At 45.2% G+C, this 51,598-nt stretch overlaps 1 protein-coding gene across 1 annotated transcript; it reads left to right on the top strand.

Moving 5' to 3' along the window:
- The first annotated feature begins 2,913 nt into the window (after positions 1 to 2,913).
- GJC1 (gap junction protein gamma 1) lies at positions 2,914 to 28,268 on the top strand. Its single transcript, XM_067556235.1, has 3 exons — positions 2,914 to 3,104; positions 26,143 to 26,218; positions 26,374 to 28,268. Exon 3 carries the CDS (start codon positions 26,393 to 26,395, stop codon positions 27,572 to 27,574), a length of 1,182 nt encoding a protein of 393 aa, XP_067412336.1. The 5' UTR covers positions 2,914 to 3,104; positions 26,143 to 26,218; positions 26,374 to 26,392; the 3' UTR covers positions 27,575 to 28,268.
- Positions 28,269 to 51,598: the final 23,330 nt, after the last annotated feature.

The following is a 51,598-nucleotide window of genomic DNA, read 5'->3' as shown; positions in this document are numbered from 1 at the left end:
ACTTGAAATTAGATGAAGGTTTCTAACCATCAGAGAAGTGAAGTTCTGAAACAGCCTTCCAAGGGGACCAGCGGCAGCAAAAAACCTAGCTGGCTTCAAGACTGATGTTGATAAGTTTATGGAGAAGATGGTATGATGGGACAGCCTAATTTGGCAATTAACTGATCTTCGACTACTAGCAGTAAATATGCTCAATGGCCTGTGATGGGATGTGAGATGGGGTGGGTTCTGAGTTACTACAGAGAATTCTTTCCCAGGTGTCTAGTTTGTGAGTCTTGACCACTTGCTCAGGGTTTAGCATATTTGGGAAGGGCTTTTCCCCCCAGAGCAGATTGGCAGAGGCCCTGGGTGTTTTTTGCCTTTCTTTGCAGCATGGGACATGGGTCACTTGCTGGTGGATTCTCAGTACCTTGATGCCTTTAAAGCCATGATTTGAGGACTTCAGTAACTCAGCCAGAGGTTAGGGGTCTATTACGGGAGTGGGTGAGTCAGGTTCTGTGGCCTGCGTTGTGCAGGAGGTCAGACTGGATGATCATAATGGTCCCTTCTAACCTTAAAGTCTATGAGTCTACGAGTAGTTATCAATGGTTCTCTGTCAAACTGGGAGGATGAATGTAGTGGGCTCTCATAGGGGTCAGTTCTGGGTCCACTACTATTCAATATTTTCATTAATGACTTGGATAATGGAGTGGAGAGTATATTTATAAAATTTGCAGATGACACCAACCTGACAGGGGTTGCACGCACTTTGGAAGAAAGGAATAGAATTCAAAATGACCTTGACATATTGGAGGATTGGCCTGAAATCAAGAAGATGAAATTCAATAAAGATAAGTGCCAAGTAGAATCATAGAATTGTATGACTGGAAGGGACCTCAACAGGTCATCTAGTCCAGTCTCCAGTACTCACGGCAAGACTAAGTAATAACTAGGCCATTCCTAACAGGTTTATCTAACCTGATCTTAAAACCCTCCAATGATGGAGATTCCACAGTCTCCCTAGGCAGTTTGTTCCAGTGTTTAACTACCCTGACAGCTGGGAGGTTTTTCCTAATGTCCAACCTAAACCTCCCTTCCTGCAGTTTAAGCCCATTGCTTCTTGTCCTGTCCTCAGAGGTTAAAAAGAACAATTTTTCACTCTACTCCTTGTAACAACTTTTTATGTTCTTAAAAACTGTGAACATCTCCCCCTTCAGTCGTTCTCTTCTCCAGATTAAACAAACCCAATTTTTTCAGTCTTCCCTCATAGGTCATGTTTTCTAGATCGTTCATCATTCTTGTTGCTCTTCTCTGGACTTTCTCCAATTTGTCCACATCTTTCCTGAAATGTGGCATCCAGAACTGGACACAATAAGTCAGCTGAGGCCTGATCAAGGCAGAGTAGAGCGGAAGAATTATTTCTAGTGTCTTGCTAACAACGCTGCTGCTAATACATCCCAGAATGATGTTTGCTTTTTCTGCAACAATGTTACACTGCTGACTCATATTTAGCTTGTGATCAGTGATGACCCCCCAGATCCCTTTCCGCAGCGCTCCTTCCTAGACAGTCATTGCCCAGTTGTATGTGTGCAACTGATTGTTCCTTCCCAAGTGGAGTGCTTTGCATTTGTCCTTATTGAATTTCATCCTATTTACTTCAAACCATTTCTCCAGTTTTTCCAGATCATTTTGCATTTTAATCCTATCCTCCAAAGCACTTGTAACCCCCCCTCTCATCCCCCCCAGCTTGGTATCATCCACAAACTTTATAAATGCCATTGTCTAAATCATTGATGAAGATATTGAAGACAACTGGACCCAGAACCGATTCCTGCAGGACCCCACTCAATATGCCCTTCCAACTTAACTGTGAGCCACTGATAACTACTCTCTGGGAACAGTTTTCCAATTCGTTATGCAAGTTATGCTTGTGTCTCTCATTAACAGAAGTTGATCCAATAAAAGATATTACCTCACTCACCTTGTCTCTGTAATAAGCAAAGAGAAGCTATTACAGAATAATTACTTTTAAAAAAGGTTTTATATATTTTGGAGTAGGGGAACACATTTTAAAAAATGTTTTAAATACATTGCTCTGAGGAGAAGATCTTGGATGCCAGCATTTACCCAGAAATGACTGTTCAGAGCGGAATAACAGACCAGATTGCATTCAGTTCTGAGCACTTATGACCAGAAAGAGATTGACAAATTGGAGGGAGTTCAGAGAAGAACAACTCCGATGGTCAGGGAATTGGAGGGAATGATTCAGAACAGTGATTTTCAACCTGTGGTCCATGGATCCCTGGGTGTCCGCAGAGGATGTCGTAGATTTCCAAAGGGGTCCGCACCTCCATTCACAACTTTGTAGGGGTCTGAAAACGAGAAAAGGTTGAAAACCACTGAGGTAGAAGATTGAAAGGGCTAAATATGTATAGCCTGGGTAAGTGACAGCGAAGCGGGTGTGCTACGTTTCTCAGCGCTCAGGAAGGATGCATCTGACACCCTTCCCGGCTGGGGAACAGCTGTATCGGGGTGTGCAACTGATTTCCCTACCTGGGGTGTGCAGCCCAACGTCAGCGGGAGACACTGACGAGAGGAAACGCCGTGCAGCGCCGTGCACCGTGCGGCTGGGATGCATTCTGCTAGCGCCCCGGAGCTCCCCGCGCGCGGGTGACACCATGTGCAAAACCACACGCCCCGGCACCGTGCACGCAGCCAGCCCGCGCTAGGCGCCTGGCATCGCCCGTGCAAAGCAGTGGAGCTGCCGGGCCACTGCTACCCAGCCAGCCCCAGCAACGCACGCCCGTGCCCCTGCCCAGCCGTCCCGCGCCGAGCACCGCGCGGAGTGCGCGCCACAAGCGCCCGCGGCTTCTGGCCCCGGCCCGGCTGCACAGTGAGGGGCGGGAGGGACGGAAACATCTGCGCATGCGCCCCGCTGCCCTCCCCCGGCGGGGGGCGGCCCCAGGAGGCTCCGAGTCCGAGCCCGCCCGCTCCGGAGACCCGGGTCTGGCCGGCCGTGCGGAGCGATGTGGGGCAGGGGGCGGCTCCCGGGTCCCCCACCGGACCCGGACCCGCTGGAGACCCCGCCCGGACAGTGCCCTGGAGCCGCGGGGGGCGCCGGCCGAGTGAGTGAGCGCTGGGGGGCCCTGGGGCTGGCGGGGGTCGGTGGGGGGCACAGGGCCTGGTGGGGGCAGTGGGGAGGGAGCCGGGGGGCACTGGGGCTGATGGGGGGCAGGAGGCACTGGGGCAGACAGGGCCTGGTGGGGGCACTGGGGCTGGCGGGGGTAGTGGGGAGGTGGGGGGCACTGGGGGTTGGTCGGGGGCACTGGGGGTTGGTGGGGGTAGTGGGGAGGTGGGGGGCACTGGGGGTTGGTGGGGGGCACTGGGGCTGGCGGAGGGGAGAGGGCACCATGGTTGGTCAGGGATTCAGGACGGTTTACAAGCTGCCCCCCCGTTGTGAGCATTACACCTCCCAGCAGGTCCCTGCTTGCCCGGGGTCCGGCGGGGAGGTGCAGCTGCGGATGGACAGAGACCTCGGGGTGCCAGGCTGGGGAGAGCCTGGGCTGGCGTGTAAATCACTGCCCTGCTGACCGTAGGGCTGAGGGCGCAGGGAGTGGACTGTCCCTTGTCAGGGCGGGAGGGAGGGAGACCGACCTCTTGTCTTTTATAAATGTATAGTTTGGAAAATAACCCAAACCCAGCAATGCTCAGAGCCCTCCTGGAGCATTTTGAACCCTGTAAGAAAAGAGGGGTTGTAAATCAACTGTGGGCAGAGTCCTCAGCTAGCTAATGCCAAAGAGGCGGGAAGAACCTAAGTAGTAAATGTGGAAGGACTTTCTGAGAACAATAGAGAGTCAAGCTGGAGTTGGTGTGTCCAGAGTGAGTGTGGCAGAAGTATAGAGGGGAAGCTCTTGTGTTGATGGGGAAGCAAGCCATCTGATTAGGAAAACAATTTTGCCTTCTGGATGCTTCCCAGGATTTTCTGGGACTGGCATTCAATCCTTACTGCTAGGATCCTGTCCCCCTTTTGCTGTCAGACTCAATTAGTGCAAGTTTCTTCTGGGTTCTTTCTTGGTTTGGTTGCTTATAGGATAATAAAAGTATGTCTATAATTTAAATTCTTATTTTAATTGTTGGGGGGTTCTGCTTAAAAGAAACCTATCAAGCAACCTGCAGATGCAAAGAGATTGTGCTGTTAGGTGAGGGTTGAATTTGTTGGGATGTGGTGGTGTTGGCGGGTTGGCTGTGGTGTGGTGGTGATAGTTCAGCATTTCTTTTTCCACAGCTTTGTTTCGGTGTCTCTGTCACGGTTGCATTTTGCTTCCCAGTAGCTATGCTTGCACACACGGAGTCTGAGATATCTGCTCTAATTAGAGGGGAGGGAAAAGACTAATGAAATGCTATTGCCTAAACTACTTTGTTGAAATAATTGGCTGGGAGAGGATCGAGCTAGAAAGAGACTGGAGTTTGCTTTTCTCATCATTGCTGATTATCGTCGTAAAGGTTTTCGGGCTCCAGTGTGAGAGGAAAACCCATCACACCCCCTGGAGTTGTTCTGAGTCGCGTTGCAATTTGTCTGCACGATATAGGGGGAGGAGGAAGGGGACTGTGCTAGGAGGTTCTCAAACAATAACAGTGTTGGAAAATGACTTTCTTGTGTTTCAGCTTCTTTTCTCAATATTTTTTTTGAAGAGTACTTTAATATTCACCTTAGCTGAAATACGGGCTCACAGATTATTGTTTTTACACATTCAACAATGGAGCTTGAGTACCTTGTCTTTGTCCTTTGGTACAATACTTGACGTCTCCTCGCATTGAGTCTAATATTTTTCCCCTAGGAACCAGTGAACCATGTGAGTAAATTTTAGCGATAATTCTGTGCTGTTTCTGTCTTACCCCTCTCTTTCTATTAAAAAATCCAATCCACTTTTCTTACTTTGTGAAATTCTGCATTTAAGTATGCTGCAATTTCAACAACAGCCTGTTGTGATCACCGAGCTAAAAGGGAAGCATTAAAAATACGTGTCTAGTGAAATCAACCCTATCAAAATGATTTTTATAGATCATTCTCTTCTGTCGCAGAGTTCAAAAGACAACCTGAATTTGCTGCTTTGAATTTGTTCTTCAGAATTACTATTTGAAACTAAGTTTTTGAGCTAACCTTAGCTGATGAGTGTGGGCCCACTACAATACTGCAATAGTTTTTCTAGTTTGAAAAATAATTTTGAATTGTCAAGTTAGAGGTTATTTTACCAAATTAATTCTCTGGACTATTACAAATTAAAAGCTACTAGAAACAATGAAAAGGTACAAAAAATTGTAAGTTACAAGGGAGTTAAGTGTAATAGATTTAGGGGAAGATTTTCAAAGGCGCAGGCACCTAACTGGTTGAAAATCAAGAGGAACTAAATGCCCAACTGCCATTTGAAAATCTTTCCCTTAGATTTTAAATGGGAAAAATGCTTGCTTAGAGAGCAGAAAGAAAGGATTGCATGGAAAATCTAAGCAGCTGACACACATTAAGACTAAACGTGTATATGTTCCTGAGCCAAAAAGTGCAGGAGAAACTTTTAATCTAGAAAATTTAGTTGTGAAATGTCTTTTGTTTTCAGAGCCGTTCCTTACTGAGAACCAAGACTGTAAATCTTTCCAAGTTCTGTTGCTTCAGAACTTGCAATATTTTTAATGATGGATTTTTCTTTGCTGATTTCTGAAGCAGTGTTAAATACTGATGTAACTGTTCCATAGATGTGGGCTGTTTTTGTTGTGCAAAGCTATAGTTTTATAGATGAAACAGGATTTTAGTTATTCTCTTTGAAACTAAATAGGATATTTGGTCATCATTGGAGATGAAACTTCTTTTACAGCATTAAGTATTTGTATCAGATTATGAGGGGACAGTGGATCGACGTTCATGACACGTCCCCCGTAAGTACTCTGCTGCAACTTGTCTGCCGTCTGGAGAAACAGACAATCCAACTAGCAGTGCGTACTTACGCCAAATAAATAAATATCAGATTATGGGCATATAGACTTTAAGCCTTGAACATCTCTGAATTAGTTGTAATGCATCTACGTTTACAATTAGTTGTAATGCAATCTCTTCCTTTTCTAAATAGAACAAAATGTACTTACATATATATATATGCCTTTGGCATTGGTGGGAATATGTTATATACTGGTAGTACAAGGACTGTGTAATGTTTACGCGGCCTTCAACATTAGCACTTGCTTTTTTGCTTGATAGGGAATATTGGCCCCAAATTGAAGGGTTACTTTCTCTTGGTTTCAAGACATACCAAGGAGTCTATAATTTCCATCTGAACAGCAATAAGTAAACGGACCTTTTAATACTCTTTCACATCCCTGAGCGACAAAAGTTTTGCTGGTATAAGCGCGAGTGTAGACAAGCCGTCACACACCATGGATTCTTCATGCACAAAACTGTGCTGTGCCATTTCCATTGCACCACTGGAAGTGAAACTCTGACTCCATGTAAGTTAGGAGGAGTTTTGCTGTTGATTTCAGTGCGGCCAGGATTTCACCCTTGGATTTAAATTTGAAGCTTGCTATGCCCATGTAAGAAAGAATAAGGTTTATTTTTATTTTTGTGTGTTTGTTTGTAATGGCATTTTTTGGTGAGATATTTAATTCACCTTTATATTGAGAAGGTTTGGCCAGGGAAATTGTTTAAACACTATTTCCTAAAATAGTGCTGATGCTGATTCCATGGCCAGAGCGTAATTCTAATTGGAGACACGAGAATATGGATGGAATTAAAATACAGTATGTATAGTTTAGGGTCTTTGAGAGACAACTCATCATAATTTTGGTGAGTATGTTATTTCTCAAAGACCGGAGTCCTAGATTCTCATTTGCAGTTTATCTGGTAATTGAGAATTTGGGCAAAGTGGAGAAACATTAATTTGAAAGACAGTTGAGTAGAAGAATTCAAAGCACTGTCTTTCCAAATTTCTCTGGACAATATATTGTGGAAAGGAGGAGATCATTTTTCCACCAGAAATCCATATTTCCTTCTTTCCTTGTCAACTGAAAGCTAGTGAACCGGCTGCATGCATCAATTTATATTACGTATCTTGAAATCCAGATGTTCATTATTCAAATAACTTATATTGAAAATGAAAGGCCAGTTCCAGGGCAAGACTAAGGGTGGGAAATGGGCCGAACAAGAGTCATCAGAGCACACAGGTGCTCTAGTACACCTGTAATTGTAGCATGGGCAGGGAGCAAGGTAAGGAAATTCTGGGACACAGAGCAAAGGTTCAGGTGCTGTTCATGAACCAAGTCAGCTGTACATTGATTGATTGATCACAATTTTAGAGTCTTTTGGCTGAATTACATCAAGATTGGGAATGTGTCTTTTACAGATATATCTACAACTCCTGTGAAAGGAATTTTTTCAGTTTTCAATATCTCTCTTTTCTATTTGAGTATCTGTAATTTAACTGTAACATTTTGCTCTGAATTGAAATGTCACATGGAGGGTGTTGGCCCAACACTGAATTTCTTTTTACAGGTTTGAGAAGTTGTTTTTGGTTTGATTATAGTGAAATCTGTTTTAAGAGATCATAGAATCATAGAAGGTTAGGGTTGGAAGGGACCTTAGGACGTCATCTAGTCCAACCCCCTGCTCAAAGCAGGACCAACCCCAACTAAATCATCCCAGCCAGGGCTTTGTCAAGCCAGGTCCTGAAAACCTCTAAGGATGGAGTGTCCATCACCTTCCTAGGTAACCCATTCCAGTGCTTCACTACTCTCCTAGGGAAAAAGTTTTTCCTAATGTCCAATCTAGACCTCCCCCCCTGCAACTTGAGACCATTTCTCCTTGTTCTGTCATCTACCACCACTGAGAACAGCCTAGCGCCATCCTCCCTGGAACCCCGTTTCAGGTAGTTAAAGGCTGCTATCAAATCCCCCCTCATTCTTCTCTTTTGCAGACTAAACAAGCCTAGTTCCCTCAGTCTCTCCTCATAAGTCTTGTGCTCCAGCCCCCTAATCATTTTTGTTGCCCTCCACTGGACTCTCTCCAACTTGTTCACATCCTTTCTGTAGTGGAGGGCCCAAAACTGGATACACTACTCCAAATGCGGCCTCACCAGTGCTGAATAGAGGGGAATAATCACTTCCCTCGATCTGCTGGCAATGCTCCTACTAATGCAGCCCAATATGCTATTAGCCTTCTTGGGAATCAGGGCACACTGCTGACTCATATCCAGCTTCTTATCCACTGTAACCCCCAAGTCCTTTTCTGCAGAACTGCTGCATAGCCCGACGGTCCTCAGTCTGTAGCTGTGCATGGGATTCTTCCGCCCTAAGTGCAGGACTCTGCATTTGTCCTTGTTGAACCTCATCAGATTTCTTTTGGCTTAATCCTCCAATTTGTCTAGGTCACTCTGTATCCTATCCCTACCTTCCAGGGTATCTACCACTCCCCCAGCTTAGTGTCATCTGCAAACTTGCTGAAGGTGCAACCCACCCCATCCTCCAGATCATTAATGAAGATGTTGAACAAAACTGGCCCCAACACCAACCCCTGGGGCACTCCGCTTGTTACCAGCTGCCAACTAGACATCAAGCTAACTTTCTATCCACCTTATAGTCCATTCATCCAAACCATACTACTTTAACTTGCTGATAAGATTATTGTGGGAGACCATATCAAAAGCTTTGCAAAAGTCAAGATATATCATGTCCACCACTTTCCCCACATCCATAGAGTTAGTCATCTCATCATAGAAGGCAATCAGGTTGGTCAGGCATGACTTGCCCTTGGTGAATCCATGTTGACTGTTCCTGATCACCTTCCTCTCTTCCATGTGCCTCAAAATGTATTCCTTGAGGACCTGCTCCATGATTTTTCCAGGGACTGAGGTGAGGCTGACCAGTCTGTAATACCCTGGTTCCTCTTCCTTCCCTTTTTTGAAGATGGGCACTATATTTGCCTTTTTCCAATCACCCGGGCCCTCCCTCAATAGCCATGAGTTTTCAAAGATAATGGCCAAGTCACATCAGCCAACTCCGATCAAAGTTTTCAAGCCTATTGACTACAATTTTGATATTAGACCCACTCTGTTAAGCCGCCAGTTTTTGTCAGTCTTGTGAGTGGTCTCTTAAGATGGTTTTTGCTGTGTTTCAAACCAGTCCAACTTTTCAAAACTTATCAGGAGGAATTCTTTCTTATATAAAGACAGTGTATGTCTGATAATGATTGGATACTTGCATGGGTTTCACCAAGTTGTGGTGTGTGTGTGCTGGGTGGGGCTAGAGATCATGTAGGGGGGAGTTTGTTCTTTTGACTTTCAAAGGTCATTTGACATTCAGAAAAAAATTAAATAAATCATGAAATTGCAAATACTTTAAATTTAATCACAAAATGCAAAATAAAGGCAAAGGACTGCAAAGCCTTTGTGAACTATTTTAAATGAGCATGCTGCCAAGTTTATCTAAGTAACAGAGGACAGTGATATTCTAATGAAGTGATATTTTCAGGAGAAATTTTTTTGGGAGGATAATGTGCGTAATTTCAGCGCTTTTCAGCAGTAAGATACAATGCTTACCATTGTGCAGTAGTAAAAAAACCAACTGCATTTTATCTGCTGAAAATATATGTTGCTTAGTTTAAGGTTAGCTATGAAATATGTTGGACTATGAGCTAGTAGATTTTTTTTAAGAGTGATGATGTTTAAATGAACATCTCGGGATTTATGTGATAAGATGAATTAGAAGCTTTTTTAAAGCTATAAATAGAAAGATATATTTGAAATAATGAATGGTATATTTATGGTCATAACTATATTAAGGGAAATGCTATGGAAAATTTGAGTCAGCTGAGCTGATGTTTGAGGCATTTCCCTATGGAGTCACTGGACCGAAAAAGATTTTATATGCTTAAACTTGAACAGATGCTTCAAAACACATACAATGTATTCCAGTGCAAGTTTAATATTAGCAGTTCCATTTACACCACCAGGATTAACTTGTGAACACCTCCATTTTAAAATCCCTATTTTCAGTGTCTTTTAATTCACCTCCAAGGCCCCACCTCAGCAAGGTCTTTAAACATGTCTAACTTTAAGCATGTGAGGTGTCCAATTGATATCAGTGGGATTGCTCACACGTTTAAAATTAGGCATGTGCTTAAGTGACTTGCTGAATTGGAATCTAAATTTCCACATAAGAAATGAGGGTAAATCCTGCACTCCTTTCTTAACAGATGTTTTGCCCAAATAAGGACATGGGATCGGTCCTCAACTATCACAGAAATTAATTCCACCTTTTTTAGGTACACATTTGTCAGACAACAGAATTATAACAGCTTACGGTACTTGTCTGGGCTCCTGTTTAAAAAACTGTTAGAGTATTCAAATGGAAATGTAAGGCTTGCTGATTGCTTGTTATGAAGTTTACATACCAAACTCTCTTATGCAAACAATACATATTTGGTGCTGGTGGACAGATGATAAATTGCATGTTATCATTCACCTTTGCCCCAAGCCTCACCTATACTGTGACTACTAATCCTTGTCCTCTAGGACTATTTTTAAAACTTCTCTGCAGCTTCAAACAGCTACCATTTCTCATTGAAGAAACTCCTGAGACATTGGACTTTAATGTTGTGATATTATGTTAGGAAGATCAATTTTAGGTTACTTTTTTAGAGGATTCTTATATTTATTACATGTCTTTTTGCGCTGTCTGTGCGGTTGGACTGGTGTTACTAAAGGATCGTGACTTTACAGGTGAAGGGATGTGAAAAATAATCTTTTTTTTTTTTTAAGAAAAGAGAAACTTAACTAAAATATTTCTAAAATATGTGGCATCTACAGAATAAATGATAGTGCCATGTGGCATAAAGGCTTTATTGACACTCATTTGGGGAGATCTGAATAATTCACCCATGACTTGATCATGGGTGAATAATGTGGCCATTGCTAATTCATTGATAAAGCATTGTAGCCGGGAGGTGTGGCCTCCCTCGGAGATTGACACCGAGGGAGAGCCAAACTCCCCCTGAGGGTTGGAGCTCAGGAAGGCGACAGCTGACTGGAAGCAGGTAGGCATGGCTAGGCCTATAGAACCCAGGCCTACCTACTCAGTCAGAGCCCAGCGGCCGAGGGAGAAGGACGCCTCTCCCTTGGTGCTCAAGCATACGGCCGCATCTGACCGCTACGACCCAGAGAAGAAGCTTCCGGATCTACCGACTGCGTGGGGCCCTGAGGAACTGGAGGAGCTGTCTGAGCCGGACAAGCTGAAGGAGACCCCTGGATCCTACGACCTGGCGGAGGACCTGCCGGAGCTGCCTACTGCCTGGGGCCCTGAGGACCTGGAGGAGCTGCCCGAACTACCAACCCCTGGTGAGCCAGAAGGAGCATGCGGACCCTGGGACCTAGAGGAAGTGCCCTCCGCAGAGGACCCCGAACAGTTTCCAGACCTGCCGCTGGTTGATGGTGAGGGACTCGTGGGACTCCTGCTCGCCGTCTTCCCCAGTGACCGAGAGGGAGACGACTGGCCCCAGGTACTCTAGGGAGAGGGTGGAAGGAAGAAGCCCAGGGAAGCCGACTACGGTTCGGCTGAGCTTACACTGGCTGTGAGTCAGCGTGTTTCGGCCAGAGCCCCGCTGACCCAGTGACGGGACACCCCAGCACTGACAGGTCCCTAAGCTGGGACGCAGTGGAGATGGGTGGGCCTGCGTCCCCCTCCCCCCTTCCTACTCCAACCTGGGTGAACGCCCGTTGAGGGTCAGAGCTGTCCCTTACTGCCTGCCACGCCCTACCGAAGGGCCGGGTATAGACTGCTACCCGCCCTGCTATGGACTAGAGACTGCTGCCCCTCTGCCCTGCCCTGCCTAAGGGCCAGGGCCTTGGACCATTTCCTCGCCCGCTCAGGCTATAGACTGCTATTCGCCCTGCCAAGGGCTCAAGACTGGCTGTCTGCCTGCCCTCCAGAAGGACCAGGCCATAGACTGCTCCTTGCCCTGCCAAGGGCTCAAGACGGTATGTGACTGCCTGCCCTGCCAGAGGGCTAGGCCCAAGGCTGGTTCCTCACCCCTCTGGGGCTAGAGACTGCTTCCTCCCCTTTCTGGCCTGTCTTGCTGGAGGGCTAGCCCGGAGACTATTGCCTCATCCTGCTGGGGGCCGGGCCATAGAGTGTTTGCCCATCCTGTGAGGGCAAAAGACAATTACCCCCTACTGAGGGCTGGAGGCGGCCCCTTTAAGTAGGACTCCCTGAAGGGCGTAGCCGCCGGGAGGTGTGGCCTCCCTCGGAGATTGACCCCGAGGGAGGGCCACCGGCGCCACCCCCTACAGGGGATCCTCTACAAGCATCTATGTATCTAATCACCATTTATAAAATGCTTTATATCACACCACCCTGTATTCTCATTCCCTCTCTTACTCATGGTATGTATTTATGTAATAGTATGGTATCCAAAGGACCTGAATGATGCATTGAATTTCTTGTGTATTTTAAGGGTTAATGGTGACTCCCGAAACCCTTATTTATGCAAATAGTCAGCTCTGCTCATGTGAATAAGGGTAGTAGAATCAGGCCATTTAATTAGAAGAGGCACTTTTAGAAGGTCAGGGTGATGATGTCATCCCTCTCACCCCCCATTAAACGATTGTATTAGTTTGAGAGGATGAGTATAAAGTTAACACTGACCAGGGTATATGGGCATAGAATATATGTGGACTCTCTCTCAGGCCCTATGCCACCAGCACTCCTAGCTATCTTCATGATACCACTGACTTCCTGAGAAAACTACAATCCATCGGCGATCTCCCAGAAAACACCATCCTAGCCACTATGGATGAAGACGCTCTCTACACCAACATTCCACACAAAGATGGACTACAAGCCATCAGGAACATTTCCCCTGATGATGATATGGCACACCTGGTAACTGAACTTTGTGACTTTGTCCTGACCCACAGCTACTTCAGATTTGGAGACAATCTATGCCTTCAGGTCGGTGGCACAGCTATGAGCACCCGCATGGCCCCATAGAATGCCAACATTTTTATGGCTGACCTAGAACATAGCTTCCTCAAAACTCATCCCCAAGCACCTCTTCTTTACCTATGCTACATTGATGACATTTTCATCATCTGGACCCATGGGAAAGAGTCTCACAAGGAATTCCACCGGGATTTCAATAATTTCCACCCCACCATCAACCTCAGCCTGGACCAGTTCACACAAGAAATCCACTTCCTGGACACTACAATACAAATAAGGGATGGTCACATTAATACCTCCCTATACTGAAAACCAACTGACCGAAATACATACCTTCAGCTTCCACCCTGGACACATTACATGATCCATTGTCTACAGCCAAGCCCTAAGATACAACCGGATTTGCTCCGATCCCTCAAACAGAGACAAACACCTACAAGATCTTCATAAAACATTCTTAAAACTGGGGAGGTGAAGAAACAAATTGACAGAGCCAGACGGGTACCCAGAAGTCACCTACTACAGGACAGACCCAACAAAGAAAACAACAGAACACCACTGGCCATCACCTACAGTCCCCAGCTAAAATCTCTCCAACACATCATTAAGGATCTACAGCCTATCCTAGAAGATGATCCCTCACTCACTCAAGCCGCGGGAGGCAGGCCTATCCTTGCTTACAGACAGCCCCTCAACCTGAAGCAAATACTCACCAGCAACCGTACACCATACAACAAGAACACTAACTCAGGAACAACAAACCCCGTTGCCAACTCTGCCCCCACATTGACTCTAGTGACACCATCACAGATCCTAGCCACATCATCAGGAGCTCATTCACCTGCATATCTACTAATGTAATATACACCATCATGTGCCAGCAATGCCCCTCTGCCATGTACATTGGACAAACCGGACTGTCACTACGCAAAAGAATAAATGGACACAAGTCAGACATAAAAAATGGTAACATCCATAAGCCAGTAGGAGAGCACTTCAATCTCCCAGGACACTCTAGCCGACTTGAAAGTTGCCATACTTCAACAAAAAAACTTCAAAAACAGACTTCAGCAAGAAACTGCGGAGTTGGAACTCATATGCAAACTTGACACAATCAGATTGGGTCTGAATAGGAACTTGGAATGGTTATCTCATTACAAGAAGTAATGGTCACTGTTCACACATTCTCACCTTCTAATCAACGGTTGTGAATAGGCCTCATCTACCCTAACTGAACAGACTTTGTTAGCACTTGCCCTCCCCATTGTTATATTTCTCACCCTTGGATGTATATATTTACCTCCTATCTGTGGTTTCCATTCCATGCATCTGACGAAGTGGGTTGCAGTCCACGAAAGCTTATGCCCGCAGAAATGTGTTAGTCTTTAAGGTGCTACAGGACTCTCGGGTTTTTTTTAGAAGCAAGCAAAAGATTTCAATCATCCAGTAAAACCACCACCATGGATGGGTTTGTAGTAAGGACCAGCAAATACCAACAAGACACCATAGATGAAAAGATTGCTTGGTTCATTTATGCCACAAATTCTCCTTTTCGCATTGTTAACAATAAACATTTCATTGACATGGCTAAGTCCTTACAACCAGGCTTCACTCCACCTGGTAGAGCAGACATTGGTGGAAGGTTGTTAGATACGGTGTATGAGAAGGAACTTGAACAATGTGCAAGAAATATTGAGAGGAAGTTTGCCAGTTTAAACCTTGGCGGTGGAGCAGTGTACACAATGATCCAGTAATACGTGCCTGTGTGACAACAGAAGATGGGGTTGCATATCTTTCAGAAACAATAGATACATCGGGAAATGCCCACACAACAGAATATTTAAAAGAAGTGGCAGTGAAAGCTGTAATAAACTGAACAAAAATTCAACTGTCACGTGCGCAGTTTTGTCACAGACAATGCTGCAAACACGGCAATGATGAGAAGATACTTAGAAGAAGAAACGGAAGGATGCTCCTTAATAACATATGGCTGCAGTGCTCATTTAATGAATCTTTTAGCCAAAGACTTAAGTATGTCCTCTCCAGGAATAAAAGAAAATGTTGAAGTCACAAAATAGTTCTGTAACAACCATTTTGCTTCAGCTTCACTGAAGAGAGCAGGAGGGTCCAAACTAATTCTCCCTCAAGATGGTCGATGGAATTCTGTGGCTGGTTGTTTTGAACAATTTATTAAGAACTGGCCTGTTCTCATAAAACTTTGTGAAGAAAACCATGATAAAATAGATGGAAGTATCTCATCCAAAGTATGGATTAAAGAGGAATGTAGAGGAGATGCTCAGTATACTGAAGCCTATATCCATAGCCTTAAACAGACTTCAGAGAAATTGTTGCTGCATTGCTGATGCTGTCGAAATTTGGAAGGCTCTTCAAGAGACACTGAGAAAAGAAATACTCACCAGAAAGTTAAACTGCAGGCAATAAAGAAGCGAATGGATCAAGCACTAACTCCACCTCATTTTCTTGCGAACATTCTCGACCACCGATAAAAAAGTAGATGCCTAACTTCTGAAGAAGATGATGCTGCCATGGCATAGCCATCTCAAAATCACTCCTTAGTTATGCCATTCATAATAAATTTGAGGGCTGGAGTGGAACCATTTAAACAGTACATGTTTACTGATGATGTCACTCCCCTGAATTGGTGGAAATCATTAGCCAGGCACCTTCAAACAGAGTTCCTTCAGCTGCTAAGCCAACTTTTCATAGCAGTAGCTTCCTCTGCAGGCACAGAGAGAATATTTTCATCGTTTGATATTATTCACTCAAAGCTAAGAAATCGACTGGGAGTTGAAAAAGCAGGAAAACTCGTATTTCTGTTTCAGTCTCTGAATAAAAATGACAGTGGGAGTGGGGAAGATGAGTGCTAGTTGTAGAAGTTTTAAGTCAGCGTATGTTTAGTGTTGTGATGACTTGTCTGTTAGAGTTAATAACATTTTAAAATAAAAAAAAAAGAGTTTAAAGACAGCCGTCAGCCGGCAACTCAGGAGACTGCTGCAGTTGCAAATGTGAAACATTTATGTAACAGTTAAGATTTAGTTTAATAAAATATAAGTGCTACTGTGTTTGTGTGTGTGCGTGATTTAGTTCTTACCATTCCTAATGTACTGCTGCTGCATCTGCAGCTTGACACAGGTAATGAGTATTTATGTACTATTTCCTAAATTAATAAAAATCCAATTATCTAAAAAATTACACAAAGTATACCCTCCAAGATGTTGTAAAATGCTGTATTAAGTTGTAAATTAACATGTTTTAGTGATCAGATTTGCACCATTGTTTAAGAAATATGTGAAGAAGTATCAGTGGAAAACTTGATTTAAATCAATGATTTTCTCTTGGTGATTTAAATCAATCCACCCTGCATGGAAGTAAGAAATTAAAGCAGTGTCTTGCCTTCTGTGGCATTTTTACATTGCCTACTGTGCTATTGGTAATATACTCCATAAAGCATTCACTTCCCCTCTACTAAAAGTAATATGTACCCCAGCTTCATCCAGCTTGCACTCGACTGCACAATCTTTAGCAGTGACTTCATATGCTCTTGTATCAGCAAATCAATGCGATAGTTGGGAAGTTAATATGCATTAAGGTTTTGGAGGTTTGCTGGTAGGTTTCATGGCCTTACTTAATAATAAGGGTGGTGAAATACATGGAAATATAAAAAGCAGTTAATAGAGGCAAGGTTTGTACTCACACAGTCTACGTTCCCAGCTCAGTGTTGTTTTCTTCAGGCTACAGGATATGGTGCATGAAGGTCTCTTTCCTTCTTCCCCTTATAAATACAGCTGATTATCCTGTGGTGTATTTCTTTTCAGTTACTTTAAAAAGTGAAAAATCATTAGACGGAAAATACAGCCAATGCAAAATTGATATTGTAGTAAATAGCACATGAAGAGCAATATATGGAGTAAAACCTAGGATTTCAGATTTGTTGTACAAGGGGTCCAAAAAGATCAGATATTCAGTAAAATTTTTAGAAAGTGGTAATTCTGAAATGTTTGTTCTCCGAGTTGCCACCAATTTTTCATCAAACCTCCATAAAAATTCAAATATTACTCAACATTTGCATTCCACATGTGTTTTTTTGCCATTTTTAGAAAGTAAAGGTTTTTAAGCTTCTGTTAAACTGAAATGTGTGTCCCAACATTGATTATATAGTACTCCAGCAACCAGCTCCAACTTAATATAGTCACTTTTCTCAAAACAAAGCATGTGGTGCAACTGATTTAGTGGAGCTGAAGCTTCAATTAATTCTGGTGTTTAGTAGCATTTACAAGGAAACTGATGCAGCAGGCCAATATTTTTGCAGAAGGAATGGATGATTTGCCTGCCCATCCTGCTGTTTTGCTAATCTCCTCTTGTTACACTAAATTATTTGCACCTATACTGCATTTTGGAAAGAATACCCATGGCTAAGCACATGTGATGCTGTATGGCACCCACCTGGTATATGTGTTGGATACAGTGTGGTTTAGAAAATTTTGCTGATGGCTTGGTAGGACAGTGTAGTCATCTTTTACCCTTGAGCACAGATGTCCCCTACCTACACATGCTGCTCGAAAATCAATCTGGTATACAGACAATCTGCAGCAGATGAAGCAGTTGTAAAGAAGGCCATTCTGCTCAGCTCATCGGTGGTAGACATACGGCTCAGAGTTCAGTGCTTGCTGTAGAAGGAGTCTTGCAGTCCTGTGCTGTGGTAAAGGCTTAGAAAGTTTTCCTGTCCTGCAAAGTGTAGACCAGAAGAGATTTCAAATGCTGGCAGTCTGTTAAATGCAGGTTGTCTGCTCAGATACATTCAAAGTTCTCCATTAACATTGGCAGGTGAATTGCAGCTTTTTAGCACCTGATTAGCTATCTTTCTGGGAGCAGGAGCAGGCTAGGCTGGCACTCACGTGTCAAAGCAATGCGTGTGGCATGGTACAACCTGATAGAACCCTTGTGCTTCGTGGCTGGGAGAATTTGGGGTCTACAACTCATGGAGATTCAGTGCTTCCGTGCATAGAGGGGATATCTGCTTCCCTCAGTCGAGCACAAGGCGTCTGTGCTCAGGGAACCATTGTTTGAATTTGTCAGTTTTGTCAGTTATGGCCCTCTGTCAGATGTTCCCTTTGTTGGGAAGGTGGTTGAGAACAGTATGGTGAAGCAGCTCTGGTCTCTTGATTTTTCTCAACACACCATTCCTGTCAGTTTGGCTTCAGACCTGTGTGTGATACAGAGACTACTGGTTTCTTTGGCCATCATAATCTGGTGAGAGATGGGTCAGGTTTCACACTGATGTGATTCTTTGCTAACAGACTTCTATAGAGTTGACCATGAGATGCTGTTGACTTGCCTGCAGACTGGCAGCAGTGGACAAGTGTTGCTCTTCCGTGGCATCTTTCCTTCTAGTGAAATGTCCCTGCGGGTGATATTTGGCTCAGCTGCCTTGGGGGGTGGATTTCTGCAGGACTGTGTCATCACAGTCGCCCTACTTAACATGCAGGAGTGTCCCCTTGGGGAGATAATGAGATGTTTTGGGCTGCAGTGCAGTCAGTATGCTGTGGTCATTCAGCTCTGTCTTTCATCAGATTCAGCCAGTGCAGTCTCCTTTTCCTGGTGCATGACTGAGGCGGGACATGGATGCAGGTGAGCTGACACAAGCTTACTCCGGGGGGATGGAGGTGATGCTGCTGGGGAGGGTGAAGCCTCTGGTGGATTTGGCAGGTGCTGTCAGTTCTCTCTGATGAGAGCATGTGCCCATCAGCTGTCAGAGAGATTTAGTGTCTAGGCATCCTTTTGAACTCTTGTCCACTCCTTGATTGCCAAGTAGCAGAGCTTTTTCCTATTTTTGCTTGGCTGGGAGAATTTGACCTTTTCTCTCTTGTGCAGATCTCACCACTGTTCTCTGTGCTTCTGCCACCTCTAGACTGGACCATGGCAATCTTCTATCCTTGCATCTGCCCTCAAAGACCGCCTAGAAGGTTCGCTAAGGCACAATTCTGCAAGCTGCTTTCTGAGTGGTGCAGACTTTTTTGAGTTCATTACCGTTGTGCTTCACTGGCTTGCTGTTCGCTTGTGAATGCAATTGCAATTGGTGGTGGCTTGTATAAAGCCTGACTACTTAAATGATATCACCTTTTGTTCCCTGTGTAACCTCCGATGTTTGAGCTCTTCTCCAGTGCTGATAACAGCCCTATACCAACTGTTTCGGAGAGTGGAGGCAAGGGGCTGTACGTGTAGGTTCCTTCACCCTGGAACTTACATGCTGTGTCGGTTAGCTGAGCTGCTTGCGGGCTTCTTCCTCAGATGGGCTGAACGTGAAGGACTTGTTGCTAAGAGTTTGAGTGGGACATTGCCTTTCAGTCTGCTCTGTGTGGTGCCACGGTGCTGATTGGAAAATAGGGGATTGACTATTTAATGCAGCCAGTTGTTGGGACCGCTGTAAATTTTTGAGACTAATGTCTCATTGATCTGAGGAAGCCCAGAGACTGGGCTATGAGCTCATGATTCCACAATCAAAATACAAATGAATAAACAAACTGCTGTTAGATAACAGTTACAGGGAAACTGAGGAGCTTCGATTTTCTGCCTTGGGTCAGATAGGCCAGATAGGCAGTCGATACACCCAGAAGTTTTAGTTACTGCTCAGTAGTTACCTGGCAGGCAGCAATACTTTGTCTTGACTGCAGGTTTTCCTGTCCCAAGCTGCTGGACAATTGGATTGCTCCTAGCCTGACAACTGGATGTGAACAGGCTTCTGGAGAGCTTGTTCCTGTGCTGTTGAAATGTTCTTATAATGTGGACCTGTTTTGGGGAGACTCGGGTTCTCTTTACGTATGCATAGCACTGTAACAGGCACCCTCGAAAGCAGGGGTTTTTTCCTCTCGTGGGGAGCCCACAGCTGTTAGGTTGGGCAGGAGTCTTAGATATTCCATTTCTTTTTGTTAATGGGACTTGTAATTCTTCCTCACACATTGCCCTGGAAACCACCATTTTGGACATAATGAAATATGTAATGCTTTCACGAGAAGGGAGCATTCCTAAATTAAAGGTCACTTTTGCATCCATGTTAGTGTTACCTGGAAGGCACAGGAGGCTATTGGAGCTTCAGTCCTTAGCTGTAAATGTAGGTTTGTGTTCTCATCTGATTTACATAGTGTGGATTGTTGAAAAAGGAAGGAAAGACACGTACTTGACCTATTCATTTTTTTGACAGCACAAGTATTTCCTGGTGGTATCTTGTCTTGGCAGAATTAGTTTTTTTTTTTTTTTTTTTTTTTTTTTTTTTTTTTAAGTTTTGACAGAAAATATTGATTATTTTAAAGCATTTGATTTTAAATGTTCACAGTTGCAGCAAATTATGGAGGGTCAGACAGTGGGGGGAGTCATACAATTATTGAATGACAGTAGAGAGGAGTTGAGATTTAAAAAGTTAAGGCTTTATAACAGTTAAAACACAAATTGTCAACATTGCATGTCAAAATGTACTAAGTAAATATCCTTAAATCAAGCTCTAATGAATTCTCAATCAACATTTTTATGTCTGTCTTTACATTTCCACTATTGTCAGAAATATTTTTATCTCTTGGTGTGTGTGCCATGAAATTAATGTTTATAAACATATAGTCATAAAAGTCTATTCCTTGCAGAGCCCATTTATATCGCATTTTAAAATCTTGTTTATAGGCAGGATGGGAACTTTAAACTCTGGGGAAATGATATAGGGATCAACAGAACCTTCTTAAAATGCCCAGAATTTGAAGGCGGAATAAGACAAGTTGTCAGATGTCCAGGAATCTTCTCCAAATTGACATTGACAGTGTGGCTTTTTCTGAATCCTTTTTTGTTTTTTACATGTCACATGAGACTTGCAAGACAGACTGAATAGCCCAGTTATTTGAAAAACAGGGTTTTAAAAAAATGTAGCAGAATCCTCAGTCATAAATGTTATGTAAGCATATAGAGACAGCTGATTTTTATACAGTGCAGCTAGTTTTACAGGGATCTAGTTCAGTGTGTAAAATCATAAACTTTAATTAACAACTCTGGGGTAAGTGGCACCAGGGATTAGTGGAGAGTTGGGATCAAATCCTGTTTTATGTCACAAGTGAAGAACCCTCTATTAAGCTTCTGTTAAGATATTACACCATCTCATCCTGGTCTCTGTTGCAATGTCTAATGCAGGAGAGACTTGGAACTAAATTGCCCATCAAGATTGGTGCCTGCTGGCCGTGCTGTGTGGGGGAAGCTTGCACAGTGCCTGTATTGGGTTCAGCTCAAGCCAATGACTTTTATTTCCTCTCTTCATGAGCAAAAAGATCTTGCTAATTTTTAAATGAAAGAAAAGGAAGCCTCCTCCCTTCCTCTAAAGCAGTTGTACATCTTGTGATCTCTTATGTTTGAACAGAAATGAGATTTGAATGAATAGTCATGATTATTCATTTTAATTGGCCTTTGGAGCCAATTTAAATTTCATTTTGCATTTCTTGAAAGCTCAATTGGTTACCATTGAACTTTCCAAATGCTAACTCCCACATTTTTTCTTCTCAGTACACAGCTCCTAAATTGTTAGAAAGCAAAATGAAGTGAATATGAAGAACCTGAATGAACCTAATTTAATGAGGAAGATGTGATAGGAGGTGGTTAGTGAAGGAATCCCCTTACTTGAGTGCCTTCCTCCTCAGTGACTATGCACTCACACTTACTATTTAAGGATGAACTTTTCAAAGTAGTGCAAAAGAGTTAAGTGTCATATCCCATTAAAATTCATTGGGCATGGGCAGCCGAATTCCCTTACGCTCCTCTGAAAAATCCAGCCATAGTACACAGGGAGAGATCCACCAACCCCTGTAGTTGTGTAGGCCTCTTGGTCACATATGATTTAGACAAGGAGAAGGGAGGGAGGCTGGATGTGGTGAGGTCCAGGGAGCTCTGTCCTCCATACAGAGGGAAAGTAGGACTAGGTAGATCCATTGGCTGAACTCTGTTCATGAGTGGGGGGAGCAGCTCTGCTTCTACTCCCTAGCCTAGGAATTGGGTAGATTTTATTTCCTGCCCAGGTGCTGCAGGACCCCTTTGTGCCAAGCCCATTTATCAGGCTTTGGCAGGGCAGTGGATTTGGCCCGTAGAGTGTTGACCTATGAGCAGTTTCTCCAAGATCCTACTTCTGCAGCAAACTCTGTGAATAGTGGAGCTAATGTTACAAATCACTGCAAACAGCCATGGAGTGTTACAATAATTCATCCCAACTCTGAGTCCATTTATGTAAAGTCCTTGGAGTGCAATCTGAAATCAGATGGCAAAATTTGATTCATAAAGGTGTGGGTCAGGACCAGTGTACAGACAGAGCTAAAGATCATGCCGTTTGTAGTGTATTCTGCTTACACTGAGCAGCCTCTGTTCTAAGTGGGGTTAGGAACTTATGACAAATATAACAAATGAAGGTCTCTCTCAAATGCTTTATGTGGCATGACGTAAATTAGTGGAAATTGCTGACATTTTGCCTGTTTCAGTTGGGTGTCACTGTCCATAAGCCTTTGTTTCAAACAATAGAGAGTTATTAAGTTAAATGTTCCCAGAACAGCAAATCTGGGAAGTATTCAGTGTACAGTATCTGAGTCCTGCAGTGTACATGTTGTAAAGACACAAACATGTATTCTGTAATTGCAGCCAGTTTCATAAGGCTATTAAAGGATACCGTCAACTTAAAAATCACACTTCTCTTTGTAATTTTTTTTACCTCCTTTTATTTGTCACACCTATAATCAGTATAACTGACAGATCATTAGAGAGAGAAATTTTCACAGTGTTGGTGCATTTAAAAGCACTGTGTACAATTAGTCTTTCTGATGTTGATCTTTCTGATGTTGATAAAAATGAGAGAAATTTGTATATTAAAAAAACATTGCTGTAAAACCGTAAAAATTGGCTGTGGGGGGAGGGCTGAAGGGCAGGAAAAGCAGCTGAAAGGACTTTTATCTAACAAATTTGCTAGAGTTCATAACAAATGTCTTTTAAAACTACGGATCCAGTTTGCTCTGTTATACTGTAAGCTGGTCTGTTTTAAAAGTTAGCGTCTCTGTTTTTAGCTCCTGGGAATTTGGAGTGAACATTGATACAGTCTGGAAATTAAAGGCCAAATTCTGCTTGTACTCCATGTGTACACTTGTGTAGCTTAGTTTAATTCATTCCAAATTTACACTGTGGCTACTCAGAGCAAAGTTTGGCCCTAAATGTACTTTGAGATGAGATGCCATCAATTTAAAAAAAAAAAAAAGGTATGTTTTGTTGCTCACTGGTCAACTATCAAGATACTACATGGTCCATCTGTGCAGTCACAATTCCTAAGTGACTAGATTTGTACAGGGTAAGGCTAGAAGGGACAATGAGATCATCTAATCTGACCCCGTGTGTGTCACCAGCCATTACATTTCACTGTTGCCCTGTGTGGAGCCCAGTAACTTGTGTTTGACTGAAACATATCTTTCAGCAAGGCTCCAGTTGTGATGTGAAGCCATGAAGGGATGGAGAATCTCCCTCTTCCCTTGGTGGTTTGTTCCAGTGGTTACAAAATTGTGCCTTATTTCTAAACTGAATTTGTCGGGCTTTAGCTTTTAGTCATTGGTCCTTGTTAGGCTTTTCTCCTTTAAAGAGCCCTTTGGTACTCTGTATTTTTTCCCCATTTTCTGCATATTCATTGTAATCAAATCACCTCTCAATCTTTTTGATAGTCTAAATAGATTGAGCTCTTTAAGTCTCTCAGCCACAGCATTGCAGTGGGAGATCATGTGGAGTTGCTTGCCCGCTATGATCCCTAAATCCTTTTCAGAGTTCCTGCTTTCCAGGATACAACTCCCCCGCATTCTGTAGGTATAGCCTGCATTTCTTGTTCCTAGATGTACAGCTTTGCATTTGGCTGTATTAAACCTAGAACTGGGAGAAAATATTTTGACAAAATAGTAAATTTGCCAACAAATGCGTTTTTCAGGGCACCAAAACTATTTGCAGATTCAGATCAGATTTGGCACACGAAAAAAAGGGAATTTTTTTTTTTGAAAAAGTTGAAATGGTTCATTTTGACCATTTCAAAACTAAATGTTTCAACTAAATGTTTCAAATGGGGTTTCATTTTGAAATATAGCTAATTAAACAAGGGCAAAAAACACTTGAAAACTACCTGAAACAAGACAAAACATAGTTTGTGTCAAATTAAGCATTCTGTTTGACCCAAAACAGAATGTTTCCATCTTTTGTTTGTCTGTTTCAGAAAAATGGAAAAACTTCAATTTTGGAAGGTTGGAGGAGGGGTTAGGTTTGAACCAAAAAAATCAATTATTCACTCAGCTCTAATTAAAATGCATTTTGTTTGAATGGACTCAGCTGATCAAACGATCCATGCTACTCTGTATGGCTGCCCTGTCCTCATCATTATTTACCTTTCTGCCAATCTGTGTTATCTGCAAATTTTAATCGGCAATGATTTTATATTCGTTTTCTAGATCATTGTTGAAAATGTTGAATAGCAGAGTGCTGATTCCAGCAGAAGCCAATTAAAAACCACCCCGATTTGATGAAGATTCCTCATTGGTGACCACTTGTGGAAATCTGTTACTTAGCCTGTTCTTAATCCGTTTAACATGCACTCTCTTGGTATTGCCTAGTGTTAATATTTTAACCATAATGCCATATAGTATAAAGTCAATGCCTTACAAATGCCTTAAGTACATTACATCTGCGCAGTTATCTGTTATCAATCAAACATGTAATCTCATCAAAGAATGAAATTAGGTTTGTCTAACCTGACCTTTTTCCATAACACCATGTTGATTGTCATTAATTATATTCATATCCTTTAATTATTTATTAATTGCATCCTGTATCAGTTTTTTCCATTATTATGCCCTTGATTTAGGTCAGACTAGCTCACCTGTAGTTACCTGGGTTCTCAGCATGTCTTGTTTCAATATTGGCACAATGTTATCATTCTTTCAGTCTCCTGGAATTCCCCAGTATTCCAAGATTTATTAAAAATTAACATCAGCAGGACAGAGATTTCCTCAGCCAACACTTTTAGGACTCTTGGGTGCAAGTTATTTGGGTCTATTGATTTAAATATGTTTATCCGCATTAGATATTGTTTAACATCCTCAGTTACCTGAAGAAGAGCTCTGTTTAGCTCAAAAATTTGTCTCTTTCACCAACAGATGTTGGTCCAGTAAAAGATATTAACTCACCCATTTTATTTTTGGAAATATTTTGTCATCTTTGTGATATGAATCTATTATCCTCCTTTCCAAATACAGAACAAAAATATTTATTAATACGTCGGTCTTTTCTGCACCGCTGTAGACAATTTTATTATCTCTATCTAGTAATGGGCCTATACTATTGTTAGGATTTCTTTTGTTCCTAATATACTTTTAAAGTTCCTTATTGTCCTTAGCTCTGCCATCCGTGGATTTTTCCTGATGTCTTTAGCATCCCTTATCAATTTTCTACCCCTCATTACTTCTAATTTATACTGATGGCTATCGATTTCCTTCTTTTCCTGTTTGTTATATATTGCTTTTTTCCCCCTAACTGGCACTATCTATTAATCTCATGCTGACTCTTATCAGAGTAGGTAATTCTTAAGTATTTTTTGTGCAATGAATAGAAAACGTTAATTTATATTAGCCTCACTAGGAGCCTGATTCAAAATCAACTGACGTCACTAGAAAGATTCCCATTGACTTTATTCGGCTTTGGAATCAGGCCTTGTAATAAAATCCTCCTTGAGGATAAAATGCAGTTATATTTCTGCTACAATTTCTTATCTGTAAAGAGATGATTACTAGGGATAATCAGCTTTCTCTGTATTGAATTTTCCACAATTCAAGGGAAAAATGGATGGATTTTGTTAAATCTTTTTTTTAAATGCAAGTGTACAAGAAAGTTGATGAAGTGTTTTAGTGACAGTACACAATGAGATTTGAATACTCAATTCCCATCACATTTCATGATAAGTGGGCTTTTGCATCCCATAGGCTGCTTTGAGAATCTCAGCTTGAATGTCTAACTAGTAATTTTTATTAAAATTTGAGGTACAGAAGCATAAGCATGTTTATCTCCGCTCTTTGAAATAGCCTTGGAAACAGTTGTTTGTGGATTGGGACTTAAGAACTTTTTTCCCTTTATTTGTAGTGACATTCTTGAAAACCTATGAAGGAAACCTAGATTCTTCAAACAAATTTTGGCTGGTATTGGTTCTGGATAACAGGTGATACAGCAAAAGAGTGTAAATGTAAAAATTTTTGTATGAATGATTAAATTTCCTTTCTCTCTTGACTAAATGTTGGCATTGTTGGGGCTGAACATTATAAACTGTTAACGTCTGTGTGTGTCTCTCTCTCTTTCTCTCTCTCTTTTTTTAAGATAAAACGGTTTGACCACCATGAGTTGGAGTTTCTTGACCCGTCTGTTAGAGGAAATTCACAATCATTCAACGTTTGTTGGCAAAATCTGGCTGACAGTGTTGATTGTCTTTCGGATTGTCCTTACTGCTGTGGGAGGGGAATCCATCTATTATGATGAACAAAGCAAGTTTGTGTGCAACACGGAACAACCAGGATGTGAGAATGTTTGCTACGATGCTTTTGCTCCTCTTTCACACGTCAGATTTTGGGTGTTTCAGATCATTCTTGTAGCCACTCCATCCGTGATGTATTTAGGCTATGCCATTCATAAAATTGCCCGAATGGTGGAACATAGTGAACCTGACAAAAGAACCAGGAGCAAAGCCTTTTCAATGCGCTGGAAACAGCACCGTGGCTTGGAGGAGACTGAGGATGACCACGAGGAAGATCCAATGATGTACCCAGAAATAGAGCTAGAAAGCGAACGGGAGAACAAGGAGCAGCCAGCTCCCACCAAAGCTAAACATGATGGCAGGAGGCGAATTCGAGAGGATGGGCTCATGAAAATCTATGTGCTGCAGTTGCTATCTAGGACTATGTTTGAAGTTGGCTTTCTTGTTGGTCAGTATTTTTTGTATGGGTTTGAAGTCAGCCCCACATTTGTATGTAGCAGGAAACCATGCCCACACAAGATAGATTGTTTCATTTCAAGGCCTACCGAGAAGACCATTTTCCTGTTAATAATGTATGGTGTAAGCTGCCTGTGTTTACTTTTGAATGTCTGGGAGATGCTCCATTTGGGATTCGGTACAATCCGAGACACATTAAACAATAAAAGAAAAGAGCTGGAAGACTCTGGTACCTATAACTATCCTTTTACTTGGAATACGCCATCAGCTCCTCCTGGCTATAACATTGCAGTCAAGCCAGATCAAATCCAGTACACTGAATTGTCCAATGCCAAAATCGCCTACAAGCAAAACAAAGCTAATATAGCTCAGGAACAGCAGTATGGGAGCAATGAAGAAAACATTCCAGCCGACCTAGAAAATTTGCAGAGGGAAATTAAAGTGGCTCAGGAACGCCTGGACCTTGCAATCCAGGCTTACAATAACCAAAACAATCCCAGCAGTTCCAGAGAAAAGAAATCCAAAGCAGGTTCAAACAAAAGTAGTGCCAGTAGCAAATCGGGAGATGGAAAGACCTCTGTCTGGATTTAATGTTGGCTGAACTTGTACTTGTCTTTTAGTTTATGGTAACCAGCAATTCATTGAATAATTACTTCCATTAAATAAACATTTGGCTCTGTTTATCTTCAGGGATACTCTTGGCTAGCCATCCAAGCTCTCAAAAAGTGTTTATGCACATGTCCTAGAGTTATAGAATTTTATTCTTGTGTCTTCCAGGTCAGGAGAAGAACAGGTATATTTAAATAATTCTTGTTGAACGGTTTACATTGTATGTACAGTATTATGGTACATTTATTATGCACAATTTTTTGTATTTGTACATTGGATCTCTGCAGTTATACTTTTTATATTAAAGAAAAGAAAACAGTATAGGTAACTCTTAGCATTTTGCTAGTTTTATTACTGTGGTTAAGACTTACTTTTCTCTTTTTTTGTTTTAAATGTGAAGCTGTCTGTGCTGCATTTCAGGTGTGCCTTGTACATGAACACAGGACAGAGGATGCTTCCATTACGTAGGGAGCCTATTTAGTGGGTTTTGTAAGCTTTATCCAACGGGGAAAGAGAAACTTACAACTACTATAAAATGTTCTTAAAAAATGGGTAGAAATTACTGTGTATTCAATAATTCCATGACATTTATGTGAAATCCATGAAGGTATTTGTTTCTTAAGGTCTTATTAAAGCACACAAACCAATGAGGGCATTAAATTGTTACAGTAACTTTTTGGAGAATTGAATATTTCTTCTTTACAAAATGACCTGACTTTGTGTAGTCATTGTCAACTGTATTTGTTGTGCATTACATTAGAAGGAAACTGTGGATAGGCGCCCCCCCCCCCCCCCCCCCCCCCCCAAAAAAAAAAAAAAACAAAAACAAAAAACACCAACAAAAACTTTGTTTATAGGAATATATTGAAAACATGACCAAGATGTCTCACCCCCAAGTCCTCTTTCCTCTCTTATGTCCTAGGAACTCAGCTCCAACAGAGCAATATGTAAATAGTAGATTTCTGCTTGAGAGAGCAGTTGGATTTAGCATTCTGAGGGTTTGGCATTAAACTTAAATTTATAATTAGAAAAAGGAGAATGCAGTATTACTGCCTTTGGCAGTGTCTTTGGCAAGGGCAAGCATTAATGTTTGAGAGATGCTGATGAATTGTGTATGCTTTTAGCTACTATTTATAATATAGACAGGGCCAGGCTCTGTTTTCTCTTCTGTGAAGTTTAAATATATTTGGGGGGGGAAATTATTACAGGGAAACTCCTGTTTTGTTGTGAGGTTATCTCAGTCCCACACCATCCTGGATAGAGTCTAATCAGGAGCACAGTTCCAGAGGTGAAGCATTAAGGAAGCTCAAACCCCAGTGCAGCAGAATACTTTAGTATATGTTTAAGTCCATTTCTGTTCACAAAGCACCTAAGCATACACTTAACGTTAAAACTAAAGTAATGGGACATAAGGATATGCTTAAGTGCTTTGCTAAGGCATGATTTGCTGAATTGAGACCTGAAAGTACTAGTTTCATGGAAGGCCACACTGCTCCCCCTTTATTCCCTCCTGAGAAAAGACCCACAGCAGTGAGTCTCAGAACCAGGTCAACTGCTTCAGGCTCATGCTGCATGGCTAGAAATAGTAGTGTAGACATTCCCACTGGCGGGAGCCTGGGCTTTGAAACCCAGCGAGTGGATAGGATCTCAGACCCTGGGCTCCAGCCAGAGTCTGAACATCTGCATTGCTATTTTTAGTCCTGTAGCATGAGCCGCGGAAGCCCATCAGTTCACCCAGGCTCTGAGGCTCTCTGCCATGGCGTTTTTGTTTTTTTGCTGTGTACCCTCAGGGTCAGTCCTGCTTTCATTGAAGTCAGGGGTAAAAGTTACATTCATTTAAATGGGAACAGGATCGAGCCCTTCTTCCTAAAACCAGCCCAAGCCAATACAGCATCTTCTAGATAAGGATCAGAGAGAGGTCCACATTAGCAGGCTGCTCCTGTCCTCTTCAGGCAGCAGGATGTTCCGTGCTACAGATATAAAACTTGCTTCCCTGCTTCTTCTCTTTGCAATACACTCACCCTGTTAGTCTGAGAAGTGTGCATCTAAAGTCTGTATTTTAACACTTAATCCTTACATGGTAGAAGTTCTTGGGGATGATCTATTTTATTTTAAGTGAAGAACAGACCAGGTTCTATAGTCATCTTGTAAACAGCAAGTTAAATTCCAGACCAGCTGGCCAGCAAAATGCGAGAAATGGGTTTGTGTCGCTAACTTTGTGGTGGTGAGGCAGAATATCAGTGATCTAGTTAAGACGCAGGAGTCTGAAGGGAAGTATTTTGAGCCTGGGGATGGACAGAAGGTCTTAGCCAGTGGAAAGATATATGAGTGATGGGAGGCTGGGTGAAAAGCAGTAATGTGTGAAAGAACTGTGGAAAGACATTTGGAGCCTGGAGATAAACATTAACGCATGGCTACAATTCACTCATTATCCACAAACACTGCAGCTTGGTTGTTCTCTCCAGCTTCCCAAGAGGGTTATATTGTTCTTAACCCCTTGTAATTTCTTTGAATGTTGTTTAATAAGCACGGTTGCAATAATTTAAAATCCCTTCCCCCTTGCTGCTATTGACGTCTCCTGTACCACTGTGCCACACCTGTAGTTTAAAATGATCTGACAGTCAGTTACTGCCAACTGCTCCATATGCTGTCTGTATCAGCTCATGTCTGCTTACTTTTTGGGTGCAAGTCATCCTTCCATTTGACCCTAAACAATTACCTATTGTAAAACCATTCGCTCAGATTAATCCTGTGTGTTTTCCATCAAACATAGGAAATAATTCCATCACTGCACAGTGTCTTTTGTTTAGAATATACAAAATTTCACTGTGAGCACTGAATTCATTCCAAAACTGCAAAGTAACTGAACTCTATTTTTGTAGCTATTTTGTATTAATTTCAATTCTGTAAAAATTGCACATTTTACTTTGAAACGGAGTCTTTGCTACTCACTAGGTGAATGTCTTTTAAAGCTTTAAAATTTTCATGTTTTTTATGACATTGAGTTTAAAAGTACATTTTAATTTTCCCTTGAAAGAATTGTCATGTGCATTGCTTCAAAATGCTGCCCTCTTAGGAAGAGGGGAGGCTTGGAAGAGACATTAAACAAAAAAATGAACAGAGGATTTTTGCTGCCATTAACAAAATTCTCTATTTTTGGATACTGTTTGAAAGCAACTACCTAGCATTTGCTAAAAATCTACTCTAAATTGGAGAGGATTCTTTTCTCAGCATTAGGATATGGTCTGCAGGTGTATGGATGTGCATGTCCGCTGTGATGCTTTGTCTTATAGATCATAGAGCCAGATCTTGGAATTTTTCACAAACTTGACGTCGGGTTAGTAAATCATGTGGAGGGCACATTAGAAACATTCAGTGAGCAGTGGAGCAATAGCCCGTTTTTTTAAAAAAGGCAAACCATGTGAGGGTCTGTCTTGGACAAACCTGTGTTTGTGTGTGTGAATGGGTACGTTGAGATCCACTGGTGTGAAGTGCAAGTATTAGCTGCGGTAGCTGAGGCTGAGATTCCTAAGGAGCCTAGGGAGTTGGGAGCCCAGCTCCCTCTTTTAAAAACCCTCGTCTGAGTGCCTGGCTGAGGTGCACTTCCAACACCAGCTTTTATAGGTGCAACCAGTGTCCTCCCTCCTTTGAAAATTTGGCCTTGGACGTGCATGTGTCTGTGTAGTAAAGAGCCTTTAGCTGGGTTGCTATGTTGTGGGAGCTGTGACAAAGCTCATTAGTAAAATGAGCAGTGGTATGAGCTAGCGAAGAATAGGCCGCGTTTTGTTAGGAAAGCTCATGGTTTAAATATAGGCCTTCATTGCCTTCCTCAGATGACTTACCGTTGAGGACTGTTATTACTCCTGTTAGCAGGGTCCATTACATTTAGGCCTGCTGCTGTCCACGTCCCTGGCAGAACTCCCAACATCTCTGGCAGAATTCCCAATGTCTTCAGCAGGTAATTAAGTTTGCATTGCTTTAAAATTAGTACCTTGTTAAGACCCTGATACATCAAAGCACTCAATCACTAAATACATTTTAAGCTGGAGAGTAGTCGCCTATACATCAGAGTGACTGCACACCTGCTTAAAGTTAAGTAAGTGCTTAAGTGTATTGTTCAATCATGACCTAACCCAGCCTATACTAAAATGGTAAGTCTTAGTTGCCAAGATCCTTTCTTTGGCAGCACATTTTCAGTAACTAATTTAAAATGTTTTAGGCATTTCATCTTACGTTGAAAAAAGGCAGTGTGTGCAACACTCTTCGCCTAATGGTATTTGCTAGGAAATTATCTAGAGGAGAGAGACTTGATCTTTTGGTCAGAGGACAGGACTGGGAGCCAGGAACCCTTGAGGTCTAAGCCTGGCTCTGATACAGAGTCATTCTGTGTCCTTGAGCAAATCTCTGCCTCATTTTTCCTGCTATAAAATGAGATAATATGATCTACCTCGCAGGGGTGTTGTGAGGATGAATTAGTTAATATTGATAAAGTGCTTTGAATATCAAAAGCACTGTGTAAACCTCCTCCTCCCCCATTATTTTGAGTAAAAGACAGGTCACAGGCTTCCATGAATTTTTGTTTATTGCCCATGACCTGTCTGTAACTTTTATTAAAAATAACTGAGACAAAGTCTTTACCTTATTCATTTTGCATACATCATGGGGAACTTAAAATGTCCGTTTGTCTTAGCCTCGAAAATGGCATTATGCTTTCTACAGTTACACTCCCTTCTAATTAATGTGTAACCAGTTGTGCCTTTTCATGCCTTAGAAAGGGATTTTGAGGCACCAAATTAACTCCAATCCATGGCTGTCTGTGTGGAATAGTTACTAGTTTGGCCTGTGTTGTCTTTATTGTGGTGAATGGGTTGTACTTTCCAGCATCTCGGCAGAGAAGACGGCATGTCTTTCCTCACTGTGAGCCTGTTTGTCTTCCCATTGACTTCCCTGAAAGCAGTACCAAGGCCCTAATGCCTGAGTCCTGCGTCTCTTCAGTGACCAAACCTCCCAAGGAGTGAGAGCATGAATGCAAATAACAGACACAGTTCATAAATCCACACTGAGCAACATCTGCTTCTCAAGATGACTTACTCTGCATAGGTGAATGAGTAAAGTGAAATACTCTTGCAGCGTGTATTGGAAATTGCATAAATATATTATCACACCAGTTTCTGAATTGTTATTTTTTTGTAACTGATAGAAAGCTTTACGTTGCAAGTTAGGCATAAAGCCCTTTGCTTTCTCTATGTACAGGGCATCCACTCAAAGGAAATTCACTGCTCATCTGAAAGAAGGTTTTGCTAGTTCTAAAAACAGGTTTTAAAGATTGATTTCGTGGTTTGTGCATCTTTTCTCAAAAACTTGAAACCAGTTGAAATCAGCTACAAGAACACTTTAGAAAACTGGCAATTTATCCTGTTCTGTATGGATCACGTTGCTGTTAGTGCACATATATTAAATGTAGCACTAAATATTTACTGAACGCTTAATTCTTTTGGATTAACCTGACCACTCAGACCTGTCATTCCCTGTCATTTTTGTAAGAGGTGGGGGGATCTAAACCCCTGTGTCCTGGCTGGATTTTAATTTGAGTAAATACATTTTGCCCACCTAAATTCCTCTTTCATTTTAACTGGATAATGATGATATTCACGTTCTCTCTGAAACAGCTGGGGCACATTGCTAAGCAGTGTTTAAAAAATTGGCATTTCTGTGGTGGGTGAAGTGATCACTGTGTATTACTTACCTGCCACACAGGGATGTTGAGAGTTAATGCACTGAATTTATCTCTCAGGTAAATCAATTGGCTTTCAGTGGAATTACCCCAAGAATGGGTCGTAAACACGTTGAGATCCTTTGATGAAAAATTCTGTATAAGGGCAAAGAACCGCAAGGTGGAATGTTCTGCAGGGCTCCCGCATGCTTCCTGGAAGTCAGTTTAAAATGGTGTTACAGGCTGGAAAAGCAAGTCAGCTCTCACATAGCACGACTAGTGCTGCACTGCAGCTGGCTATTGTGCTTGTGGAAATGCAGATGGATTTTAAATGTAGGGAGGAGAGGGTTAGGTGAAAGCTTCATGACCCCAACTCAGATCAGCTTGATTCCAGAGTCCCTTGCCCTAGGGAGCAGAGAAGAGCACAAGGAGAGAAGCTGCAGCTGGACATTTTGGCCTATGGAAATTGAATTTACTTGAGCTGGTTCAATGTACTTCAGCTGGCTAGACTGAAGACCCATAAAACAAATGAACTGTTGGCAGGTAAGTTTCGTGTATGAGAAGCTGTATGAAGAGTGGCCTCTTTACAATGTCCTTCAAATCTTCCCTTGGGAATGAAATAGCTTTCCACTGAGCTAAGAATGACCATTCAGGCAGGACAGACAGACCCCCTTGTCTAGCAAGAAAAACATGAATCAGAAAAGGTCAGATTAGTCAACCATACTTGGTAATAAAGTTAAGATTTCAGACAGGTTTTGAAATATTGAGACATTTGGATTACGTCACCTGCTTGCAGATTCTTCTGGAGGTTTGCAGTTGAGACAAATCCACAGCCTCCAAGATTAACTGCGAAATAAACCTATTTATATGTACGTATCCCCACTCTGTGTTCCTACAGTTACTGCAAAGCATAACTTATGCAGAAGCTTGAAATAACTAAGGCTCTGAAAGAGTGAGGTGGGTGGGTGAGGTTCTGTGGTCTGCAATATGCAGAGGTCAGACTAGAGGATCACAATGGTCCCTTCTGACCTTACAATCTATGGGACTCCCCCTGCAGAGAAAGAAGATGGTCTTGTGGCTGAGGGACTGAACTGGGACATGCGAGGTCTGGGATCAGCTCCCACTATTGCCATAGACACCCCGTGTGACCTTGACTAATCTCTGTGCCTCAGTTCCCCATCAGCTAAATAGGGGAAAGGGCACTTTGTTTATCTTGTCTCCTTAGATTGTAATCCCTTTCTCTGCCGATGCATGTATGGCACCTGGAACAATGGGGCAGTCTTGGCTGAGGCTATTGCCATATGATAATAATATAGGGCAAGTGTGGATTAGCTAGTGATTTATCCTTTGGAGAATATTGAAATGGGGCAGATGTTTTCCCTGTGTGCAGTATGGAGCCTCTTACAGCAAAATTGATTTTCATTACAGAGGTGTATGCTGGCCTTCTCCGTTTTAGCCCAGTCTGCTGAATCCTATTGCAGGTGCCTGTATAACTGGGCTCACAAGAATGAGATGAGTTCCTGGAGGATAGGTCCATCAACGGCTATTAGCCAAGATGGGCAGGGACATAGCCCATGCTCTGGCTGTCCGTAAACCTCTTGACTGCCAGAAGCTTGGCCTGGACAACAGGGGATGGATCTCTCGATAATTGCCCTGTTCTATTCATTCCCCCGGAAACATCTGGCATTGGCCACTGTCGACAGACAGGATTCTGTGATAGACAGACTATTGGTTTGACCTAATATGACCATTCTTATGTTCTTTTAGGGTTTTCTATACTTAAAATGCCACAGCAACCCAGCTGTGTCATTGCAGCACTTCCGTGTAGACACTACCTATGCCAAGGAATGATAGTCCTTGCCCCATGGGATTTACAATCTAGTGGCTACTGAGTAGCTTCCGTGAAATGAATGTGACGTTTTCAGTCCATGTGACCCAGCCACTCGGGTGTTAGCTCGTAGCCTTTACTGGCCTGGCTTGGGTTGGGAGTGTGAGGAGCTGTCAGGATGCACCACTCCATAAACACGTCCTTGAACGATATGACATCGTATTGACATGTGCCTGTCTGCTCTTTGGTGTGCAGCGGCAGAGGGGTTGCTTGAGGGTTGCGTTCACTGGCAATAGAGCGTGAACCTAAGGCATTCACAGCATCATTAGTAAAGAAGGGCAACCAGTTGGGCCATGACTGGGACAGCAGAATCATAGAGCAGTGAGCTGGAAAAGTCTACCCTCTGGCCAGCACAGGGTGATTCCCTACAGGAGATTTTGTAGTGTTTTGTGCAGTCCAGTTTTAATGGACCCAAGCAATGGGCTTTTCACCACTTCCCTTGGGAGAATCCCACATTCATTAGTAGCTGATATCTGCACAGCCGTATCTGAGAGAGAGTGAACCATAAACCACATTTCTAGACCTTGCTGGCTTCACTGTGCACAACTGATTTAAAACGTCCCATTCCCTTGGTCAAATCAAGCTCCTTTTCTGGGCTGTTTGCACACTGAGGCCCTGGGCATGTGTCTCTATCTGACCGGCATCTATCCAAAAGCAGCAGTTCTTCAAGTATGTACCCTTCTAGGTGCTGAACCTTGGGTTATGCAAGCGCCTGTGCGCTCTTGACCAGAGAATGCAAACTGTGTCTGTGGGCCCGTGCCAGCACAAAGCATTGCCTTGTTCCCTCAGATGAGGACAACGTGAGGAGGCGTGGGCCTGCCACTCTTCAGATCCTTCTCTGCCTGCAGCTCAGGTAGGGTGGTTGTCTCTGCTGATTCTCAGCTTCCCGCGCGGCTTAGTTTTTCCTTTACTTTGTTTATTTCTCTTTTTAGTCTTAACACAGTTGTGTTCAGAAGAGGGGTTACTCTCCTCTCCCTGCTTCTTTCGGTCCCCTGGGCTTAGTCTGTTAGCACTCTGGGTTATGCAGAAGACCCCAGGGTTTAAGCCCTGTAGTGACAGTCATTCAAGCTGCCTCGGCGATCCCCACAGCCTGTCGAAGGGTAAGGTCTGTACGTATTGAAAGGCAGGTCTTGAAAGGACAGGGAGGCTAGGCTGACGTTCCTTCTAATGAAGCACTCACTAGCTCCACTGGGACCCACTCCCCTTTCCTCCCCATACGTTGGTCTCAGCTTCCCAGGCCATTCTGGTGGCTGTTGCAGCTCCAGCAGTAGCTGCAGGGGCTAGGACTAAGAAGAAGAAGAAGCCCCTTTCCCCTACCAGGGAACTAGGAAAAGGGGTAGGTCACCCCATACATCCCACTCTGGGCCCTCGTGTCCCTCAAGGGATACCGCTGAGGCTTTGTCTGATTCTGGTAGTGAGCTGCCAGTACCACACAAGAAACAGCATGGGGAGAGGTCTCCTAATAGCACAGGGAGCCATCTACCTCAAGCAGCCTACTTTCCCAGATCCTATGCTGCACAATTCCATCCACTGCCCCTTCGGAGACTGACTATCCACTTCCTCCCCACCTGAGACTAGGGCCCTTCACACAACAGGATCTTGGGGGTGATTGATGTGGGAGATTCCATCCACTTGGACACTATTCCTCACTCCAGCCCCCTTCCCAAACTGGCCCTGCTTGGACAGTTTGTACGCTTTCCTTCTCTTCTGAGTGTAAGGCTCTAAGTTCCAGGGGGCTTTTACCTTTTTTACCCTGATATGCCACCCTGGGTTAGCAACCTTGATGCTAACTCGCATATGGACTTTGACAGTGATGCATGCTTAACTGGTGACCCATTGGAAGAGGTGAACCCATGTGCTTCCCATCAGGGTAGGAATTCTGTGAGAGAATTGCACACCCAGGCCAAGTCTGCCAAAGTTATTTTTGGCCTATGGCTGCGAGGGGGGAATGCATGCTGTGTACCAATACAATAGCTACTGCCAGTAATTCAGCATGCTACATGGGATGTGGGTGCATGAGTATGATGTCTCCCAAGCATCTCCTTTTCCCTCAGGGAACTGCAGATCCCAAAGCCAGGATAGGGCTTTCCTTGATCATAATAACGAGCCATCTATGAAAAAGCAATAACCTTTGAAGGAATCCTTCTCTTGGGTTAGCGCGAGGAGGAGCCTGTACAGGGGGTTCTCCAGGATTTGGTAAGGCAGTGTCAACAATGTGTTTGTAACACCTTTCCCTTACAGAAACGAAGCCCAGTGGGCCAGATACTTGTTAGACACTTGCCCATCCTTCATCCAGTTGGATATTAAAAATTGAAGGGGTGTGTACAATGAATATAATATGACTGGACTAAGGCCAATCAAAAATGAAAAATGGTGTATGGCCCAACTGGTGGCCAACTGGTATTTCTCACAGTTGTCATATTTAAGCGCCACCTGTGACATTAAACGGGAGGCATAAGTAACAGGTCTGATTTTTCCCATATGTCTCTTGTGAGGCCACAGCCGCTAGTGCATTGACACTGACACCTCCAGGTGATAGGGAATCTCAGGATTTGTGGTGATCAACACCAGAGCCTGAGTAATGACCTGTTTCAGTTGGGACACTGCTTCCGTATGTTGCTCAGCCCATTCCTATTGAACATCCTTCTCTAAAAGTTGGTAAAAGGGACCTGCAAGGGAAGCAAAATTGGGAATGAAGTCCCATTTAAAACCACAAAGGATCTTAATGCAGCCGGGTCCTTAGATAAAGGTAACTGTTGGATTGCATCCGCTTTTTGTTGTGCTGGCATTGTACCTCACTTCATTAAGGTGACACTTAAAAAGGAAATGTGAGTGGCCATTAGCTGTGCCTTGGTGGAGTCCTGCTTGAAACAGGTCTTCAGGATCATCAAGCCTTTCGAGGTGCTCTTCCTTGGTCCAAGTGTCTAGACAGATGTCATCTACGTACTGAACCCAAACAGCTTGTGGGCCCTTCTAACCCTAGGGATCTATGATTCTAAATTCTAAGTTCTCCTTCACACTTCAGTCTAAACACAAGGGTTTGGACAGAAACAAGTTTATTAACTACAGAAAGATAGATTTGGTAGATTTTAAGTGATTACAAGTAAAGAGGCATAACAGTCAGAACTGGTTACAAGAAAATAAGATAAAATTAATTTAATAATTTAATTAAATTAATTAATTAAATTTAATAAGATAAATGAATTCAAAACAAAGGTTTCTCTCACCACATGCTTCAGCAGTCTTAGTGGTTGGATTCCTTTCATCCAGGACCCCTCTCCCAGTTCAGTGTTAATTTTCTGGTTATTCAAGTGTTGTTGATGCCATGGGCAGAGAGAAAGGGAGGAGTGTTGTTCCCCTTTCTTATAGTTCTCTTTTCCTTTGAAGATCCTCACTCGCTCAGGTTTAGAAGACAGAGAATCTGGGGAGACAGGAACCTCCAGCTGTTTCTTCCACAGGATGTACATTTGTTGCTCACACCCTTTCTCCTGCCTTACCCAGGCGATGAGAGAGTCCATTTGATTGTGTTGACACCTGGCTGAGGGGGCAGTTTGCCTTTTGTCTTTGAGGAACTGGTTTGAGGAACTTTTCTAAACTTGGAACCTGGCTCAGTAATGTTACACAGGAGAATCATACACTTTACACAGTGTTGCCATACATATTTTACCAGGACAAATTGAGTTTTCAAATGATCACTCAGAAGCCACACTTTGAACAAAATCCATTGTAGTTTTGTAAAACGGGGGAGCAGAGGGATACAGACGGTCACACCTCCGTCCTTACAAAGCTGCAGGGGAGTTAGCTACTGGCTGACCCCAAGGAGTAGTTCAGGGCCCTCGTTCCTGGACAAGGCATCTGCCCCCATATTTTCTTTTCCCTTTATGTGCACAATTTCCATGTCCAAGCTGGTGGTAGGAGGCTCCAGTGTAGAAGCTTGGAATTTGAGCCTTTAGTTGTGTGTAGCCAGATCAATGGTGAATGATCTGTTAAGACCCTGAACTTTCCATTAAACAGGCAGGGCTTCAGTTGCTTGCCTGCCCACACCATAGCATCGCATTGCTGTTCTATGGCAGAGTAGTTCTGTTCAGTTAGCGTCAGCTTTTCATTAAGAAGGCAATTGAGTGCTGCTGCTTGTTCTCCCGTTTGCATTAGCACAGCACTCACACCAAGAGCTGAGACCCGTCTGTGCTCAGGGTAGCCAACTGATAATGCCAAGGGCAGGGCAGGCTGCAACCAGAGAGCAGATTTTCCCTGCACTGGTGGGTGACACTGAGGCCAGGCTTCCCAACCAGCCACAAACTGCACTTCTGAATCCCCACAGAAGCCAGTACACAAACACATACAGCCCCCCTTTATTGCATTTCAGCTCCAGGCTCCCAAATCAGCACTAGGTCCAGCAAAGAGACCAGTTACTTAAACTCTCTGCTCTTTGCTAAAAAGGTTCCCTCTGACCCCAAGGGATTAGCCACAGCACCAGATCAATATAAGTTTGGTTCTTACCTAAAATACCACGCTGGCAGCCAATCCTTTAGTATCTAAACTGTGAAAAGAAAGCAATAAACCATGAGAGAAATGCTAACGGGTTAAAGTAAATCTCAGATATACAAATGATTAAAAGTCCATTTACATCAGGTTTCTGGAAGAAATGTGGATTTGCAGGCTTGTATAGTTCCCTCTGGTTCATATCCAGCACCTGGATGGGTCTAAGTCCTTCGGTTCAGTTGCGAGATGAATAGATTCAGATCTGGGTGTGTGCCTGCAGCTGGACAGGATCATAGACAAAATGGATTCTGTGGTTTGATCTTATAAACCCTCTGTCTTTTGGCCATGTGGCCTGTGAAACTTACAGGAGCTAAAATGGAGTCCAGAGTCTCGTAAGCAGGTTCTGGTGACTCATGGGTGATGCTGGCTTCTCCCTCTGGGCCCCTTGCACCTGGGAATGTCTTAATGGGCCATTTTGCAGGCCATTGTTCTGGGGCCATCCTATCTGGGGTGTTGCCCAGGCAGCACAATTTGAAACACAGATATCTCAAATACATCTATAACTTCCATGTCACATATTACACATGAACGTAAGTATTATCTTACTTAGCATATTATAACCTTCCAAACAGTACCTGACATGGTGTATCCCACATGGATTATTATGATTCTGCCATGCTGATGTCACACAATATACTAAATGCCCCCCCACTCAAGCCAGCCCACATGACATCCCCAGCACGAGACTGGTGTAGAAAGGAGTAATCGGAGCTCCTGAATACACCTCAGGGCTCCCCCCCGCCCTCCAATCCAGACAGCATGACACAAACATTCTGTCAAACTCAGGGCTAGCTTGCACAGGCTTTTCAGACAACATTGTCTTTATCTCATCAAATCCTTTCTGGCATGCTTTTGTCCCAGTGACTGTGTTTGGCTGGGTCTTTTTACAAGGGGTCTCTGATTGGAGACACAATGTTACTGAACCCACCACAAACCTTCTGTAATAATGTACCAGATCCATGAAAGATGGCACCTGTTTTTTGGTTTGGGGTCCTGGGGGTCCACCGTACGCGCACGGCTGGTCCTCGGTCAGCAGGTCTGTCACGGGTGCTGCGACAGTGGCAAAGCCAGGGACGAAGCACCGGGAATATCCTACCAGCCCTAGGAATTCTCGGACCTGTCTTTTGGTAGCCAGGGAGGGCTGTTCTTGGATGGCTTGCACCTTCCCGAGAAGGGGCCGCACCATGTTTTGTCCCAAGATGTAGCCGAGGTAGGTGGTCTCCTGCCATCCAGCGTGGCACTTCTTAGGTTTGGCGGTAAAGCCAGCCTCCTGGAGGGTTCTCAGAACAGCCACCACCTAATTGAGGTGGTCCTCCCAGCAGCGGCTGTAAATGACTATATTGTCCAGGTATGCAACCGCATACTCCATGTGGGGCTGCAGCAGCCAGTCCATCAGCCTCTGGAAAGTTGCCAGGGCTCCATGGAGGTCAAAGGGCATCCAGATGAAGTGATAGAGCCCCTTGGAGGTGGCAAAGACAGTCTTCTCCTTTGACCCTGGCTCCAGGGGAATCTGCCAGGATCCCTTCGTCAGATCCAGGTGGAGATATACTTGGCTTCTCTGAGGTGGTCGAGGAGTTCATTGATGTGGAGCAGGGGGTAGGCAATGAACTTTGAAACCATGTTAACCCTCCGGAAGTCGATACAAAATCTGCAAGGCCCATCCAGCTTGGGGAAAAGCACCACGGTCTAAGCGCCCATGGGGACGAGCTCCCGGCGTATCTGCGTCTGCCCACATTCAGAGTCCCCTAGCGCCTGCACTCACTCGTTGGCCAGCTCAATGGGGATCATCACTTTGGCAGTCAGGCATCGCTGGGCTAGCTAAAAGAGAAATCCATGGCCAGCCATTGCCATTGCAGGTGGCCGAACTGGCCGCAGGCGAAGCAGGGTCCAACTTCAGGAGGGGCAGTCCGGACTCCGGTTTCCTGGGAGTGATCTAAGGGGTCCTGCAGCACAGGTCTCCTGTCTGAACCACTCCTGGTGGAGGGGTCCATGGTCTGTTGGGCAAGAGGCCAGCCGTGGCTGCCCCATTGGGTGGACTGGGCTTGGCAGGGCTCCGCTGTTGAGCCGGTGCCGCCAGACCGAGGATTCCAGATTGCCATGGGGGCCCCTGCTTACGGGGTTTTGGCCACTAAGAAGTCTTTCATGAAGTGTACAGCTTCTCTCAGCATGGTGGGGCAGTGGCACATGACCCAGGTCCTCCCCTGAGGTGGAAGGATAGGTAGGAACTGTTCAGTGACGATCTGGTCAGCTAGCTCCGTAGCCGAGCGTTGTCCGGGCTGCAGCTACTGCCAGCATGTGTCCTTCAGTTCCTGGGCCACTGTGCGGGGCCAAGGGGTATGTCTTTCCCTGACACTGACAATGGAAGGTTTCAGGATTAATATCCAAGGCGTCTAGGATTGCCGCCTTCATGGCCCTTGTCGGGGCCTGCCTGGGGGTCCCCGTTAAGCAGGGGGCCAGCAAGGTGGCCGACTGTGCTGGGCCCAGCCCGCGGCTGAGGCGATGTGCTGAAAGGTGATCAGGAATGCCTTTGGGTCATCTTCAGGCCCCACCTTGGTGAGGGAGAGAGGCATTGGGGAGGCGACCGGGGCCGTTGCACCCCTAGCAGCTGGGCCGCTGGGGCTGGGCCGCAGGCGATCAACTGCTGGACTCACTGTCTCTGTTCCTGCTGCTGAGCCCCCAGCTCCCCAATCAGCGGCTGCAGTTGTGCCCCAGGGTCTGTAGCAGTTGCTGCTGCTGCTGAAGCTGGCGGCTTGTTGCTGTGGTTGGCTTCCAGCCCTCCACTTTATCAGCTTGTCCAGATCCATGGTGACACGGAGCTGGGGGTGGATCGAAACCGTGGGCAGCCCCCTCTTCGTGACGGGGCGAGGTCATCCTGCATTCTCCACCACGTGTAGGTGATCTTAGGGGAGGGCGGGGGGGGCGGCCCTCTCTCACTGTCAATCTCGGAGGGAGGCCACACTTCCCAGCTGCTACGTCCTGTGGGAACAGCTTTTAGTGGTGGGGAGATTAGCATTTCTTGGGACTCCCAGCCAAAGGTGTTAGTCCCAAAGTTGCAGGCCCCAGCCCTCAGGGGGAATAGGGCAAATAAACTGTCTGGAGCCCCTTGGCCAGCAGACAGGGCGGGGCAGGTAAGCACGAAAACAGCTGGATGGTGATTATCTATCCCTGGGCTACTTCCTACCCCGTCCTGAGTGCATCTCAATCCCAGGGTCATCCTTTGTCTTGTCGGGATACTCAGCTAGTGGTGAGCCCAGCAGTTCCTCAGTGTCGGGTGTCTTCGGTGATTCTGGTAGCTCAGGGTCTGGGTTAATGACAGCTACGTTAACATGGACTGGCTGGGGCTTAGTTTCTTTCAGCTGCGGGTGCTAATTTCTTAGGAGCTCAGTGGAGTTACATGGGTAACACCTTCTTGGGCCTGCCCCCTTCATGGGAGGCTTCTGATGGGGATTACCAGGAGAGGAATGATTCTGAGGTGAGTGCCTAGGCTCCAGATTTGTGCCCCTCCTTCTGTGGTTTGCACTCATTGGACATCTTGGCTTGCTCAAAGGCAATGTAGCCATCTCTGCTACAGGTTTTACAGGTTTATCCCTCGGGCAATTTTTTACATTATCAGTGCATATACTCAGGAAATGTTCTTGAGCAAAGAGATCAAGCATTTGGTCATAATTTTCAACCCCTTTTCCTTTCACCCATTTTCTTCTTAGGTCACACATCTTGTAGTCATTATGACTCATGCCAGCACTCCTTTTAAGATGTCTATGTTTCCCCCTATACACTGCAGGAGTCATTTGGAACCTTTGTAAACCAGTTTTCTTACATTCAGAATACTTGAAAGCTTCCTGAATTGGCATTTCATTAAATACATTCCGAGCTTGGCCAGGCCTTTTGCAATCAGGCAGTGTGGGGACTTGCTTGTCGTTGGGAATCTTACAAACTTCACACAGCTTTCAAAAGTGATGAAGTACTCCTCAGTGCAGTCTGCCTTGTGTATGCAGGGCACAGCTGGTTCCACCTGTGGATTCCGGGAGCGGAGGGAGAGTCGGTGACTCTGGGATCCTTCCCCGGTTTTCTAACAGTTCCAGATTGTATTTCCTCTGCTTCTCGTTGACTCAGCTCCATGGCTCGCTTATGGCCTTCAGCCTCCTCTTCTTTCAGCTTCCCTGGCTCTTCCATGGGTGGCTTCTTCCCTTTCTTCTCTTTGCTTTTCCGCTTCCAGTGCAGCAGCTGTTCTTTCGGTCTCAGTTCTGCCTGCGACATCTGACATTGGCGTTCTCCAATCTGGCCAGCTCTAACATTGCAGCCCGTTCACTGTCGCTCGTTTTTATGCTTTGCTGTTTGTATTTCCCTTACCCGAAAGAAAGAAACAAACAGAAAAGGACAAACTGCAACCCTTCTGTGACTTTTTCTAGCCACTACACTTGCCACTCACTTCAAACCACTATACCAGTGCTTAGCGGATAAACTTCAGCTAAAATAACCAGCTGTGCACATGCCCTGCTCCTTGCTGCGCCATGTGACACAGCCGGGGTACAGTCTGCGCTGATGGACAGCTGTGTCCCCTCAGTTCTCCAGCTTTGGGAGCCTTTTACACTGCTTTGCTGTGAGAGCGACCACTCCTGGTCTGCTCTCACACAGCTTCCAGCCTGTAAATTACTCCCAGTTCTATGGACAGCAACTCTTGAATTACACTGCAGAGCAACACCAGGAAATTCCCAGTCCCGACTGGCCCCCAGTAATGTGAATCCTGTAGTGCCCAGCACACCCCTGGATAATACGAGCTCATATAAAGTCCGTCATTTCATGAATAGAAAATAATATGCACAAATCCTGTCATCCCAGATGGAGTTTCCCAAACAAATGGAGTTTCAGTCCAAACACACTGGTTTAGATAACGCAGTAAAACACGTATTAACTACAGAAAGACAGATTTTAAGTGATGACAAGTAATGAGGCAGAAGAGTCAGAACTGGTTACAAGAAAATAAAAGGGAAAGTGCAATTAACATCTAACTTAAGCTCAGTGAATTCAAAGTCGGGGCTGGTATGTCTTCTCCTTCCACGCAGATGGTCCTTGCCATCCACCCATAGTCAGGCTTGTGCTTGGGGAAGGCATTGGTGTGCCTGCAGTTCTGGTTGGCCTGCGTGTTCATTTGGGTCACATTTTGGTCCTTTTACTGCTGATACCAGGCCACATTCACTGGCTGTTGGCTCAATGCCTGTGCTGTGATAACACACACCAACTGGTTCTTCATATCCACAATACATCCAGGCTTACCTGGCAAATCGGACCCCAGTCAGCTGTTCCTTGGATCTGATCGTTTGAGCAAGGCAAAAATATGATTTCTTCGCATGCTCCCCACAGGTATCTGTGCGGGCTTAGAATCAACCTAGCACCTTAGTCTGCCTGGAGGACAAGGGAGAAGTTCTAGGATCTTTGTCAGGAATAATGCTCATTGCTGCACTCATGTTAACAACTATGTTAATGTGGTGGTCCCTCACCGCTGCAGATACCATCGGTCTTCCACTCACAGCCATGCCTAAAGTGGCTGCAACACTGCATGGGGCCTGCTGGCATCATGCAGAGTATTCTGAATATTCCACTTCCACCGGGTATCCCCCACTAAAGGGACTGCGAGCCCCTTAGAAGGAGAGCTGGCTATGAAAGAGGAGAAATAAAGGCAACGGAGGTGGCAGGATGGTTCTGCTAATGCTAGGTCAGTTAGGTGCATCTGGAGCTCCTGAATGTCACAACATTGAGCCTCAAGGATCTGCGGCAGATCATGGAACATCACCACCAAAGGATCTTCATCCTGGCAGGCAGGTGGTGATCTGGACTCTGGAAGGCACGAGGAAGTATGTGCCATGTGTAGGGGAGAAGAAACATTGTCCCGGGGCCCCAAGTGAGGCCCAAAAGCGTAGCCCTGCACCAGAAATGTTTCCCCTAGTGGTATCCATAGGGCTGGTTCTAGCGCCCTCTGCAGTGGTGCGCAGATGTGCTCATATATACAGCACTGCCAGCCCCCCTCCCTTCTAGCTCCTTCTTGCTGGAATGCCGAGAGAGGGGAAGGAGGGTGGGTTGTGGAATGGACTTGAGCAACACATCTTGAAGAACAACAGTTCCGAGGTAAGTAGCTGTTCTTTTTTCTTTGAGTGCTTGCTCATGTCCATTCTGAAGTGGGTGACTTACTAGCAGTGCCTCTGGAAGTGGGAAGGAGTTCATGGGCGTGATGATTGCAATGCTGCTCTACTGAACCCACGTCATCCCGAGTTTGCTGCGTGATGGCATCGTGGGATGCGAAGGTATGGACCGAAGACCACGTAGCGGCTCTGCAGATATCCTGTATGGGCACATGAGCGAGGAAGGCTGCCGAAGATGCTTGCGCTCTCGTAGAGTGGGCTGACAGCGATGCTGGTGGCACCGCCATGGCCTGTTTGTACCAGGCTTGGATGCAAGCCGTGATCCACAACGAGATATGCTGTGATGATACCAGGCAACCTTTCATGCACTCAGCAACTGCGACGAAGAGCTGCATAGAGCAAGGGAAGGGCTTGGTCCTGTCAGTGTAGAACGCCAGGGCCCTTCGTACGTCGAGAGAGTGGTGACACCTCTCCTCGCTGGAGTTGTGCGGCTTTGGACAGAAAATCAGTAGAAAGGTGTCCTGGCTGACATGGGAGTTGGGGACTACTTTTGGTAGAAATGCTGGGTGCAGGCACAGCTGGACCTTATCCTTGTAGAAAACCGTGTCGGGGGGTTCCGAGATCAGGGCTCTAATCTCTGATACTCTCCTCACAAAGGCAATAGGCACCAGAAACGCTACCTTCCATACAGGTGCATGAATGAGCATGAAGCCAGGGGCCCAAAGGGCGGTCCAGTGAGCCAGGAGAGAACGAGGTTCAGATCCCATTGGGGGACCAGGTCTCAGAGCAGAGGAAATAGCTTCTCCAGTTCCCGTAGGAACAGAATCTCATGTGAGAAGACCATCCTACCTTGAATAAGAGGGTGGAAGGCTGAAATTGCCGCCAGGTGTACTTTAACAGACAAGAAAGTGAGGCCTTCCTGTTTTAGGTGGAGCAAATAGTCTAAGATTATCTGGATAGGTGCTTTCATTGGCGAGACGTTCTGACACGCAGCCCAGCAGGTGAAGCGCTTCCACTTAGCCCAGTAGGACACCCTCGTGGAGGACTTTCTACTTTCCAGTAGAATCCTTTGAACCTGAGCCTCGCAGTGCTGTTCCTCTTTACTTAACCACGCATTTCCACACTGACAGGTGCAGGGAAGCCAGGTCCGGGTGCAGCAGCCGATCCTGGTCCTGGGAAAGGAGGTCCGGCCATAGTGGGAGCGTCCAAGGGCAGGCCACCAATAATTCTAGCAGCATCCCAAACCAATGCTGGCGAGGCCATGCCAGGACTACCAGGATGACCCGTGCCCTGTCCCTCTTGATTTTTATGAGGACCTTGTATAGCAGTGGAATCAGGGGAAAGGTGAACATGAGGCTGCCCGACTGTGACAGGAGAAAACGTGTCGGTCAGAGAAACGTTGTCAAGTCCCTGGAAGGAGCAAATGAGATTGCACTTCCTGTTCTCCATTGTCGCAAAGAGGTCCATGTGGAGAGTGCCCCACTCTCGGAAGATAGGTTCTGTCATCTCCAGATGCAGTGACCACTCATGGTGTGAGCAAAAGGACCTGCTTAGGCGACCCGCTAAAGCATTCCTGGCCCCTGGAAGGTAGAACTGCCTCTAACTGAATGCCATGGCTCATCCAGAGATCCCAAAGGTTCAAAGCCTCCCGGCAGAGGGTCGAAGATCTGGCTCCCCCTTGCCTGTCGGTGTAGTACATTGCTGCTATATTGTCCATGGGACCCGCACGGTCTTGTTGGAGGGGTGGAGCAGGAACACATCACATGCCAGTCAGACTGCTCTGAGTTCTTTTGATGTGGAGAGCTGCCTCGTCCTTGGACCAGAGACCTTGAGATTGAAGTGCTCCTAGGTGGGATCCCCACCCTAGATCCAATGCATCAAGGACCAACCTTGGGGCCGTGAATGGCGTTGCCAACATCATGTGATGGGGATTTGTCCACCCGGACAGAGAGGTGAGTATTCATGGGGGAATGGTGAGTATTCTGTCCAGGTGGTGTCTGGACAGGGAGTATACTGATGCTAACCACATCTGTAACATCCTGAAATATAGTCTGGCATTCCAGACCATGTAAGTGCAGGCTGCCATATGTCCCTGGAGGGTGAGGCACACCTTTGCCATGGTGAGGGGGTGGGCCAACAGCCTAGCTATGAGATCTGACATGGCCCAAAATCTGGCCTCTGGTAGGAGCACTTTGGCTTGCATAGAGTCTAGGACTGCACCAATAAACTCTGAACCAGTATGAGTGTTGACTTCTGTTCATTTATTAACAGGCCAAGCACTCGACAGGTGTCTCGCACGACCTCTACGCTGCGCTGGACCTGGAATCTCGACCAACCTTGGATAAGCCAGTCATCCAGGTAAGAGAAGACCTGTATACCTTGACGTCTAGGTGGGCTGCCACCACCGCCATGCATTTGGTAAACATCTGTGGCACCATGGACAGGCCAAAAGGAAGCAGTGTGAACTGGAAGTGCTGGTTGTCCAATTATATAACGCAGGAATCTTCTGTGTCCTGGGAAAATGGAAATATGGAAATATGCATCTTGAAGGTCAAGGGTGGCGTACCAGTCTCCTGGATCCAGAGAGGGAATAATGGCAGCTAAGGAGACCATGCGGAACTTCGATTTCCTGAGATATTTGCTGAGGTCTCACAGGTCTAGAAGGGCCTCAGTCCTCATTTCACCTTTGGGATTAAAAAGTAGCAGAAATAGAAGCCTCTCCCTTTTAGATCTTGGAGAACCCTTTCCACTGCACCCATCCACAAGAGGGTCTGACTCTCTTGTGTGAGTATTTGCTTATGAGAGGGGTCCCTGAAGAAGGACAGGGAAGGCAGGTGGTGGGGTGAAGGGAAAATAAACTGCAGGCTGTGACCAGTAGCCATCATGCTTAATACCCATCAGTCCGATGTTATGGCTGACCAGGCTGGGAGGAACGGAACAAGGCTGGAGGAAAGAAGTTTGGAGTCTGGACCTCTGGTGATGGTTGGTAGGTCGCCCTAGGGCGCACCCTCAAAAGTTTTGTTTTCCCCCCGAGGGGTGACAGCTCAAGCTCGATTGATGGGCAGAGGCTGGCATATGGCCCTGGTGCCGTTTAAACCCTTTCTTCTTCTTCTAGGGTTCTCCCCTATGATGTGCTCCAAACTGTTGTGGTTGGTATAGTTTGAAATGTCTGGCGGAAGAAGGGGTGTACAGACCCAGGGAGCGCCGTGTGGCCCATGAGTCTTTTAGGCCATGCAGCCTTGAGTCCATTTGGTCAGTGAACAAGGCTGCACCATCGAAGGGGAGGTCCTGGATGGACTGCTGGACCTCCGCTGAGAGACCAGATGACTGAAGCTGGAATGTTCTCCTCCTAGAGACCGCGGAGGCCATAGATCTGGCCATGGAGTCTGTGGCATCTGACGTCACCTGTAAGGAAGTCCTGGCCACCATTCTCCCCTCCTCCAGGATTGCCTCGAATCCCTGCCTGGAAGTCTGTGACAGGGAATCCGGGAACTTTTGCAGCAACTGCCAGATGTTAAAATGGTATCGCCTCAACACCGCCTGCTGGTTGGATACCCTCAGCTGTAGGCTTGCCGTTGAATAAACCATATGGCCAAAGAGGTCCAGTTTCTTAGCCTCTTTATTTTGAGGCATAGAACTCACTTGGCCCTGTCTGTCATACTCATTGGCAGCCGTGACCACTAGTGACCCCGGGGAGTGGTGGGTGTAAAGGTACTCGAAACCCTTGGCAGGCACATAATATTTCTTCTGCCCATTGGAAGTGGGGCACAGCAAGGCTGGCGTCTGCCAAAGTGCCTTGGCCAGTCTTATCACCCCATCATGGACTGGGAGGGTTAACCTGGACAGGGCTGTGGATGCCAGGACGCTGAAAAGTTCATCGACCAGTTCCTTAAGCTCCTCTATCTTGAGCCCTAAGTTGCTTGCCACTTGCTTTAACAGATCCTGATGGGCCCTGAAGTCGTCTAGTGGGGCCGACGTAGAGGGCCCTGCTACCGCCTCGTCTGGTGAAGAGGAAGAGGAGGCTTGTACTTTGAAGGGGGTGCCGGGTCTATGTCCCTGGACAGGGTAACCTCTGTTGGGCTGTCTGAGGGTGCCCCCTCCTGTTCCAAGTCCACATCTAAATCCGGTGCCGCCCCCGGGGCTACCGAAGAACACGGTACCGAGGTTCCCACAGTTGAATAGGTCTGTGGCACTGTAGTATGTGGGAACCCGCACGAGTTCCAAAACTGCCAGGGACCAAGCCACTGTCCCTGGGGCCAAGGTCCCTGAGGCAGCATGGGAAACCCAGCTGGCTGGCTGGAAGGCTGTCCCTTCGGAGGGACTAGAACTTCCCCTTCGGAGTCCGAGGAAGTGTCCCTGGGTGACCATGGAGGGGCCAGCACTGTGTGTCTCTCTGCACCACATCTTGAATGTTGGTACTCCAGCATTGGGGAGCGGTGCTGGGATCCCTCGTGTTGGGTGTCCTGCAATCGTATCTTGTTCTTAGGCCTTTTGTAAGAACCTGGCAAGCGGCGCCGAGGCTCTGGGGATCTGCCAGGGGAGTCAGATTGGTGCTGTGGTCTCAGCAAATGATGGCGCTCTGGGGATCGGTGTTTGCCATCCAGGAACTGGAGGCAGGATCCCGACCTTTCATGATGTGGTTCCAGGGACCAGCACCGTGGACCCACTGACTGTTGGTGACCCGGCAAGTGGCACCCTATTGATGGGGAGCATTGTGGCAGTTCCAATGATGGCTTTCCCCTTGACACCCCCCCAAGGGGGTAGTCAGGTCACGGTGTGTAGGCCTCCTTTCCTTAGGTGTAGGTGGCACCAGAGTAGCTAGGAGGTCCTTCATCGCCTCAGGCATGATAGGGACCACCAGGTCATGAGGACCTCTGCCACTTCCTGGGATTGGCGGTGGTGCAGGCACTGGACTCAATGTCCTTGCAGATGGAGATCCTCTCGATACCGAAGGAGACAAGTGGCCTGACGCAGGTCTCACTAACATCCCCATGCCTTTCTTAACTGGCTTCGGTGCTGGCAAGCGTCCCCTTTTGGCATGGCCCTTCTTCAAATGCTTCTTCAGCACCAGAGGCGTCAAGCGGTGCCAGGCCTCTGGCTCCCGGGGGGGTGCTTCTCGTCGACGCTGTAGTGCTCAGTGACAAGTCTGATATCGGTTCTGACGCGGGTCTAAGTGCTGATTCCATCAGGATGGCCTTAAGTCTATTGTGTCTGTCTTTTTTCGTCCGAGGGCAAAAACCTTTGCAGATCTTGCACTTTTCCCGCATGTGAGCTTCTCCTAAGCACTTCAAACAGCTTTGGTGCGGGTCACTGATTGGCATCACCTTCTTACAAGAAGCGCAGTGTTTAAACCCCCGGATTCGGGGCATGCCCTGACCCCTGGGATGAAGAACACTAAGCTAACTTCTAAACTACTAAACAACAACAATTATGTACACTAAATTAAACAAGCGAACCACTAGGATTACGAATACTTGCGAGAACAAGAGAGTGTTCCAGCACCATCCCGGCAGTAAGAAGGAACAGGAAAGGGGGGAGTGGGCCAGCAATGCCCTATATATGAGTGAATCCACGAGCCATTGCAGAGGGCACTAGAACGGCCCTACAGATATCAGTAGGGGAAAAATTTCTGGCACCAGTGCATGTGGCGCATACTCGCTTAATTCAGAATGGAGCTGAGCTAGCACTCGAAGAAGAATTTACTATAGTGAGGTCTACCTCAAGAT

Source organism: Emydura macquarii, unplaced genomic scaffold (assembly GCF_026122565.2).
Source record: "Emydura macquarii macquarii isolate MOO-44397 ecotype Brisbane River unplaced genomic scaffold, CSIRO-AGI_Emac_v2 contig_1692, whole genome shotgun sequence".
Lineage (NCBI taxonomy): Eukaryota > Metazoa > Chordata > Testudines > Chelidae > Emydura > Emydura macquarii.
This window is presented reverse-complemented; position numbering and strand designations above follow the sequence as displayed.

Coding starts and splice junctions, on each gene's coding strand:
- GJC1 (XM_067556235.1), top strand. CDS start 26,393: ATGAGTTGGAGTTTCTTGACCCGTCTGTTAGAGGAAATTCACAATCAT.